The sequence below is a fragment of the Oryctolagus cuniculus genome, chromosome 18, assembly GCF_051225735.1.
Source record: "Oryctolagus cuniculus isolate XC-2025 breed Fujian yellow rabbit chromosome 18, ASM5122573v1, whole genome shotgun sequence".
Lineage (NCBI taxonomy): Eukaryota > Metazoa > Chordata > Mammalia > Lagomorpha > Leporidae > Oryctolagus > Oryctolagus cuniculus.
In genome coordinates this window covers 33383771-33455859 of record NC_142884.1, presented here as the reverse complement: position 1 = coordinate 33455859, position 72089 = coordinate 33383771, and positions in this window count along the sequence as shown.

The following is a 72089-nucleotide window of genomic DNA, read 5'->3' as shown; positions in this document are numbered from 1 at the left end:
ACTTTAAGATGATATGGATTTAAGTTCATGAGAAATTATTAGCATAGTGGGAACTGATAGATATGGATGAAGCAGGATGGACTTGTTAGGAATGGTGATGTTAATTTTCTTATAAAATAAATAAATAAGAAATTAAATATGGTCAGACATAAATGAAGACTAAATTTTTTTAATGGTGATCCAGAAAACACTGATCTCAGGTCTTTTTTTTCCAGTGTTAAGTTTATATTTTTAAATGCATATTAAGTGAACAAACTTCATGTAATTTATATATACAGATTGAAGAGCAAACTGATAACATCCTACCCTATCTTCCCTTGGTCTCATATTTCCAACTCCCTCCTTCTCGTTTTATTTTCTTTTAATTTTGACAGCTGCATGCTTTGATTTTATTTTAGAATCACAAGCTTTAACCCTCTACAAAATAAAGAATTCAGCAAGTAGTAGCAGAAATATCAATGAGTATATGTTGTTTACTCTATCAAAGAGTTCAGAAAAGTGCTATGAACAATACTCAAATCTCAAAATATCAATTTAACTCATATGCTACTTTTCGTTGTCTATATATTAATTACCACCAGTCAGAGAAAACATATGGTATTTGTCTTTTGGGGGCTGGCTTCTTTCATGAAGCATACTTTTTTCCAGTTCATCCATTTAGTTACAAAAGATAGGATTTCATTCACAATTATGGCTGAATAGTATTTTACACTGTATATATAGCTCATATTTTTGTTCCAGTCACCAGTTGATGGACTTCTGGGTTGATTCCATGTTAGCTATTATGAATTGAGCTGTAATAAACATGAGGGTACAGATAACTCATGCCTATGCATATTCTATTTCATTTCATGTGGATAAATTCCTAGGAGTCAGATGGCAGGATCATATGGTATGTTTGTTTTCAGATTTCTGAGGAACTTTGATACTGCCTTCCATAATGGCTTCATTCCCACCAACAGTGGGTTAGGGTACCTTTTTCTCTCCCTCTCCACCAGCCTTTATTGTTTGTTGACTTTTTCAAAAGAATTATTTATTTGAAAGGTGTAGTTAATTATAGGGAGAGGCAGAGGCAGAGAGACAGAAGTATTTTATCTGCTTGTTTATGCTCCATATGGCACAACAGGTGGTGCTGGTTCAATCGGAAGCCAGAGTTAGGAGCATCTCCCTGGTCACCCATGCGGGTGCAGGGATCCAGGCACTTGGGCCATCCTCCACTGCCCTCCCAGTCCAGAGCAGAAAGCTGGACTGGAATAGCAGCAACCGGGACCAGAACTGGCACCCATAGGGGATGCTGTCTCCACGGGTGGAGGATCAACCCAGTGTGCTATGGCACTGGCCCCCATCAGGGATATTTTTCTATAGTACTCTCTCTCAACTGTATCTTTTTCTAGTTGAAGAATTAGGGTGATGCAGGATTAATAGAAGGAGTTTGAGAGGATTGTCTCTCTTTCAATTGTGTTGAATAATTTGAGAATGATTAGTTCTTTAAAAGTCCTGTAGAATTCAATAGTGAGGCTGTCTGATCCTGGACTTTTGCTTGTTGGGAGGGTCTTTATTACTCATCCAATCTCTGTCTTGGTTTTTGGTTTGTTTAGCTTTTCTATGTGTCTTCATGACTCAATTTTGGTATATTGTGTATGTCCAGGAATCTGTTGATTTTTCCTCTAGGATTTCCAATTTGTTAGCAGTCACAACAGATGCCCACATCCTATATTGCAGTGCTAATCTGAGTTTTGGGTACTCCACTTCCAAACCAATTTCATGTTAATACCCCTAGGAAGCAACGGATAATAGCTCAAATTGTTTCCTTCCTGTCATCTAATTTGGAGAACTGTAACCTCAATGGGGATTTGAAACCTGGTCTTGCACAGTTGTAGCCATATAGAAAGTGAACCAGAAGATGGGAGATCTCTCTGCTTCTCTTTCCTTCTTTTTTATCTATGTGTCTCTCTGCCTTTTTGTTAATCATATTAAAATATTTAATTACTTATTTGAAAGAGTTACAGAGAGAGGGAGAGACAGAAATCTTCCACCACCTAATTCATTTTTGAGATGACTTTAATAGCCAGAGTGTGGCCAGGTTGAAGCCAGGAGCTTTTCCTGCAATGTGCGTGGCAGCATCCCAGGCACTTGGGCCATCTTTCCCTGCTTTTTCAGTCCATTGGTAAGGAGCTGGATCAGAAATGGAATAGCTGGTACTTAAACTGGTGCACATACAGGATGCCAATGTAACAGATAGCAGCTTTGTCCACTGCACCACAACCACCAGCTCCTCTATCTGCCTTTCCAATAAATAAATCTTTTGAAAAAGAACTGAAGGTAGTAAAAGTCATCATGACTGAGCAATGGCAAATTTATTGAAGTGATCTATTTTCTTAAAGATCCTTTTATGAATTTGAAAGGCAGCACTAGAAAGAGAGAATGGGAGAGATTGATCTTCCTCCTGGTTTGTTCACTCCTCAAATGGCTGCAATGACTGCAGCTAGGCCAGACTGATATCAGGAGCCAGGGGCTTCTTCCAGGTCTCTCACAAGGGTGCAGGAGCCCCAATATTTGAGTCACCCTGTGCTGCTTTTCCAGACACATTAGCAGGGAACTGGATCCGTTTGGAGCATTAATGTCTATGATACTCTCCTTGCAGTTGAAGGATTTAGAATCCATTTCAATTATGGGTGGGCCAAGTACAACAGCTCCCAATTGTCCAAGGTTTGGATTAGATGGGTTCTGAGAAATTTTGTTAAAATAGTTATTAAAAAATATATATTATATATAATACTTATAATAAATTATATAATATTATCTATTTTTAATTAACACATATAAGATATTATATGCTAAATTATAATATATTTTATATATGAATATATTTATATACATAAATATATATAAATAAATGTAAATATATATATAAAGAATTTATTTATGTATTTGACAGGTTTACTTACAGACAGTGAGAGGAAGAGACAGAGAGAAAGGTCTTCCATATGCTCATTTACTCCGCCAATGACTGCAATGTCTGCAGCTGGGCCAATCTGAGCTAGCAGTTTCCAGGTCTCCCATATTTTGGCAGGGACCAAAGCACTTGGAACAGCTTCTACTGCTTTCCCAGGCTATTGCAGAGAGCTGGATGGGAAAAGGAGAAATGGGGACTAGAACTGGTGCTCATATGGGGTGCCAGCATTGCAAGTAAAGGATTACACCACTGCACCACAGTGCTGGCCCCAGTCTATCCTTTATTAAGGAGATCTCAGTAATCATGTTCAGGTATTGCTGTCCTATATTCATGGCCAAAGTCCTAGCAGACAACATGGTTTGGAGAATCGTAAGCACAAGGTGTGTAGGAGACTTCATTTCTCATACAGCACAGTTAATAACAAGGTTCCAAGAGGGGAAATTACTTGCATCGTAGTCTTTGAGAACTAATGGACATCACAGGTGATCTAAAGAATTTAGAAGGTTTGTGAGCCCCTAGAGTGAAAAAGTCACTGGGAGCACAAGGACAGTGCCTAGAGTTTATTTTGATGGATTTTAGCCCCTTGCATTGGAGTGAGGCCCAAAGAAGCTAGACTGATTTATAAACCTCAAAAGTTTCTTTTCAAGGTGAAGGCAAACTGAGACTCAGGATTTTTGGAAAAACTTTGAACAAAACGCATTTGCCACACTTGGTTAAGACACATCATTTATCTATTGATTTTCATCAGATCTGTTAACATTAGGTATAAGGTTCAGTGGACATTGTGGATGGTATATAGCAATATGATTTTAGTAATATATCATGAGGTGCTTTTTTTTTTTAATTGGATTTAGCAGCTAAAATTGGGTTACCTAATGGGATATAGCTGGAATAATCACCTTTTTGTTAAACACATCTGAGGTAATAAATGTTAGTGTATGAAGACATTGAGTTTTCTTTTATTGGGCCTTCTTGGTTATTTTAATCTGGGATCTGAGAATTCTCATTTTCTCTAGGTAAGTTGTAACTGAAAAACTTAATTGTATTCCTCATCATGTTGGACCAACTCTGCTGCTTCTGGGATTTTTTTTGTAATTCTGACAATTGGAAATTTGGACAATAGTATAGTTAAAAAGAGATGTACCAAGAAAAGTATTTATTTTTATTCTGATACATATTTTGGAATTCTTCTAAAATTCCTATTGAGTATCCTTGTTAAGTTTAGTTGCATCTCAGGTTAAGAGTTATTGGAGGCTGGTGCCATGGCTCAATAGGCTAATCCTCCACCTGCAGCACAGGCACACCGAGTTCTAGTCCTGCTGGGAGTGCCAGATTCTGTCCCAGTTGCTCCTCTTCAAGTCCAGCAAACTGGCTGCAGCAGCCACTGGGGGGTAATCCAACAGAAAAAAAGGAAGACCTTTCTCTCTGTCTCTCTCACTATCCATTCTGCCTGTCAAAATAAAAAATAATTTTTATAAAAAGACTTATTGGAGTCACTGTAGTGATTATACCCATGTAACTTTGTTAATAAATGCAAATAGAACCTGGGAAAATTGATGTATATCTTATGCTATAGAGACTTAAGATTGAATATCTTTTTTTATCTTTTTTAATTATATAATTTAACGACAAATTTTTGATTTTTTTTGACTTTACTAAGCCACAGCTCTGGCCCCATTAATATGTCTTAACAATGTTTTTTCCTCTCAGACTTATCTCTATTGGTTCAGTTAACTGGATGCCTTTTCTTTACATTCAGATTCTCTCAGCTGTCAAAGCTTATTCATCTTAATTCTGTTGTTCCTATTTCCCTCCCTTTTATTCTGTCCCTAGGCTAATTGAGGTCATGATTCTCCATTCCTTCTGTGTGGTGTCAGAGTAGCCTTGAAGTGTTCTTTTTCTCTTCTGATTTCTAAAGAAAGAAATTATGTATTCCCCCAGTTTAGATATTTTAATAATTCATTCTAAAACAAAGGTTAAATGTTCTTAATTTGACAAGAATTTTTGGGGCCAGCGGTGTGGCGTAGTGGGTAGAGCCACCACTTGCAGTGCTGGCATCTCATATGGATCCAGATCTCTGCTATAGCCTGGGAAAGCAGTAGAAGATGGCCCAAGTCCTGGGCCCCTGCACCCATGTGGGAGACCTGGAAGAAGCTCCTTGCTACTGGCTTTGGATCGGAGCAACTCTGGCCATTGCAGCCAACTGGGCAGTAAACCAGTGAATGGAAGACCCCTCTCTCTTCTCTGCCTCTCTGTGTAACTCTGACTTTCAAATAAATAAATAAATCTTTAAAAAAAGATTTTTTTCTAATTTTAGATTTGTTCTACTTCATTGTCACTTCATTGTATGTGTAAAGAGTGCATATCCAGTTTTTCTATTTTAGATTTTTGGGATTTTGTATTAGCTCTGCTGTCTATTCATTTTTCTTGAGCATTGGTGATATCTTCTCCTTAGTTGTATTAAGAGAGAGAGAGCAATAGCCCTCATGTCTTTTTAGGTAAGTAAGACATATTAAAACAGAGCATTCAGTATACATTCATAGTAGTTTGACTTGTTCAATTCATTTTCCTGAACTCCCTTGGATATTTGGTCTCTGCTGTACAATTTTCTATACTGATTAATTCTTTGATATTCCCAAATCCAGAAAATGAATGATTCAACAGCTGTGTTCCTGTATTTGCTAGGACTCAGGGTAAGAAGCAAAGTGGAGGTGTTCAGGAATCTACAGGTACATGCTACATAGCAAAGCACATCATTTCCTATACAAAGTGACTGGGAAATCCAGAATCTTTTGCACACTATATTGGATCCTGAACTATTACTGACCTATTCAGTAAGATTTTAATGTATTTATTTTCTGTGTGTGTGTTTGTATTTCTAAATAAACTCTGCTGCGCTACTTAACATTAACATGTATTGCAGAATTCTTTCATCAGTTTTTACTTTTAAAAAGTTTCTTTTTCAGTTTTATGGGAGAGGGTAGAAGCTTTCTGCTATGTAACTGAAAATTCATTCATTCATTAAACTTAAAAATATTTATTGGAAATGAGTGGAATACTATTAATTCTCGTGTGATTTTCATGAAACTAAATACATTCTCTATTTTGTTTTGCTTAAAATTTCTGCATGTGTGGACTTCTTTTTTTCCTTATTGCCCCAAATCCCTTTGTGTATTGGGATGGTAAATGGGTTTTACACTGGACAAAACATGTTATTTTGGCTAAGAAGTACTTAGCCTTGCTGCTTCAAGTATTCAAATATTACATTAGAAATCAGTATATTTGTTTACTGTACAAATGTCTTTTATACAATTTTGTAATATTCTGGGATATGAGAGGGAGCAGGAAATAGGAGGGTTATGGGTGGGAGGGAAGTTATGGGGTAGGGGAACCCACTGTAATCCAAAAGCTGTACTTTGGAAATTTATATTTATTAAATAAAAGTTAAACAATTTTATAATATTCATCTTCCTTTTTATTTCGTCCTTTTTAAAAAAAGATTCATTTATTTTACTTGAAATTCAGTGTTACACACACAGAGAAGGAGAGAGAGAGAGAGAGAGAGAGAGAGCAGTCTTCCAACCGCTAGTTCACTCCCCATTTGGCCACAATGGCTGGAGCTGTGCCGATCCATAGCCAGGAGCTAGCAGCATCTTTTGGGTCTCCTATGCAGGTGCAGGAGCCCAAGGGCCTGGGCCATCCTCTACTGCTGGATAGTAAGTCTTACTTGCCTAAAAAGATGGATAGTAATTTGAGTAGCCAGGACTTGAACTGGCACCCATGTGGGATGTCAGCACTGCAAGCCACAGCTTTACTTGCTACACCACAGCATCGGATCCTTTATTTTTATGACTATTGCTACGCTATTGGAATTTATAATTGATAATGCTGAACAATTGAAACTGTCTTATTTACAATTGTAGGACTGGATATGGCAATTTTACTTGAAGTAAATTATGTAGCCTGCTTATTGTATGATTTTTGGAAAAGCATGTATTTATATATAACAGCAGATCTGTTAATCATTTAAAAGTGAATTATCATGATTACCCAGATGTAAAGAATGCAATATGTGCTAATGAGTTAGCAGTCACAGACATTTAGAATTAGAGGGATTTTAGAACCTTTTCAATACTGCAGTTTTTATGAAAAACTAATAATTTTTTTTATTTGACAGGTAGAGTTATAGACAGAAAGACAGAAAGGTCTTCCTTCCGTTGGTTCACTCCCCAAATGGCTGCCACAGTTGGAGCTGTGCCCATCCAAAGCCAGGAGTCAGGTGCTTTCTCCTGGTCTCCCATCCGGGTGCAGGGCCCAAGCACTTGGGCCATCCTCCACTGCCTTCCTGGGCCATAGCAGAGAGCTGGACTGAAAGAGGAGCAACCACGACTAGAACCCTTTGCCCATATGGGATACCCGCACTACAGGCAGAGAATTAACCAAGTAAGCCATGGCGCTGGCCTCTGATAAATTTACTTTTAACAAAATATCAAAATATCTTATTCAGTATAAAGTTAGTAGTGAAAAAGAGACTACCTTGTTGAACACAGAAATTTGAGATTATATTTCTTGGTATTAATTTGCATCTTAAGGCTTATTGCCTAGTTTATTTCAACATTTCAATCTAATATTACTAATAATATCTTGTACTTAGTGGTTCACTGTGTGCCAGACAATATTCTTTTGATTTTTTAAAGGATTTATTTATTTATTTGGAAGTCAGAGTTACACAGATAGTGAACAAGAGGAAAAGAGAGAGAGAGGTCCTCCATCTGCTGGTTCACTCCCCAGATGGCCTAAAAGGTCAGAGATATGCCAATCTGAAGCCAGGAGCCAGGACCTCTTCAGGGTCTCCCATGCAGATTCAGGGGCCCAAGGACTTGGGCCAACTTCCTACTGCTCTCCCAGGCTATAGCAGACAGCTGGATGGAAAGTGGAGCAGCTGGGACTTGAACCAGCCTCCATATGGGATGCCCCCACTGCATGCAGTGGCTTTACTGGCTACACCACAGCACTGGCCTCAAGACAATGCTCTAAAATGATGCATTAATTATTCCCAAATATTGAAAAGTGGCATGGTACACATTTGAATGTGTTGTTTTGTACTAGTTGTAGAAAGAGTTTAAAATATATTTAGATTTAAAAATGTAAGCTTTGATCTAAAGGTTTACTTTCCCCTAAGGTGCCTGTTCGAAACTGAGAGATCGTTGAAGTCTCAAGATAGAGTACAACTGATCTTATCCAAGCCTCCTTTATCACATGAGGATGCTAAATGCCAAGGCCCAGAGAAGTAAAGTGAATTGTTCAAGGTCACACAGGTAAGTTGTAGCAGGGATAATTCTGTATTAGCATTAGGTATCCTGATACATAGGCCACTGTTCTGTCAATTTCATACTCCTTCTGGAGTTAAAGATTCTAAGTTGTGGAAAATTAAGTTTGGAAATTTAGTGGTTGCTATGTTGTTATGGTGAGAAATTTCTGTGTATAGCTATGAGTTGCTTAAATTTTATTCAATATATTTTTCTAGTATGTTTGCTATTTATTTGAAATGTACAACAAGTAGCTTCATCTATTTGCCAAAAGAATTTTTTAAAGATTTATTTATATTATTTGAAAGTCAGAATTACACAGACAGAGAAGGAGAGGCAGAGAGAGTGGTCTTCCATTCACTGGTTCACTCCACAGTTGGCCTCCATGGCTGGAGCTGTGCCAACTGGAAGGCAGGAGCCAGGAGCCTCTTCCTGGTCTCCTATGCAGGTGCAGGGGCCCAAGGACTTGCACCATTTTATAATGCTTTCCCAGGCCATAGCAGAGAGCTGGATAGGAAGTGGAGCAGCCAGGTCTTGAACTGATGCCCCTATGGAATACCAGCACTGCAGGTGGCAGCCTCACCCACTATGGCACAGTGCCAGCCCTTGCCAAAAGAATTTATAGAAGCTATTCCATATATACACTTAACAATTATTTAGTTACTTGACATGAACTATCCCTGCATATTTGAAAATTTTGAATGGTATCACTTGGGTTTTAAGAATGTTATATTTTAGGTCTCTTAATATTTTTAGTGATGATGTTTTAAAGGCCCTTTCTGTTTTATGGAAAATGATAAGGATTTTGTTTTACAATGGCCATAGTATTACCACTTAAAGCAATAGATTAAATAACACTTTTAAACAAAGTCATTTAATACTGAATTCTAAAACACTGGTATATTTTAAGTGAGAAGCCGGATTTCTTTCAGATATTCTAAATAAGAATGATAATCAAAATTGAAGACATCTACAGTTTTTAATCACTTGTTTTAAATATTGGTCATAATGGTCCAATTTAGAGTTTTAATTTTCATTAGCTTTTAAAAGATTCAGTACGGTTCATAGAAAAAATTAAGAGAACATAATTATATATTCAACCTCCCTCCCTTCTTTTTCCTTCTTTGTCATTTTTTTTTAGCTTATGAAATGACATTTTCCATTTACATTACATTAAAAAGGGTTGTTGAATCAAGGGACAAGTTTAACAGGCAAAAAGCAGAAAGATCGTAATTTAGAGGGAATACAGACAATGGCTCTAAACAATATTTGAATATCACATCTAAACAATATTTGAAGAAATTGATAAAATAAATATTTTAATTTCTCCTACTAAAATGCTCAGAGAAAGTCTTTCATTATTTATCAAATATTAGTGCAAAATTATGGATTTAAATGATCCCAAAAAGTGATGAATTTTTGTGTAATAAAGTCCAATTTTTGTCAAGGCTTTTTAACAGTCTCACAGAAAACTTATGTTTGTGAATGGGAAGAATAATATCAAAATGTCCATACTACCAAAAGCAATTTGCAAATTCAATGCAATCCCAATCAACATACCAACGATGTTCTCAGAGCTAGAAAAAATGATGCTAAAATTCATATAGAAACATGAGAGATGCTTAACATCTAAAGAAATATTATAAAGCAAAAAAAAGCTGGAGACATCACACCATATTTTAAGACATATTACAGGGGTCAGCACTATGACAAAGCAGGTAAAGTCACCGTCTGCAGTGCCGGTATCTCATATGGGTGCCAGTATGTTTCCCAGCTGCTCCACTTCTTATACCCCTCTCTGGTATAGCCTGAGAAAAAAGTAGAAAATAGCCAAAGTCTTTGGGCCCCTGCACCTGCATAGAGACCTGGAAGAAGCTCCTGACACTTGGATTCAGATCAACAGAGCTCCGGCCATTGTGGCCATTTGGGGAGTAAACCAGTGGATGGAAGACCTCTCTCTCTCTCTGCCTCTACCTCTCTGTGACTCTGCCTTTCAAATAAATAAATAAACTGCAAAAAAAAAAAAACACAAAAAGAAGAAGTGTTAGCACTGATATAATAACAGACACATAGTTCAATGGAAAAAACTAGGTAGCATAGAAATAAACCCAAATTTCTACCAGCAACTCAATTTTAACAAAGGAACTAAAATGAACTGGAGAAAGAAGAATCTCTTTCACAAGTGGTGCAGAGGAACTTGATGATCCAAATGTAGAAGCCTGAAAATAGACTCCAACATCACTTACACTATGTGAAAGTGAACTCACAGTGAATGAAAAATCTAATCATAAGACCCAAACCCAAGTAAACATAGGGAAACTCTAAATATTGTCAACACACAATAGCTTTTGGGTAAGATTCCAATAGCAATAGTCACAAAAATAAAAACAGAGACATTTGAGTATATCCAACTAAGATACTTCTTCACAACAAAGTAAACATCAGAGTGTAGATACAATGAACAGATGGCAGGAAAAATTAAAACTCTGAATGTTTACAGATTTCCAGAACATTTACATGAATTGGAAAAACTCCAAAAAATACAGGCAAGGATCTGAATAGACATTTCTCAGAAGAAATGTACATGGTCAAAACATGTGAATATGCCCGATGTCACTAGCCATTATGTAAATATAAATCAGAACACCATATCAGTCTCCAACACCTGTGGGAGAATACAACACTCAGGTGTTTGTGTGTGCAGCAAGTGGGTTTAGAGGACCCTGTTCACCTCTGGAGAGCAGAGTCTACGGGGAGACAAAGAAACCTTACTGCTTTCCTAATGGGCTTATTAAGTTCTTGACCAGTGCCTGTTAGTCTTGCCACAAACTTTCTAGTCTCACTACTTTCCTTCTTCTTCCTCTTCTCTGTGGCTTGTAAAATAGTATACATTCTGTATACTGTGGATACTTTAGATTTATTTTATTCCTTCGGTCTCCTATGAAGTTCCTCCACAAAAACACAGCCCTCAAAATATTCATTCATTTATGCAGTCTGCAGATTTCATGAGCTACTAAATTCCAAATAGTATGTTAAAGGCAAGATCTAGGCCTAAGAGAAAAGTGGTCTGAATTCTGTGCCTAGAAGAGGATTTGGGACATAGTAGAATTTCGGTGAAGTGCTATGTGAATGACATGCACTCAGTAAATGAGTAATCTAAAGCATACACTTCATTCAAGCAACACAGCAGCCCTACTCACCTCAGGTAGAGCAATTGAGAGGAATAATGTGAACAAAAATAAGACATCAATAAGTTGAATAATAACAGAGAAAAAACAAAATGAGATAGATGCCAACATTACTGAGCTATTTTTGAGGAATTAAATTGATAGAGGGGCTGGCATTGTGGCTAAGTGGGGTAAGCTGCAATCTGTGAGGCCAGCATATCATGTGAGTTCCACTTTGAGCTTAGGAATCTCCACTTCCAATTTAGCTCACTGCTAAACACCTGGGAAATCAGCAGAAGATGGACGAAGGACTTGGGTCCTTGCCACTGATGTGGGAGACTTGGATGAAGCTCCTGACTTCAGCATGCCCCAGGCTCAACTTTGAAACTCTCTGGGGTGTGAGCCAGCAGATGAAAGCTATCTCTGTCTTTCCTCCTCTCTCTAAATCCACTTTTCAAATAAACAAAGATTTAATAAACAAATTAACTGATTTCAAAATACACAAAAACATGAACAATACTATATCATCTTGATGCCAAACTGATAAAAAATAACAAATGCTAGAGAGCACATGGGAAAAGAAAACCATCATATATGGTGGATGAAAACACAAGTTAGTACAGATGTTATGCAGAACAGTATGGCCATTCCTTAAAAAGGATAAAAATTGGGCCGGTGCTGTTGTGCAGCGCCTGAGGGGCCAGCATCCCATTTGGGTGCCAGTTCTAGTTCCAGCTGCTCTTCTTCCAATCCAGCTCTCTGCTATCTCCTGGGATAGCAGTAGAAGATGGCCCAAGTCCTTGGGCCCATGCACCCATGTGGGAGACCCAGAGGAAGCTCCTGTCTCCAGGTTTCAGAATGGCATAACTCTGGCCTTTGTAGTCATCTGTAGAGCGAACCAGCTAATGGAGGACCTCTCTGTGTCCCTATCTCTATTGTAACTCTTTCAAATAAATAACAAAAATTTAAAATAAGATAAAAATTGACCTACCATGTGAGAGTTATCTTGCTCTTGGCTATATAGAATAAGGAACTTTTATTAGAAGGAAAGGAGAAGAGCATATCAAAGATACAGCAATTTTCCCATAACACAGCCACTATAACACAGTTCACTGCAGCCAGGATTTGAAACCAATCTAGCTATCCATCAATGAAAAAAATGGACAGGGGAACTTCATTTAGATTCAAAAAAGACCAAATATTATTAAATTAATTGAAATAAGCCAGAAGCAGGAACACAAATGTCACCTGGTCCTTGTCACATGTGGAAGTGAGAGAAAATAATGGATCTGAACACAGAACTGTGATTACTAGAGGCTGAGAAGGGAAGCAGCTAGGGATAGAGGGGGATTGGATAATAGGTAACAAAATACAAAGAGGCAGAAAGAACTTCTGGTGCCCCATAATATAATGAGATGACTACATTCAACCATATTAGGTTCTGTGTAAAGAACTGAAGGAGAGGAGCTGGTAGTCTCAAATCATGGAGAAGAATTAGAAACTGTAGTTGCTTGGGGGCCAGCATTATGGCACAGTGGGCTAACACCCTGGCCTGAAGCACCAGCATCCCCTGTGGGTACCAGTTCTAGTCCTGGCTGCTCCTCTTCTGATCCAACTCTCTGCTATGGCCTGGGAAAGCAGTAGAAGATGGCCCAAGTCCTTGGGTCCCTGCACCCAAGTGGGAGATCTGGAAGAAGCTCCTGGTTCCTGGCATCAGATTGGCAGAGCTCCGGCCATTGGGCCACCTGGGGAGTGAACCGGCAGAGGAAGACCTCTCTCTCTCTCTGCTGCTACTTCTCTCTGTAACTCTGTCTTTCAAATAAATAACTCTTTAAAAATTAATAAAACTGTAGTTGCTTAGCTTGATCACTTTTTACTGCATAAATGTGTGCAAATATTGCACTACACCCTGTAATAATGCATGACTAGGACACATTAATCACAAATTATTTCAATGAAATTTTAAAAATTAGAAGCATTTCTTTATATTAACAATGAACTATTTGAAAATGAAATTAGAGAAACATTTCCATGCATAGCAGCATAAGAACCAGGAACCAATGTCTTCAATGTTATCAGTGATGAATCAGATTCACAGCCCCCAGCACTCAGTTTTTGCCATAGACCTTACCATGGCAATTGTGGGCATATAGTAGTAAATCAATGGACAGGAATCCTTTGTCTCTAAATCTGCTAAATAAATAAACAAGGAATTCATCAAAGAAAAAGAGATATCAATTTGGATGCCAGGTCACAAAAACACATGCACTTGAGCTATCCTCCAGTTTGTGATGCCAACAAATCTTTCAGACATGTTACATTTTCAGAGACTTTTCTGTAATCTTGCTAAGCTTTCTGGAACTCTGCCTTATAGCAAAGCGATTCCCAATTCCATTATACTCATGATTTTTCTTTTGTGTGATATATTAGTTTACCATCTAGAGATAATTTATGGTACAAAACTTTTGTATGCATGCATGTTTTCTCATTTGTGAGTCTATTCATGGGAATTGAAGACTGATTTATAGCAGAAATACTTTTTCCAAATTCATTGCATAGACTTTTGTTCCTTATGAATTCTCTGAAGTCTGTTGATGTCTAATTTCTGGCTAAAGGTTTTATCGTATTTACAGCATGCAAAGACTATCACCTTTTGTGAATTCTGTATCTATACAAGCCTGAAATAAAGAAAATGTTTTTACACAATCGGTATACTCCTAAGAAACCACCTGTGTCAATTCTCTGATGTACCATTGACTTCTGACAAACAACCTTTTCACACTAATAATATTTATAAGCTTTCTCCTTTACATGAGTCTCTGTTGGATAGGATGTGATTTCCAGCAAAAGGTTTTGTCACAATACTTACATGAATTTTGGAGAAAAGCTCTTCCACATTCATTATATTGTTAAGGTCTCTCCCTTGTTCAAATTCCATGATGGATTATGAGGCATTACCTATGTGAAATGACTTTCTCACATTTATTTCATTCATTAGATATATATGTTGTGCATTCTGATATAAGGAGAGATTTGGGCAGAGCTTTCCAACACTCATTACACCCATAAGGTTTCTCTCCCATGTGAATTCCCTGTTGTCTTATGAGGTATGGCTTCTAATTAAAGGGATTTTACTTTCAAAGGAGTTTTTCCCTATATGAATTTGATGATGTACAATGAGGGCTGAATTATGGTAAAAGGCTCTGAGTCATTACATTCATAAAATTGCTCCCCATGAGAATTCTTTTATGTTTGATGAGGTCTGATTTGCACCACAAAGGCTTATTCACATGTATTACATTCATGCATTTCTCCCCTTGGTGAATTCTCTAATATTTCATGAGATATAACTTGCACAAAAAGGTCATGTAGAAAATTCCTTGTGTGGATTCTCTGATATCTTATGAGTTATGAAGTACAGCAAAGAGGCTTTCCACCATCCTTCCATCCATAAAACCTACCTAAATTGAGCAACAAAGATATAGAAAACGTAAACACACACATAACCGGATGGAAATGATATCAGTAATAAAGATCCTCGCCGCCAGGAAAACCCCAGGACTGGATGGCTTCACTGCTGAATTCTAACAGACATTTAAAGCACTAACTGCAATTCTTCTCAAGTTATTCAAAACAATTGAGAGAGAGGTGATTCTCCCAAATTCTTTCTATGAAGCCAGCATCACCTTCATTCCTAAACCTGAAAAAAGTGCAACAAAGAAAGTAATTATAGACCAACTTCCCTGATGAACATACATGCAAAGATCTGCAACAGAATTCTGGCCAATTGAATCCAACAATGCATCAGAAAGATCATCCACCCAGACCAAGTGGGATTTATCCTTGGTATGCAAGGATGGGACCAAAGGCTTTTCCACAGTCATTTCATTTATAAGCTTTCTCCATGGTGTGAAGGCTCTGATACTTTCTGAGGTTTGACTTCTCAGCAAAGGTTTTTCCACAGTCATTGCACTCATAAGGTTTCCCCCAGTACAAATTGTCTGATGCTTTGTGAGCTTTGACTTCTCAGCAAAGGCTTTTCCACAATTATTGCATTCATAAGGTTTCTCCCCTGTGTGACTTCTCTGATGCATTTTGAGTTGTGATTTCTGGCCAAAGCTTTTTCCGCAGGCATTGCATTCATAATGCTTGTCTTCTGTGTGAATTCTCTGATGCTTTCTGAGGTTTGAATTCTGGCCAAAGGATTTTCCACAGTAATTGCATTCATAAGGTTTCTCCCCTGTGTGAATTCTCTGATGCTTTCTGAGGTTTGCCTTCTGGCCAAAGGCTTTTCTGCAGTCACTGCATTCATAAGGCGTATCCCCTGTGTGAATTCTCTGATGATTTATGAGGTGTGGCTTCTGGCCAAAGAGTTTTCCATAGTCATTGCACTCATAAACGCTTATCCCCTGTGTGACTTCTCTGATGATTTATGAGGTTTGACTTCTGGCCCAAGGTTTTTCCACAGTCATTGCATTCATAAGGTTTCTCCCCTGTGTGACTTCTCTGATGATTTGTGAGTGTTGATTTCTGGCCAAAAGCTTTTCCACAATGATTACATTCATAAGGTTTCTCCCCTGTGTGAATTCTCTGATGATTTAGGAGGTTTGCCTTCTGGCCAAAGGATTTTGCACAGTCATTACATTCATAAGGTTTCTCACCTGTGTGAATTCTCTGATGATTTATGAGGTGTTTCTTCTGGCCAAAGAACTTCCCACAGTCATTACATTTATAAGATTTCAACCCTGTGTGAATTCTCTGATGTCTAATGAGATCTGACTTCTGGTGAGTGGTTTCTCCACAATCATTACACACATGAGGGTTTTCCACTTATATGAGTGCTGTGATGGAGGGTATGGCAGAATTTAATACTGAATGACTTCCCACAAGGTTTACATGCATAGGATTTCTTCCCTATATTTGGTCTATGATTCAGTCTAACATGTGATTGGTAAATAACAGGTTCCACAGGCCCAATATACTTATAAACGTTCTCTCTTTTGGGACTTTGTTGATGTATACTGAGGTTAGAATTCTTATGGAAATCTTGTACTATTTGAGTTGTCTTGCCAATAGTGGCAATTGACTTATTACAGGTTTCTACCATAAAAAGCTTCTCAGATTCACAGAATATATTCTTGCTTTTGAAGACTTTCCCTTGTCCAATTTGTTCAAGTGCCTGCTCCTTGATCTGAATATTGTGCTGTTGATTAAGAGGTTCACAGAACTGGAGAGTGTTCCCAGGTACCTTAGTAGCACAAAATTTCTCTCCAGCTTGTAGTTGATCAGGCCCACAATGGGGACACATATTGTGACATATACTGCATTCTTCAGGTTTTATTCCTGAATAGTTTCTCTTTTTGATACTCAGTTTTGGAATATGGCTTATACTTAAATTAAGTGTTTTTCTGAATTCAACTCCCTTGGGAGTTAATGTCTTATTATTTGTCATAACATCCTGATGCAGATTTTTCTCCAGACTTTTCTGGTTGGTCTTAATCAGTTCATCCAGTTTCATGGCAACTGAAGTGAGAAAAAAATGATGTCACTACATCAAATATAATTGTTTCTTCTAGCATACTCGTGTAAAAGGAATGAAGTTACTTGTATTTAAGAGGGATAAGATGTTAGGAAAAGTTCTGCATTTGTGCCTCCTCACACAGGGCACCAAAATGTTAGGAAAAGAGTTGTAGAATAGAGGAGAAAGTGTATGAATTTACAGCCAGACAGAATTTATTCAGAGAAAATTAATCCACAGAGGTGGGTGACCAACTGCCTGTACAAGATGGAGCATGAAGGCCCCAATTCCCAGGGGCCAGACCTTTTTGAGGAGGGCTAAGGCTGGGCATGAGGGTAGGGGGCAGCAGTGGAGGGGAATTCCAGGAACTGGGTGGGGGCCTTAGGAACCTGGAAAATAATGCAGGGTGGGGTATGAAGGCAATAGGCTGTGAGACCCAATTGAGTTTCAAGGGCAAGGAATACATTCCAAAGTTTATCTACTTTGGGCAATGAGGGAGAATGGCTCAGGCTTATATCCTCATTCCATCATAAGATTTTCAAAAAATGATTAGAAGATACATATTTATGAATATACAGGTTTTCTCCATTATACATTAATATATTAAATTGTATCCATAGATTTTCCAATGTTCATCCATGATCCTGTTTACTACCAGAATTTTTTCCAAGTATGATTGAATGGTTTTTGTGGTAAGATGTCTTAAATCACTGCTTGGGATGCCTGTATCTCAAAACAGTGCCAGTTTAAGCCGAGGCTACTCTGCTTCCAATACAGCTCTGAGATAATAGATACTGGAAAGCAGCAGATAATGGTTCATGTGCTTGGGACCCTGTGATAGAGATGAGTAGGTGAAATTCCAGGCTTCTGGCTTCAGATTAGTCATAACTGTTGATAGTATTTGGGGAGAGAGTTAATAGAAAATCTATTCCTCACTGTTTCTCTCTCACTTTCTACTTTCACAAAAATGAATAAGACTTCACAGAATGGACTAATATTTAATAAATATATTCACCTGTAATCTAGAAACCAATTTTTCCCTGTCCATTTCTTCAGTTCATTTTTTAATGTATTTTTATTTCTTTATTTGTGAGAGTTAGACTGTGAGAGACAGAGACAAAGATCTTCCTTCCATTGGCTCACCCCTCAAATGGCAAATACATTTGGATCTATGCCAATCCAAATCCAGGAGCCAGGTGCTTCCTCCTTATCTCCATTGTAGGTGCAGGGGCCCAAGCATTTGGGCCATCCTCCACTGCCCTCCCGGGCCACAGCAGAGAGCTGGACTGGAAGAGGAGCAACCAGGACTAGAACCCGGGGCCCATATGGGATGCTGGTGCTGCAGGGGGAGGATTAACCATGTGAGCCACGGTGCCAGCCCCTTTTTCAATTCATTTTTAGAAAAATTGTGGGTTTTGTACTTCTGTGATATTTCAACCATAAATATGGGGAAGTTTTACTAGATCATTTCCTTGAAGGTAAAGAGTGAAATGTGTCTATACTCTAAGCAGGATCACATTCATGGGACAAGATTTGAATATGTGGTTGTCTTGTGTTCTGTCTTCCCAGGCAAACAGCATTTGTGGGATTTTTCTAATGAAAATCTCTGTTTTATCTGCACTATTATAGTTTCCCCATATTTCTAAGGAAACCTGACATCCTAATCTTCTAATAACTACAACAGTTACAGAAAGTTCCAATATACCACCTTGGCTATACATTCCCACCAGTTGAAATAATTTATTCCTGCAACCCAGAGTCTGCTCAATTATTGAAAATTGATTTCTAACTCATTGTGAAGACATCAGCCCTGGTTGCCTCCTCTTGTTTCTTTCTATAAACACTCCTCTGTGATAATTTGAGTTTCTGGAGGTTTGTTGATTTTCACAGAAAACTTCATTTCCTTTGCCTTTACCAGAGATACTGATCTCCATAGATACTGTAGAATGTCTGTGTCTGAATCACAGGACCAGCTGTCTTCAGGAGTAAGACTTGGGAAAAACTCGTGGAAAGAACACCAGTCAATATCTGTTGCACTGCTTCTGCTTTGGCCTCCCTGCCCGTTATGTACACACTGATATGGAAGGCTCTGATGTAGGCATTCTTCCCCCATCCATGGCTCTGCTCCTTGCTCCAACTTGAAGATCAAGTCAGGTTTGGTCCTGCAGTGCCCTACTAATGGAAACAATATAGACTTTGTGAAATCACTATCTTGGGTTAATGAAAGGAGTACAGCTTGGTCCAGGAGCTATGCAACAAATGTTCCAATGTGAAATCCTTCCCAGGTGATAGATATTCAGATTCTTCATGGACTCAAATTCTATACCTGTCCCTCATTCAACTTTATGAATAGTGCTCACTTAGTTGTCAAATAGCAAGAAAATGTTACCATTGGGCATGTGATGAGTGTCACTCACCCAGGGAGAACAGGCTGCTGTAGGTCTCCAGCATCACATCCCTGTACAGGATTTTCTGAGCTTGGTTCATGTTCTGCCATTCCTCCCAGGTAAAGTACACAGCCAGGTCTTCAAATGCTATCATCCCCTGTGACAGAACACTCCTGGTCAACATGTCAACTCTGTCACCTAACAAACAATGGCAGTTGTATATCTTCTACATGGGTATGGATGAAGAAGCAAGAATGCCATTTCATTTCAGATTTATGAGCATTTGGGCAGCCACACAGAAGCATTCCACAGGGGATCAAACCTATGGTATAAAGGCTGTGAAAATTGCCCAAGCTGGAGGGAAACAGGAATTTCTGTTCACAAAGGCCAGACTATGTCAAGGGCAATTGCACAGTAGGCTGAAAGGGGGACAAGAGTCACTCTGGAATGAGCAGTGTTCAGAAGAATGTAGAAGTATTCAGGAAAAAAGACAAGAAACCATCAGGGAAGTTATGAAGGGATTGAACAATGAAGAATTTCCAGAAAAACACTATACACAGTCAATGCAATTATGGCAGAGAAAAAAATTTTTAAAAGAGACAGTAGGCATTTAACTTAGTGTTTATGATGCCAGCTCAGATACTCTCTCTCTGCATCAAATTTCCAAAGTTGGATTTCAGTGCCAGCTCCAGTTTCCAGCTCCCAGCTAATGCAGACCAGGGGAAGCAATGGTGATGCCAACCAAGAGGGAGGCCTAGATTCCATTCCTGACTCTTGGCTTCAGTTGTGCCCCACCTCTGTTTGATATTTTTATTTAGGCAGTGAAGAAGTGCATGGGAGCTTTCTAGCTTTCTCTCACTCCATCAATTTCTTTCTCTATCAGGCTCATAAATATTTTAAGTAAGGGAGGAGATTCAAGAAAGAATAGAAAGTAGCTTTTGCTTTTTCTATAATTATTCTACTCATAAACATTTAAAGAACTGAAATAACATGATAACAAATTAAAGTAAAAGCTATGGAGTTATTTACCCAAGAACAGAACCTGAGAAATTCTGTACTATAATCTGCATTTGTGACTGAGGGAAATACAGAGAGCTTTGAGAACCTGCAGTAGGCACCAGCATTGTGGTACAGCAGGTAGATCTCCACCTGCAATTCAGGCATCCCATGTGGACAGACAATTTGAGTCCTTGGTGCTCCACTTCCAATTGAGTTCCCTGCTAAAGTGGCTGAAAGAGCAGTGAAAGATGGCCTGAGTATTTGGGCCAATTCCACAAATATGGGAGACCCAGATAGAGTTCCAGACTCCTGGCTTTGGCCTGGCCAACCATTGTGGCCATTTGTTGAATGAACCAGCAGATGGAAGATATCTCTTTCTCACTACCCATCTCTCCCTATCTCTATTACTCTGCCTTTCAAATAAGTTAATAAATAAACCTTGGGGCTGGCACTGTGGCACAGTGGGTTAATGCCCTGGCCTAAAGCACCAGCATCCCATATGGGCACCGTTTCAAGACCCAGCCGCTCTAATTTTGATCCAGCTCTCTGCTATGACCTGGGAAAGCAGTAGAAGAAGGCCCAAGGATTTGGGCCTTTGAAGCCGTGTGGGATACCCAGAAAATTCTCCTGGCTCCTGGCTTTAGATGGGTGCAGCCCGGCCAGTGCAGCCAATTGGAGAGTGAAATGTTGAATGAAAGATCTCTCCTCTGTCTCTTTCTCTCTGCCTCTCCTCTCTCTGTGTAACTCTTTTAAATAAATAAATAAATTGTTAAATACAATCTTAAAACGTGAAAGAACATGCAGTAGATTATTTTCCCCACAGTGTTCTTACTCTAGCTGGGAATCAAGTTCATCTCCTCAAACTATTAAGGACTGCATTACTCTAACAATTAAAAAAAATAAATGCAGCCAGCGCCGCGGCTCACTAGGCTAATCCTCCACCTTGTGGCGCTGGCACACTTCATTCTAGTCCCAGTCGGGGTGCCAGATTCTGTCCCAGTTGCCCCTCTTCCAGGCCAGCTCTCTGCTGTGACCAGGGAGTGCAGTGGAGGATGGCCCAAGTCCTTGGGCCCTGCATCCCATGGGAGACCAGGATAAGTACCTGGTTCCTGCCATCAGATCAGCACAGTGGGCCGGCTGCTGTGCACCGGCCATGGTGGCCATTGGAGGGTGAACCAACGGCAAAGGAAGACCTTTCTCTCTGTCTCTCTCTCTCTCACTGTCCACTCTGCCTGTCAAAAAAAATAATAAATGTCACTGATTTGTGGTTTAGCCCTAGGTAAGTAATTCTCTTGCAGAATGCTAAGTGTTTATTTCCAGGGTGGAACTAAAACACTGCCCACTACATCATCTGTATAACACTAAAGAATGTGTTGGACATTATGACCCCAAAATTTAGAATATTATCCTTGACTTCAATTGAAATCATATAACAAATATATATTTTGCTATGGCAACAGAAAATGAGAGATGACATTGCCTTTTCTTGGATAAATGCAATGATTGATAGTCATGACAAATTCATCATACATCTTGCTTCTATATATTCCCTGAGAATAAAATTTACCTTCCTACATCCATTTTCATTAAGAAATTATTATAAATCTAAAAACAAAACAGACAGAAAGCTGGGAATAATTAAGAAAACCACTTACAGGGGCCAGTGCTATCGCACAGTGGGTTAAAGCCCCAGCCCGCAGAACCAGCACCAGATATTAATTCCCACCCAATCAGGTGTGAGTGCGATTTTCAGGTGAATTCAATCAGAATTCCACAGCCATTCAGCTGGGAGGGGTGGATGAATCCAGAAACAGCCAGTTTACATGGGACTAAATCAAGCCTAATATCACAAAGGACTCTTGCATTTCTTTGGCTTTTTTCACATTTGTCTTATTTATCATGATTTGTAATGAATTTTCTGATGTGAGCTTTAGTTTTCAGACTGGAATATGGAGTCCAGGGCACGGGAGGAATGGTCTTTTTCAATCAGGGCACAGATGTTGGCTTGCTCCAATTCTGGCTTGCTGTCATTGTTTTGGGTGCCTCAGCCAATTTTTGGTTTTGAGCAGCAATTTTCTAAATGTTTTCTTGGTCTGAGTTTCTTTTGCCTTCTTCCATCCCAAATTTTGTATTCTGATGCAGTACAAACAAGAAGTTAGACAGAGGATCCATTATGAAATAAAAAACATAATAAATTGGCTTTTCAGGCTTAGAAATCTACAGGCAGGATAACTAAGATGAATTTTTGTGTTTTGGAAAATGAAATGGAACCAATTTGCTGTGGGGACAGATATTAATTTCCTCCAAATCGAGTTTGACTGTGATTTTCAGGTTAATTCAATCAGAATTCCACAGCAAGTCAGCTGGGAGGGGTGGATGTATCCAGAAACAGCCGGTTTCCTTGTGACTAAATCAAGCCCAATATCACTAAGGACTCTTGCATTTCTTTGGCTTTTTTCACAGTTTTCTTATTTATCATGGTTTGTAATGAATTTTCTGATGTTAGCTTTGGTTTGGAGGCTGGAATAAGGAGTTCAGGGTACAGCAGGAACCGTCTTTTTGAATCAGGGCATAGCTGTTGGCTTGCTCCAATTCTGGCTTTCTGTCACTGTTTTGTGTGCCTCTGCTAATTTTGGTACTTAAGCAGAAATTTTCTAAATGTTTTCTGGGTCTGAGTTGGTTTTGCCTTCTTCCTCCCAAGATTTTGTATTCTGATGCAATACAAACAAGAGTTCAGACAGAGTAGCTATTATGAAATTAAAAAAAAAAAAAATTGGTGTTTCATGCTTAGAAATTTACAGGCAACGCAACCAACATGATTTTTTGTGGTTTGGAAAAAGAAATGGAACCCTTTTACTTAGGGGACAGATATTAATTCCCTCCAAATCGAGTGGGAGTGGGATTTTCAGGTGAATTCAATCAGAATTCCACAGCCAGTCAGCTGGGAGGGGTGGATGAATCCAGAAACAGCCGGTTTCCTTGTGACTAAATCAAGCTGCTGCTCCCTGTGGACTTGTCCTCCTCAGCCTCTGACTAGAGCACAGCCACCTCTCCAATGCTGACATCCTCTGACACATGTTTCACTCTTCTGTTCTCTCTAAACTGCAGACTCTTGGGCAACATATGTAACTCTAATGCATCAACTTGCATAGAAGCACACACCTGAGGACTCCAGAGTCTTGGATTTCAGGTTGTAATTAACTTTCCTTTTCAGAGGACTGGTGAAAAAACAAGTCTGGAAGCCAGGGTGTAGCCTTGTGGTTCAAATGCCTATGTCTCATATTGGAGTTTCTTGGTTTGATTCCTGGTTCCAGTACCTGCCTCCAAATTCCTGATAATGTAGACCCTGGGAGCTAGCAAGAAATGGCTCAGATGATTGGGTTCCCTACTCCTGGGACAGCCCTGGCCACTGGGGACATTTCAGCAGTGAACTAGAGGGTGAATACTACTTCTCTGTCTACTTGTTCATTTCTTTGCATCTCCAATTAAAAAACAAAAAAGTATGTTTGTATCATCCATTAAAATAACTTCCTCAATGGAAAAAAAGTTTCATTGTTAAATTGGGGAAAAATAATGCTTCTTGGTTGTGATATTAGAATAATGCATAACTGTACATCGGACTTCCATTGTGGACAAGGAAGAGAAAGATGGAAGCAATAATTTTTGCTTCTGGCTTTGGTACTTGTCATGTAACCTTGAAAAATTCATTTAAACTCATGGTGCCTGAGTGTCCTTAAAATTACAGGTTCATCTAGTTGAGGCAGGTGGTGTAAGGGGAGGTGGCAGGAAGCTGAGAGCTTTCCTTGTTTCTGTGCTGACAGAGCTAAGTGACATTAGCAAGTCATTTGACCCCTCTGGATCTTCCTCCCTTGTGAGATAAGATTGTCTTTATAGTTAAAGGATTTATTCTACACAGTCCTATCTTATGGTTAGGCTCACATGACTGTGAAGTGTTTTATAAACTGGCAGTGTAATAATCAAGTTCGCACTGAAGATGAAATGCTAAACAGCATAGAAATTCTAAAGCTTGTAGTTCTATGAGGAGCTACACAGAAACATTCAAGTTCATGGGCATTTTTAAATTTAAAAACAGAATCATTGAATCACTGTTCAGAATCAGTATAGTTGCTAAAATTCTTATTTATAATCACTGAGATTGGCAGTGTAATTACTGATAGCATACTCCTAGTGTTGTATATTTTAGTTTATACAATACTCAGACTATATAAAATATAGGTAGCATGGGAAGTGCGATACACAGCAGTCTTGTAGAATGGCAGATGTCCTAAACAGCACTCTGGCCTCAGAATCAGCCCTTAAGGCACTCAGATCTAGCTGAAGAGCCTATGAGAGTATTTTAGGTATGGAAAGAAACTCTGGCAAAAAAAGAAAAAAAGAAAAGAAAAGGACCTAAATAAAAGATCTCTGTGAGTGAGATCCCAGTAGAAAGAACGGGCCATCAAAGAAGGAGGTACCTTTCTCTGAAGGGAGGAGAGAACTTCCACTTTGACTATGACCTTGTCTAAATAAGATCGAAGTCAGTGAACTCAAGAGGCTTCCATAGCCTTGGCAACTCATGACTAGAGCCCAGGGAGATTTCTGATGCCATAAATAAGAGTGTCAGATTGTTAAGTCAACAACAGGAATCACTGTGTGCTTACTCCTTATGTGGGATCTCTGTCCTTAATGTGTTGTCCAATGTGAAGTAATGCTATAACTAGTACTCAAACAGTATTTTACACTTTATGTTCTGTGTGCTGCAAACTGATGAAAACTTAATATAAACTAAATCGATCTTCTTTGTATAAAGATGATTGAAAAAGAATCTTGATGTAAATGGAATGGGAGAGGGAGTGGGAGATGGGCGGGGTGCAGGTGGGAGGGGAGTTATGGGGGGAAGCCTTTGTAATCCATACACTGTACTTTGGAAAATTATATTCACTAAATAAAAGTTTAAAAAAATTAAAAAATAAAAATATAGGTAGCAATATTTAATGCTTCTCTTACTGTTCCTGGATTGGATTATAGCATACATTAATAAACCTTTTTTAAAGGTTTATTTATTTATTTATTTGAAAGACAGCATTATAAAGAGTGACACATAAATAGAGATGATCTGTCTGCTGTTTTAATCCCCATGTGGCTGCAAGCAGCTGGAGCTGGGCTAATCCAAAGCCTGGTGATTCTTCCAGCTCTCTCACATGGATTCAGGCACCCAAGTATTTGGGCCATCTCCTGCTGCTTTCCCAGGCACATTAGCAGGGAGCTAGATTAGAAGCAAAGCAGCTGGGACATGAACCAGTGCCCATAGGGAATGCCAGCACTGCAGGTGGTGGCTTTACCTTATATGCCACAGTACCAGCTACAGCCTATTCATTTTAAATTAATAACTAAAGATTATCTGCTTTTCAGCCTCCAGGCTTTGGCTTGGCCCAGCCTCTGCTGTTGTGGACATTTGGGGAGTGAACCAGAGGTTGAAAGATCTCTCTTCTTATGTCTCTCCCTCTCTAACCTTGCCTTTCAAATAAATAAATGAGTCTTTGAAATAAAAATACATGCATACATACACACACACACATACACACACACAAACACACGGTACCAACACAGTGGGTAAAGCCATGGCCTGCTGTGCCAGCATCCCATATGGGTGCTGATTCAAGTCCCAGCTGCTCCACTTCCAATCTAGCTCCCTGCTAATGTGCCTGGGAAAGCATCAGAAGGTGGCCCAAGTGCTTGAACCACTGCATTCATGTGGGAGGCCTGGCAGAAGCGCCTGACTTTAGATTGGCTCAGCTGAGGCCAATTTGGGAAGTGAACCAGCAGATGGAAGATCTGTCTCTACCCCTTCTCTATAACTCTGCCTTTCAAATAAATAATAGATTTTAAAAATGGGGGAAAAGGGCAGTTTTCTTGCCTTCCCTTTACCTAGAGTGACATAATCAAAATCTGTTAGGCAAATGAATAAGGGAAATTCTGAGATCATGTATTGACCATAGAAGAGAATGGATTCCTTGCGCATTTTCTGGAAGCCCATGCTAGTTGGAACCAAGGGAAGGATAACAAAAAAGGGGAGGCCTATATCCCTCTTATTTGTCTTCTTTGTTCATTGGAGCAGTGGAGAGTTGAGTAATGTAATATTGGTGTTTGTCTCCATACAGTTCATGTCTATTTAGCTGGTTCTTTTTATTTGCATTTCTTTTTTATTTATTTTAAGAGATTTATTTGAAAGGCATAGAGACAGGGGTCTTCGATCTGCTGGTTTGATTCCCCAATGTTTGGGTGAGGCTGAAGGCCCATGAGCCCCCTCCCATCTCCATGTGGTGTGGGGTCCAAGCACCTGTCCATCACCACTGCACTCGTTGGCTGGAGTTGGAGAGGAAGTAGGGCGTCAGGGAATGGAACTGGTGCCCATGATGTGGGCCATGCAGGCTGTGGTTGCACCCCCATGCCATGAGTCCGTCCTCGATGAACCTTTCTTTAAAGTGGAATTAAGGGTAAAAATGGTCTGAGGTGCATGCACATTTCTGTTGTGAGAGAGGCTGAGGCCCCGTGGGTGCCTGGGGGCCAACAGAAACACCTGAAGCCTTGGCCCCCAGGTCCCGGTGTCTCCCCTCTGCTTCTGCCCTGCCTGCAGGCCTGGCCCCGGGCTCCAGTGGTGCCTCAGGGATTTCGGCACCAAACTGGTCACTTTAGGTCACTTTGTGATGCCTGACTTCTGCCCAAAGAAGGAAGCAAGAAGGGGCCCAGCAGGCTTCCCCCGACCTCTGGAGCCCCGAGCCATGGTGCTGGCCCACGACCCAGGTAGCCCGTGATGATTCTGGACCAGCCATTGGGACCCACGACCCCTGACCCCAGGCTCCAACCCCTTCGAGGTCACCACCGCAGCCTCCTATTTAGCTGGTTCTTAATCCTCAAGAAGGGATTTAGGTCAATGTTCTATTCTCATCAAATACCTTAATGTTTAATTAAAGATTCTGTTAGTAATTTTAACCCTGGGTCGTTCTAAAGATGTGCTGTGACTTAGGTTTAGAAAAGAGCATCTTCCTTGCCACCCTCATCTCAGCTCTGGGGGCTGTCAGTTCTCCCTGCACAGATTCAGTAATGCATGCTTCTTCTCTACTACAAAGATCTTATGTTGGTCATATTTCCAGTTACAAAAATCAAATCAACTCACACCTGGACTCTGAGTATTCAATGACATTAGTTATCAAAATAAATGTATTCAAATATTCAAAGACCACTTCAAAGCTTAACTGCCTTCAAGAGTGTTTGGCACTTGGAACAGCCACTGTGGTTTTCTACACATGAGCACTCACTATTTTATATACCATTTAACAATTCAAACATCACTTCAGCTTCAGCAATACACAACAATAGAATGGATGATTCTACATAATAAACATGTTACATTAGTTTGGACTTAAAACCTAGAATTAAAACCATGTGGTAATATGGATGGATTTAAGGAAAGATGTAGAGCTAGGTAGCTAAGGCTACAGAATCCCAGACCTATTGATTTTAAGTGAGTCTGGAACAACAGCATTCCATTGCATTATCTTCCATCTCAGAGTCCTGCTTTTCCAGTGAGACCCACCCCACTCAGACCACGTATTTCCTGCCTGTGTCTTCACGGTGGTGGAAGCTGTTCTGATACAGGCATCTCCTGGACAGTCAGCAGCTTCCTGATTTACTACCTGAACTGGAATCCCCAGTTGCGAGGTATATTTCCCAAACACCCAGGCTGAATTGAATGTTCGTCTCTGGCAGTCAAAAACTTCTGCCGTAGGAAACAGAACATGTCCTCTACTCTGGGACTCCTTTTTCTTCTCATGGGGTTCTGTGGTGATCTGTGGTTTTCAACACAAGTCCTGGGAGCATTCTGACTCAAAAGAAAGACCAGGGATAAGAGTTCTTTCTGGGGGCTGGTGTTGTGGCATAGCAAGTTACACTGCTGCCTGCAGCACTAACAACCCACATGGATGCCGGTTTGACTCCCAGCTGCTCTACTTCTTCCACAACTCCTTGCTGGGTAAAGCAGCAGAGAATGTCCCAAGCGCTTGGTCCTCTGCCCCCACATGGGAGACCTGGAGGAAGCTGCTGGCTTCAGCCTGGCCCAGCCCTGGCCATTGTGGCCATTTAGGGAGTGAGCCAGCAGATGGACCGCTGTCTTTCCCTCTCTTTTTCTCTCTGTAACTCTGCCTTGCCAATAAATACAACTTCAGAAAGTTATTCTCCATCAAGCAATACACCCTTTTCGAGGCAGTTGTAAAGCTGGGAGTCATAGCTTCTCTTATATTTTGGATAATAAGAGTTTTGGTTTGAAAGCGTGTTCATCTGAAACAAAGATCACTCATTATCCTTTGTTAGAGAAGGGGGCTCTGCTCTTTGAAAGTGGAAATCAGAAGCTGTAATGTGTGATGAGCTCCACCTGCCAGGTCTGGGGAGACTTATTTGAAAGTCAGGGCATCAGGAGAGGAAGCTTTTCAGATTCCCTGGCCCTTGCTTTAGTCTTATGTCTTTACTTCTTTTGTTGCTTCTTGATGTCAAGAGTGTACACTTTATGCTGAAATGAGGAATTGTGTCTAACCTCTTTTGGGCCTTTTTCTAAGCAGAGTGTATATATTTTTCTTGCATATAAGGATAGCTTCTGGGGTGGGTGGATTTTTTTGGAAGTTTTCACAAGCTAGCCAGTAGCCTATATTTTCTTCACAGAATTCAGTTTTTAAAAAAGCTTCCAATACAGCCAGACCATCTGTAGGTAGGGAAGAGCAGGCAGAAAAATAAAAAGAAACATGAGGAATATAAGGAAGCTAATGATCAAACATTCCCTTGTGCTTTTCTAGTACTAGGATTAGCTATTCTCTTGTTTTTACTCAATCCTGTAATCCTGTGGATTTAGCTCTTTAAAGACAAAGATGCCAGTAGGCAATATACTTAAGTTGGTTCCATACTACTAAAACAGAAATACTTCAGTTTGTTTTAATGCCAAAAATGTATTTACAGGAGAGGCATAAATCCTCAGGGAACTAAGTCTCTTGCAAACACTGCATGCAATGAAAAGCATCCTCAGCCTCAACCAAGAGCACTGCCATTGCAGAGCTGAAGGGTGATTTATCTTCCCCACCTGGTGTGAATATGTTGAGAAATAAGCGGAGATAAACAGACCTTCTAGGTTAAGTCAAATTCTCCTTGGTGAGCTGCTGATTTGAGGACACAGCCTTTCTGCACTCTTGTGATACTTGCAGTGGATTCAATTCAAGCCTAATTCACAATTGCTGGCCAGCAGCTCCTGGAATGCTTCTGACCACAACAGTGCTTCCTTCGGGGAAGGTCTGCAAGAACAGTTCTCTAATGAGTTGTGCTCAGAGCAGTTCCCCTCCCAGCTCAGCAGTGAGCTCTTCAGATTGCAAACACAGGAATCTCAACTTACTTGGTGAAAGCTTGCTACCTGCTTTTCTTGCCAATTGTGGCCTTCCCAGGAATGGTGGAGTTTTGCCATAGGTAGCTCAACCCAGTCTTCAATACTCTTATTCTTACAAAAAAAAAAAAAAAAAGACAATTCAGTAAGTGGTCATCCTTGAATACACTACTGAGCCTGAAAGCATTTTTACCAAATAAAGTCGCCCAATAGCTATAAACCAAAAGCCAACAACAGGCTTGCCCACCTAATATTACACTCAGCCCCGAAGTACTGAGCAGTTTCATCACTTCCTCAGAATGTAACTATGCTGTGAGGACTATAGATAGGGATGCCCAAATTTTAATTATCAATACACTGCACAGCTAATAAAGCAGATGCTGTCACTTGCCTACAAAAGGAGACAGTTTCTCTGCAAGGTTAACCGCAATCGGGAGACATTTTGCACCTAATGGAACCCGCAGCGGGACTGCTTTGAGCCAGCTCCTCTCCTTCCCTTTCCACCTTTGGTCCAGGATGGGACAGAGACCATGCACAGGAGGTGCCACCAGTCACCCGTTTCCCCCTGTCCACCTGCAATGCTCCTGGGAGGCAGATGCCACAGAACAGTGATTTGTTCCATGATTGTCACTGTGTGAGATCAGCCCATCATGAGAAAATGACCATGGATTCCAATGAGATATCAACCACAGAAGCACTTCCCCCAGCATCAGTGCAGGAGGGTGGATGATGGAAGGCACAGCATGGCCAGGATCTCTAGGGACCCCGCAGGACTCTGCTGCCCTGGATGCCTACAGCAGGCAGCAGCACAAAGGCCCAGTGCACTTCCAGCACCCTTCTACCAAACCCTTCCCCCTGTCTGCCCATGCAGACCACACAGATGCTGTGTCAGTGAGTAAATCAGCACCGCGCACTTGGTTTTCCTGCTGAGACTTGGCCTTCATTGCTTCCCCAAGTGCAGCACGTGCTGCAAGCCTCAGCCAGCAGGGCTGGCAGGAGAGGTGGGCAGTCACACTCACCAGGTCTGTCTCTTCTTCTCCTGCCCCTCCTGACTCAGGGGCCACCACCGGCATTTTAGCCCCAAGGCACGAAACGGGACAGCCAAGAACCTAACACCACCCATGTCATGCGCACACACTGCAACTACCAGCTGCCCACCAATGTCCACCGCCTCTATAGCCAGCCTAGCATGGGGCGGGTCTTGCAGCACTGGTCCTGCCTCAGGGCAGCAACGATTGTCCTGAGGCCCCCTGCTGGACTGAGCCTGAACTGCCCTGCAGCAGATTCTGGAAGCAAGAGAGCTGCTGATGGCTGAGGCCCTGGCTCAGAGTACACTTAGAGAGACCCTATGCCTGGCAAGGGCACTGGGGCCCTGGACTTTCCCAGGCTGCAGTCCTAGGGTGGAGGCTGGCTCGGCCCTTCCACCCCCAGCCCTGCCGCAGGTGGAGCGGGGTTCCCACGGGGGCATCTTCCTTTGAGGGAGAGCAGGTGAACCCCAAATGCCATGACACCCGGTGCCGGGTGCTGGCCTGCAGCCTTCCGGGAGGGAGTAGGTGACAGTGACTTTCTGGGGAGGTGACACTTAAGCTGGGCCTGTATTTTGGGTTAGTTCTGGACGCACATCCCAGCGCACCTGGACCTGCGGGTCTGCTGCAGGCCTCCTGGAGGCTCTGGGAGCCGGGCATCCTGGTGGCAAGGGCAGGAGGGTGGGAGGTCGAGGTGCTGAGCTCCCGCTGGGTGCACCAGGCTCTTTGGAGCTGTTCAGAGTAAGGAGTTGAGGTCACCTCCTGAACCACTGCTGGTCCCAAACTCCTGGTTTGGGATTTGCCAGAACCCTGAAGTAGGGGTGTGGTGGGGGTGGTAGTGGTTGGCTTCAATGCACTGTATTTGTGAATTCTTCAAACACAGCTTCTCCCTACTCCTGCAGGCTTTCAAGTGATTGACGAGGACAGAGTCCCTCAGCTGCAAAGTGACTGAAGTTTGAAAACTACGTCCAGAACATCACAGTGTGTATTCAGGTGGTCATCCTTCAGGCCTGCAGGTGGACAGCAAGAGCCACAGTAAGATATTAATTACTGTAGATACTCTCCTTTCTTTCTGGTAGACCCACCAAAAGAGAATGGGAGATGAGTACTTGAACATTGGAACCAGTCAGCATGCTAGGGTGAGCTGCCAGTACTTGGAGCTCAGGAGTGGACATGGAGAGCAAAACATGCATTGTTACTAAAGAGGACAGTTAGGCATTTTACTGTGAAAAGGGAAATCATTTAGATGTGAACAAGACACCTTAAGAAAAGGTCTGTATAGTTATTTTTGTTTATTTGCAAGGCAGAGAGAGCCCTTCCATTTCCTGCTCATTCCTCAAATGTCTGCACCAACCAGAGCTGGTTCAGGCTGAAGCGAGGAACTCAGTGTGGGTCTCCCACACAGGTGGCAGGGACTCAAGTACTTGAGCCATCAGCTGCTGCCTCCCAGGGTTCTGTTAGCAGGAAGCCAGAAGCAGAAGCAGGGCTAGGGCTTGAGCCCTGAGCATTCTGACTGGGATGTGGAAGGCTTTACCACTATGCCAAACACATGCTCCAGTAAGCTGTTTCAACACGTTTGCAAAATGTAAGAATGTGGTTTTAAATATATGCTCTTCATCTTAAAAATTTGCATAATCTTATATTCAGTTTCATATGATTCAATACTTATTATTAAATACAAGTAACATTTAGACACATGCTTTCCTCACCAATACAAACCTCAGTAATTTTTTCACTTAGAACCTTGAATATTAGCATTCATTCAGATGAAGTTCACTCATAGGCTGGGAATTCTGACAAAGAGACAGTAGGGAAAAAAATCTAGATGTGTATCTGATACCTAATAAGATTCTGAACCTGACTGATAGAATCTGAGTAACTGTTCAGAGAGTGACTTCATACCTCTCCCCTCTGTAATGAGAAGACTGTGTCCTTTGGCCACTTTCACATGATGTTATGTAAATCTTACCTGAAAAGCCTTTTATAAATTCTGAAGTACCATACAGAAGCATATTATGCATTTCCATATGTGTGAAAAAAGGCAATGTCAAAGGCATAGCTATTCCAGAGAGAAGTTAGGAGGATTAGCTCAGTTTGTAAATGTGTAAGTACCATTAAATATCTACATATTTGAAATAGATTTATAGAGTGTGGAGTTCAAGATAGATATTTAATAAATGCACTCTGGATAATAAGCAAATATCAGAAATAATGCCACACCAATCAGTGTTTAAACTCTTCAGACAGCTCCATGCCAGGGAAGTGCAGTGATCCCCGTAAATTAACAAAAATCAATCTGTGTATACCCATGGAAGCCACTGGTTTATATGCAGTCTATACTAGAGGTTTTTGTGCTTAGTAAAATTACTTGATTTTTTAATGAATGCTTTCAAACTGATACCTGATGCTGAATGGCAGACAATTTTTTCTGAAAAGTATGTGGTTGAGAAATATAAATATAAATCAGTTTATAATTTTTGTGTCTGAAGATTTTTCTGCATTGAAACAAAACCTGCAATAATCAGAAGACTTTTCCTCAACAAGTTGCTATATTGATGCATCTTCATTTATGTATGTAATGTATGCTTAGGTAAAAGTAATAGAGAGAGAGATCTCTATCTTCCATCTGCTGGCTCACTTCCAGATGGCCACAATAGCTGGGGCTGAGCCAGGCTGAAGCCAGGACCCTGGAACTCTGTCCCAGTCCCCCATGGGGGTGCAGGAACCCAAACTCTTGGGCAATCTTTGTTGCTTTCCCAAGCAAAGAGCTGAATGAGAAGTGAAGGTGGTGAGTCTCAAAGCAGTGCCATAAGGCATGCTGCTGTTGCAGTTGGCAACTTACCTCTTTGTACCACAATGCTGTCCGTGGATTGATGACATATTGAAGTGCTGCCACTGGCTTTTGGCTAAATAGGATGACTTAACATGTGTTCCACTCTGTGGAAGAGGAACAAATAAGGCAGTTGGTTGTAAAAGTTGCCCATGGAAACCACAGCCTGAGAAAGATGAATCAACTCACCTTGCATTTTCCACCTTGCATCTACACCACCCTTTTCTGGACAAACATCTGATGGTATGCCCTTGTGATGGAGGTTCTCAGGGTGCTGGAACATTTTGTAATTTTTTAAAAATATAGATTAAGAAGAAGGCAAATAAACAAAAAATTACAAACTGCTGCCAATACCAAGAGGAGATTATTGAGAGTAAAAGGTCACCTGTTGGAGCCAGCACTGTGGCACATCAGGTTAAAGCCCTGGCCTGAAATACAGGCATCCCATATGAGTGCTGGTAGAGTTCCGGCTGCTCCACCTCCAGTCCAGCCTTCTGCTAATGCACCTGGGAAAGCAGTAGAGGATGGCCCAAGTCCTTGAGACCTTTTGCACATGTGGGAGACCCAGAAGAAACTCCTTGCTCCTGGCTTCAGTTCAGCTCAGCTCTGTCCATTGTAGCCATTTGGGCAGTGAACCAGCAGACAGAAGATTCTCTCTCTCTCTCTCTCTCTCTCTCTCCCTATCTATATAACTTTTTCAAATAAATAAAATATTTTTTCTAAAAAAAAGGTATCCTGCCATACTTCTTTCTTCCCTGTTAATTACTAGGAATTATAAATTGTTATGGGGCCAGCACTGTGGCAAAATGGGTTATACCAACAACTGCAGCACTAGCATCCTCTATGGGCACCAATTGCATGTTCTACTTCTGATCCAGCTCCCTGCTAACATACCTGGGAAAGCAGCAGAATATGGTACAAATCCTTGGGTCCTGCACCCAAGCAAGGGACCTGGATGAAATTTCCCTGACTCCTGGCTTTTTTTTAAAGATTTGTTTATTTATTTGAAAGAGTTACACACACACAGAGAGAGAGAGAGAGAGAGAGAGAGAGGGAGGGAAGTCTTCCATCTGATGGTTTACTCCCCAACTGGTTGTAATGGCTGGAGCTGTACTGATCTGAAGCCAGGAACGAGGAACTTCTTCCATGTCTCCCACTTAGGCTTGGGCCCAAGGACTTGGGCCTTCTCCTACTGCTTTCCCAGGCCATAAGCTAAAAGCTTGATCAGAAGTTGAGCAGCCCGGTCTTGAACCAGTGCCCTTATGGGATGACAGTGCTTCAGGCCAGGGTGTTAATCTGCTGGGCCATAGCTCTGGCCTCCCATGCATGTGCATGGGCCCAAGCACTTGGGCCATTTTCTACTGCTTTCCCAGGCCATAGCAAGTAGCTGGATCAGAAGTGGAGCAGCAAGGAGCAAGGACTCAAACCAGTTCCCATATGGGATTCCCATAATGTTTTCTTTAATTGGAGAAATGTTCTTTTGATAGAATGAGCGTATGACCCCACAATATTCTCTACTTACTCATAATAGGGTCTGAGATGTAAAAGTCATGATTAATTTCTTAGAAGAAAATTTACATACCCAGAAGCAAAGAGAGAAATTTAACCTTTTGTTTTTCTCATGAATGAATCAGAGTTTCAAAACTAATACTTAACTTGTATTTTAGAGGAGTTAATGACTTAACCATCTCTTCTATTAGAAATACTATGTTGTGGCCAGTGCTGTGGCACAGTAGGTTAAAGCACTGGCCTGAATGCCAGCATCCCATATGGGCTCCGGTTCTAGTCCCGGCTGCTACTCTTCTGATCCAGCTCTCTGCTATGGCCTGGGAAAGCAGTAGAAGATGGCCCAAGTCTTTGGGCTGTTCTGAGGCTCTTAGCATAGTGAAGATATCTTAGATTCTCATTAGTGAAATCTTTAGAAATGTCAGAAAGCATGTAACTTTCTTTAACGATCTGAAACAGAGATGAGATCCATAAGGGCAGAACTGCTCAGCAGCCACACTGCAGGAATATGTATCTTTCTGACGATATCTTCATCTGCTTCTTGCAGTTGCAGCCAGTCTATGAGCTCTTGGTCTGTTTTCTGCCCTTGGGAGGGCCTAGGGTGCTCTATATTATCTGTAAGGATACAAAATTTGTTGTATATTAGTGTCTAATCATAAAATTTCCAAAGTGACAAGCTGCATGTAATAAAATATGCAGGACTACAAAAAAAATACAAACATGGTGTACTGTCTATAAATTACAGCGGTAAATCTCTATTATAGAGATACACATCTCTACACAATTCTCTCTTTCACTTTGAAAGTCTACATTCAGCTCTCGATGTTATGATTACTTAGGAAGAGATTTCTTATACTTACTTTCATAATCAGTGAACTCGGAATTATTAGTGTAGTATTGAGGATTATACTGACTAAAACACTATGTTTATTCCATGTTAAATAACATCATCGTATCTTTGGATTCCATTTGTTCTGCTACTGATGTATTCACAGGAGAGGGGAGGTGGGAGGAAAACCCAAGATCCATTGGGGTGGAGGAGGAATGTCAGAGGCTGTGGTTCTATTGTACTGCAGCTTTGATTCTGGAAGAACACATTAATGGACCCAGATGGTTTGAAGCTAACTGAGGGCCTATGTTCTGTACACTTGTCTGTGGTACTGCATTTTCATTTATGTAAAATTTATTTTCTTCAAGCAATATATTAATTTGGATGAAAATGAAGATGTTAAGGAATTTTCAGAATGGGTCTGTTTAACCCTCATTGGCTTTGTTTTTAGGCACTTAACTCAGAAAAGAAAAGATAGAAAAATACATTTTGGGTTCTCTTCATCTGTACCACGGCACTCTTTGGTTAAGATTTGTCATTTTGTCATATTTGATTCTCTAGACTCCCTGAAAAATCCCCTACTTCATTAGATGGAGTCCGTGTCTCACCATGGCAGTGAAAAGTTTAAAATGTTCCAGCTTTGCATTTAGCTAGGCCATGGACACATGCCATGGCACTTGCCAGCCAATTGTGTCAGGGTCATCATCTGAATCAGAATTACTTGCATGAAAAAAAGGAGTGGCAGATTCTTCCAGTGAAAGTGGAGAGGAGCAGGAGCTGCAGCACATTGCCAGGGGTGAGTGTGCCATGGGATGCCATGTGGTGGCTGGTGTCTGGGGTGCTGGTTCTGCAGAAGATAGGGCTTATGGGGGCTGGTGCTGTGGTGTAGCAGGTAAGTCTGCCGCCTGCAGTGCCAGCATCCCATATGGTCACTGGTTCAAGTCCCGCTGCTCCATTTCTGATCCAGCTCTACTATGGCCTGAGACAGCATTAGAATATTGCCCACATCCTTGGACTCCTGAACCCACATGGGAGACCTGGAAGAAGCTCCTAACTCCTGGGTTTGGATCAGCTCAGCTCTGGCCATTGCATCCAATTGGGGAGTAAACCAGCAGATGGAAGATTCTCTCTCTCTCTCTCTCTCTCTCTCTCTCTGCCTCTCTTCTCTCTGTGTAACTCTGACTTTCAAATAAATAAATCTTTCTTTTTTTTAAAAGAGCTTATGCTTAAGGGTAGTGGTCATGGAAAATGTATGGGACATTTGGCAGCAAGATTTTGGATGAATTTTCCAACCCCTGAACCTCCTAGAGATTAGAATAGACTTCTAATGCGTAACTTCCTCTTATGCTTAATTAGGTTTTTGTTTTGAATTGTTTTTGATGAAACAGCAAGGAATTCTGAGTTATAGACTTCCTATTTCAGAGACAGGAAAACACTGATGCCTGCATTATAATTAAATAATGCCTATCACCCTTTCTTAAGCAACAAATGATCACAGATTCTCTCTTTGCTGCTAAGTAATGAGCATGGTGATTCTTCCCTCCGTAACCACCTTCCCACCTACACCCCCTCCCCTCTTCCTCCTTCCTCTCCTATTGACATGGAATGCCTTACATTGCTAGGGTGAACATTTAACCCGCTGGCCCTAGGTGTTCATACACTTCAACTGTGTGTAATTATTCATATTCCCTTTTTATGACCAAGCTTATGTCAGAACGACAAATTATATATTCACCTAATACTGAGAGTCATCAAATTGATTTCTATTTTCTTCTCTCTTAGGCAGTTCTTGAGGGGCAGAAATATTTATTTTGTATATCATGTATTTATTCAACTAAAAGACTGACTGTCAAGATGCTGAGTTTTAGTGTCAAAGCAAATATGTTTCTAGACCCCATGAAGTTTACAGTCTGGCAAGAAAGAGCAATCTACCCAAAGAATATTTTTTAACATAGTAAATGCTGGTGTGAAGACAGTGGATAAAGATTGAAGCATTCTTAATCTAGCACCAACTCTAATCCCATGATCTCTAATTGAGAGAAGTAATCAGAAACACAGAACTCCATGTTAGCCAGTTATCTCTTTGAATTTCTGCTTAAAAATAAAACATATCAAACAACACAGAAATACCCAGGAGTGCATAATATTTATATACTATCTTGATATTAAAAATAAGAAAAAATAACCATTAAATAATAGCAACTTTGAATCTCCTTTGTTTTCTAGACAAGTTATAATCCTATGTGGTTCTTTACAGTAAATTATTACAGTAAATTACAGTACATCATTACAGTAAATTATTACAGTAAATAAGTATAGTAAATTATTTTTGTAGGTACACTTCATCTCTCTCACATTTTTCCATTTGAGAAATCAGATTATAAAAACTGAGACCCAAGACAAAAGAAAGATTTTTATGCTAGTGTTATATGTTGATTGGCTCTCTAAAAAAGATTTATTTATTTATTTGAAAGTCAGAGTTACACAGAGTAGAAGGCGAGAGAGAGAGAGAGAGAGACATCTTCCATCTTTTGGATCACTCAGCAGTTGGTCACAATGGCTGGAGCTGTACTGCTCCAATGCCAGCAGTCAGGAGCTTCTTCTGGGTCTCCCACACAGGTGCAGCTGCCCAAGGACTTCGGCCATCTTCCACCACTTTCCCTGGCCATAGCAGAGAGTTGGATTGAAAGCAGACTAGCCGGGCTCAACCTCCACCCATATGGAATGTCCATGCTGGCAGTAGCTTTACCTGCTATTTCACAGTGCTGGCCCCTTGATTAGCCTTTATCTTAGACTTTTTAATGATATTAAAAAACACCGTATTTTTCTAAGCTCTTTCCATTCAGTTTCTACTTTGTAAATTCCAGATAATACTGTCCCCAGAATTAATCTAAGGTATAAATGATATGATATGAGGCATTTAACCCCTTAACCTGTCTCCTTGAATACTCAGCTATGTTAGCTCTGTGTCCATTCTTCTGTCTCTGTACTAGATGAATAAAAAGAAAGTGTAAAATGATTTGAAAAGAACTATAAGGGGTCAGCGCTGTGGTGCTGCTGCCAATTGGGGAGTGAACCAGCAGATGGAAAACACCTCTCTCTCTCTCTCTCTCTCTCTCTCTCTCTCTCTCTGCCTCTCCTTCTCTGTAACTCTGACTTCCAAATAAATCAACAAATCTTAAAAGAACTATAAACATCAATAAAACACAAATGAAAATTGTATTCTCAAAACTGGATATTAAACCATGCCTTCCTCACTTCTGTTAAAAGTTACATTCTATCATAGTCATTTATGATTTCTAGGGCCAAAGTAGTAAATAAGATTTTTCTGGAAGAGACAGAGGTTATGAGGGAGCCAGGATTTGGGGTCAGTTAGCAGCAGTGAGTGTCACTCTTTCAGATTTGATTCAGGAAAGGAAGAACAGCAACTGATCCCTGAGATTTTGGGTTGGGAAGGAAAGGAAGGAGGGACTGAACAAAAGGAAATGCCCTCTGGTTGTGGGCACCCACCCCCGACTGCAGCCTTTGGGGAGGGCCAGCTGGTGTCTCTATGGATGCAGCGGACTGGACTCCATTTCCCAGAGTTCCCAGGAGCTCCAACATATTCTGCTTCCCGAATGCCTGTGCACATGTGTGTAAAACTGCCAGTCCCTGGGGGTCTGAGTTGGACCAGAGGGAGTTCATTCCCTGATCAGGGTCAGCCCTGGGGGCTGTGGTGATCCTTCTCTCTCATTTACTGCATCACCTGCTCTGCACGTGCAATCCCAGGCAGTTTCCAAGTGCTCACCTGAGCCTGCCTCCTGCTGCTTCTTCCCTCTTCATTGTCCACCTGTGGGTCCCAGTTACCAGGGACTCTGTTCCCCACACTCCCTGCTTTGCTCCCCGTGTTTCTGGAAGAAAGCTTACCTGCTCGGGGACTTTCTGCTGCAGGTTTGGTGTGCAGGATGGGGTGGGGACATGTGTGGGAGAAGGGTGGGTGCCAGGGCACCAGAGATCCTGGCAGTTTCCCCCGAGGTCAGGGCTGGGACCTGGGCTGTTCTGTCTCCCACCTCTGCTTCTCAGGCTCCCAGTGCCTGGACTCTCTCCTGCAGAACCTCACCCAAACTGTCCCTAATGTGCTTAATCTAGTGGTTACAGGAGAGAGAGGGCAGCGTTCTGGAAACCTGCACACGCAGAGAAGGAAGGCGGAAAGACTCTGGCTCTCCACAGTTAAATAAGCTGGGTTCCCACTGTGGGTGGTCTTAGAATACAGTTGGGCTGGGCCTCTTGATGTTTCCTGGGCTGGTTTCTGCAGGGTGGGGCAGGATGGCCTTCAGCAGGGAGCCTGGGGCAGCAGAGGGGTGGGAAGAAGGATCTGACTAGGATCTGCCCCACTGCTCTCATCCTGCATCTCATCTTCCTGGTGGGGAGCAGTGTGAAGCATGAATAGCTGCTTTGTGTGTTGATCCCTCTCATATTAGTTATCAGATTTTTCCAATGTGGAATTTGAAGCTGTTCCAGAAACCTGGGGTGGGAAAACTCTCTTCTTTCAAACAGGCACAGAGACAGTGGAGGATCCAAGGAGTTTCTATTAATGGCCCTAGGCTCAGTTGGAATGATTTCCTGAGAACTGAGCATCAAATTCAAGTTTCTTAGCTGTTACAGCATTGGTGGGTTTAAATGGCAGCCTACATGACTTAGGACCACATTTCCAATGGTCAGTGGGTCCAGTATGATTGTAAAAGAGATGCTGGGGACAGATTTATTAGGACAGATTTATGACTGAAGTTTACAGAAGCAGAACTTAGGACATCTTCCCTCCCTAGATAAGATTTCAGTGGGCAGCTGTTTCACTCGTTAATTGTGAGCATCCACTTTTAAAGGTTTGTGTTGGATGAGGTCCACTTCTCTTTCTTTGATGATGTATTTGGCTGCTTTTCATTTTCTGTCTTCAGCTATTTCTTCTCCTGTTAGCAAGGCTGTCAACTGTTTTGACCTGCCACTGATCCCTTTGCAAAGTGAGAAGGGAATTAAAATTAATGCAAGTCTACTGTGTTGTCAATAACTGGAGCTACTTTTTTAAAGATTTATTTATTCACTTGAAAGAGTTACACAGAGAGAGGAGAGAGAGAGAGAGAGAAAGAGAGAGACATCTTCCATCCGATGGTTCCCTCCCCAATTGGTAGCAACAGCTGGAGCTGTGCCAGTCTGAAGCCAGTAGCCAGGAACTTCTTCTGGGATGAAGCTGTTTTTTTAAATAATTATTTATTTATTTGAAAGGCAGAGTTACAGAGTGGCAGAAACAGAGATCAATGGCTGGAGCTGTTTGGATCCACAACCAGAAGCCAGGAGCTTTGTCCAGGTCTCATAGGTGGGTGCAGGAGATGAGGGATTTGGGCCATCTTCTACTGTTTTCCCAGGCCACAGCAGAGAGCTGGATTGGAAGTGCAGCAGCCAGGATCATAACCGGCACCCATATAGGATGCTGACACTGCAGGCAGTAGCTTTACCCACTATGCAACAGTGCTGCCCACTAACGGGAGCTCATTTAATCTGAGTATGCATAAAGTGGAGAATTACAGCATCATAAATACAGATAAGTTACAGTTTTTCTCTGCCCAGCACTTTACAGTTACCCAGTGATCCACTGAGAATCTTACTTTCCACACTGTGTAAATAAGAAGGTCAGTTACTTGTCTTATTTTGGGTTCTGTGTTTAAACCCATGACATTTTTGACATGGGAGGATATTAGTTCTACAATTTCATAGAGACTGGTCTGTGGAAGCATCGATAGAAGTTATAACTGTGAGAGTGGTAAGAAAGAAGAAGGGAAGAAATAAGTGCCCTTACGCCACACAGAGGTGTCCACAAATGGAGTAGAAGACATGCCCTTGAAAACTATGGCTGACTTTCTGGGACAAACTGTGTTTGAGTGCTTCACATGTTCTGATAGAAAGGTGTTGCCACCAAGTTATTAGTATATTTAGTTAGTTTTTAAAGATTTATTTATTTATTTGAAAATCAAAGTTACACAGAGAGAGAAGGAGAGGCAGAGAGAGAGAGAGAGAGAGAGAGAGAGAGAGAGAGAGAGAGAGGTCTTCCATCAGGTTCATTTCCCCAATGGCTTCATCATTGTGAACTTTGCTAAGTTCCTGACCTATACCTTTCCTTTAACCTAGTACTTTGCCATGTAGTAGCCCATGAAAACTGCAGACTGCATAAATTAATGAATACTTGGAGGGTTGTGATTTCTTAGAGGAACATCATGAGACAGAAGGAATAAAACAAAACAAAAGTATCCTCCGTATATAGAAGGTATACTGTTTTTTCAAGCCACAGCGAAGAGGAAGAAGCAGGAAAGTAGTGAGACTGGAAAGTTTGTGGCAAAAGTAATAGGCATTGGTCAAGAAGTTAACAAGCCCATTAGGAAAACATTAAGGTTTCCTTACTTCCATGTAGACTCTGCCCTCTAATGGTGAACAGGGTCCTCTAAACCCACTTGTTGCACAAATGAAAACCCAAGCATTGTCTTCTCCCACAGATGGAGTCTGCTATTGGTTTTGATTTACATTTCCCTAATGGCTAGTGATATTGGGCATGTTCATCTATGTCTTGACCATTGAGATTTCTTCTTCTGAGAAACATCTATTCAGATCATTCTCCATTTCTGAACTGTACATTTTGCTTCTTGTTTGGAGTTTTTCCAGTTCTATATAAGTATGTTTTGGCTATCAATCTTTTGTCATAGTCAGAGTTTTCAATGTTTCCTGCCATTCTGTCCATTGTATCTTCACTCTGTTGATTACTTTGTTGTGAAGATGTATCTTAATTTGATATGCTCAAATTTGTATATTTTATTTTGTTACTTGTGCTTTTGGAATCTGACCCAAAACTGTTGTCTATGCTAATGTTTTACAGCTTCTCATATGTTTACTTAGTTTTTGGTTTTATATTTAGACTTTTAATTCACCTTGAGTTGCTTTTACATAGTGTATAAGGTGTTGGGGTATCTTTTCAGGTTTCTACATATGGATAATCACTTTCCTTTAAACCATTTGCGAAAGGGATTCTTCTTTCTCCTGTTTGTTTTCTTTCCTTTGTTAAATAGGAGTTACCTGTAGAAAAGTCGGTAAATTTCAGCTGCCTATTCTTTTCCATTGAACTATGTGTCTGTTTTTCCAACAGTGCTAACACTGCTTCTATTTTTTTTAAGATTTATTTATTTATTTGAAAGGCCAGATGCTTCTTCCAAGTCTCTCATGTGGGTGCCAGCACCCAAGAACACGGTCCATCTTCCACCAATTTCCCAGGTGCATTAGTAGGGAGCTGGATTGGAAGTGGAGCACCTGGTCTCCTAACAGCAACATATGGGATGCATGCACAGCAGGTCAAGGCTTTAACCCACTACACCACAGCATCAAACCCTTCCTTATTTACTTCTGATGTGATCTTTCATTATTCACTTTTTTCTACTGCCCTGCATCTTGACTCATTCCTTTTTTTTTTTTTTTTCTGGGTCCTGGAGGATGGTAGTAGGTTGCTTCTGGGATATCTTTTTTGTGTTAGTAGATACTTGGTAATCTAAAATCACAGTTTTTAGTTTCTATATTTCTCTGCTACTCACAAGGACCTTCTAGATGACAGCAGAAAATGCTGGCAGAAATGAGGATATATAAATTTGTTAAGAAAATACCACAGAAAATATGATGTAAATCATGGAATTTTACTTCTCAGAGTTGTGGAGGTTGAAAATGTAGATCAAGGTGCTTAAATAGGCTCGATTTTTTCAGAAGTATTTCTCCGATGTGACAGACACATCTATCATTTAATCTACATTTCAGTTCACAACAGCAAAAGGGGCCCTGTGGTCTACTTCAATGACAGCCATCTCTGCAGAGGACAGAAAGTTTAAAATCAGCATTAGGAATTCTCACAGTATTACTGTCTGCTATCTCCATCAAATGTGCATTCATGTACACACAAACAAAACTACCTGTACACATAAACACATTCAACAGTGGAAATGCCTGATGGTTGTGTACAGGTAACATCAATATAATAATCCATAAGATGGCCTATTAGGAGACATTAAAAAAAGAATTAGAAAGAATGACAACAAAATCTGCAATTACCTATATTTATGGCTATATGTATGATATTCAGTATTTATAGTTGCTAAAAGATGAATACTGATGTGTGGAAATAAAAGCTAAACCTTACCTTGCAATATTGCAGCCTAGTCTACATGAAAGATGTCTTCCTAAAACCTTTCCCTGGGCCCACTCTGTGGCATAGTAGATTAAGCATCCACCTGCAGCACCAGCATCCCACATGGGCACCAGTTTGAGTCCCTGCTCCTGCACTTCCAATCCAGCTCTTTGCTAATGACCTAGGAAAGCTCTGGAATATGCCCTGAGTGCTTGGGCCCCTGCACCCATGTGAGAGACCTGGAGGAAGCTGCTGGCTCCTGGCTTCTGGCACCTGGCTTCCAAACGGCCCAGCTCCAGCCATTCTGGCCATTTAGGGGTGAACCAGTCGATAGAAGACCTCTCTTTCTCTTCCTCTCTATATCTGTAACTCTGCCTCACAATAAAGAAATACATGTTTTAAAAACCTTTCACATGTTAAATTTCTTAATTGTTTTAAAGATTCATTTATTTATTTATTTACAAGTTGAGTTACAGACAGAGAGGAGAGCCAGAGAGAAAGAGAGAGGTCTTCCATCTGATGTTCACTCCCTAATTGATTGCAACTGCCAGAGCTGTGCTGATCTGAAGCCAGGAGCCAGGAGCTAGTTCCAGGTCTCCCAGATCGGTACAGGGGCCCAAGGACTTGGGCCATCTTCTACTACTTTGCCAGGCCATAGCAGAGAGCAGGATCAGAAGTGGAGCAGCTGAGTATTGAACCGGCCCCCATATGGGATGCTGGCACTTCAGTCCAGGGTGTTAACCTGCTCCACCACAGCACCAGTCCAACATTTTAAATTTCTGATACTCTAAAGTAGTACAGGACTGCATTATATCTAGGAAAGATGCATTTAAAAATTATAAATCTAGTGCATTTTAGCAGAAGTTTTAACAAATACTTCTGATTTTCTCAGCATTATGTACTAAATGACATAATGAGTCATTGTCAGATTTTTAGCTTTTGACAGCAACTTATAACATTTTACAGCTTTTTGAAATGTATTGCTAGTGTGTTTTTCTCAACACATCCACTGGATTTTACCTATAAGGGTTGCCTCTTATAGGATTTGCATTTTAATGGGTTTCCATGGCACATGTAATCAACATCTGGAAAGCCTCTAAAACACATAAATAATAACATGAATCAGGTTTTTTTCTTAAAGATTTATTTATTTATTTGAAAGTGCTGCACAAATAGAGGAGAGGTAGAGAAAGAGACAGACAGACAGACAGACAGAGACAGAGAGGTCTTCCATCTGCTGGTTTACTCCCAGTTAGCCGCAATGGCTGGTCTGTGTCAATCCGAAGCCAGGAGCTACTTCCGGATCTCTCATGTGTGCAAGGCCCCAAGGACTTGGGCCACCTTCTACTGCTTTCCCAGGCCATAGCAGAGAGCTGGTTCAGAAGTGGAGCAGCCACGACTTGAACTGGCACCCACATGGCTTGCCAGCACTGCAGGCAACAACTTTATCTGCTATGCCACAGCACCAGCCCCACATTACATCACTTTAAGATGATATGGATTTAAGTTCATGAGAAATTATTAGCATAGTGGGAACTGATAGATATGGATGAAGCAGGATGGACTTGTTAGGAATGGTGATGTTAATTTTCTTATAAAATAAATAAATAAGAAATTAAATATGGTCAGACATAAATGAAGACTAAAATTTATTAGTGGTGATCCAGAAAACACAGATCCCAGGTTTTTTCTTCCAGTGTTAAGTTTATATTTTTAAATGCATATTAAGTGAACAAATTTCATGTAATTTATATATACAGTTTGAAGAGCAAACTGATAACATCCTATCCTATCTTCCCTTGGTCTCATATTTCCAACTCCCTCCTTCTCGTTTTATTTTCTTTTAATTTTGACAGCTGCATGCTTTGATTTTATTTTAGAATCACAAGCTTTAACCCTCTACAAAGTAAAGAATTCAGCAAGTAGTAGCAGAAATATCAATGAGTATATGTTGTGTACTCTATCAAAGAGTACAGAAAAGTGCTATGGACAATACTCAAATCTCAAAATGTCATATTAACTCATATGCTACTTTTCGTTGTCTATATATTAATTACCACCAGTCAGAGAAAACATATGGTATTTGTCTTTTGGGGACTGGCTTCTTTCATGAAGCATACTTTTTTCCAGTTCATCCATTTAGTTACAAAAGATAGGATTTCATTCACAATTATGGCTGAATAGTATTTTACACTGTATTTATAGCTCATATTCTTTTTCCAGTCACCAGTTGATGGACTTCTGGGTTGATTCCATGTTAGCTATTGTGAATTGAATTGTAATAAACATGAGGTACAGATAACTCATGCCTATGCATATTCTATTTCATTTCATGTGGATAAATTCCTAGGAGTCAGATGGCAGGATCATATGGTATGTTTGTTTTCAGATTTCTGAGGAACTTTGATACTGCCTTCCATAATGGCTGTACTAGCTTCATTCCCACCAACAGTGGGTTAGGGTACCTTTTTCTCTCCCTCTCCACCATCCTTTATTGTTTGTTGACTTTTTCCAAAGAATTATTTATTTGAAAGGTAGAGTTACTTATAGGGAGAGGCAGAGGCAGAGGCAGAGAGACAGAAGTATTTTATCTGCTTGTTTATGCTCCATATGGCACAACAGGTGGTGCTGGCCCAATCGGAAGCCAGAGTTAGGAGCATCTCCCTGGTCACCCAAGTGGGTGCAGGGACCCAGGCACTTGGGCCATCCTCCACTGCCCTCCCAGTCCAGAGCAGAAAGCTGGACTGGAAGAGGAGCAACCGGGACCAGAACTGGCACCCATAGGGGATGCTGGCTCCACGGGTGGAGGATCAACCCAGTGTGCCATGGCACTGGCCCCCATCAGGGATATTTTTCTATAGTACTCTCTCTCCACTGTATCTTTTTCTAGTTGAAGAATTAAGGTGATGCAGGATTAATAGAAGGAGTTTGAGAGGATTGTCTCTCTTTCAATTGAGTTGAATAGTTTGAGAAGCATTAGCTCTTTAAAAGTCCTGTAGAATTCAATAGTGAGGCTGTCTGATCCTGGACTTTTCCTTGTTGGGAGGGTCTTTATTACTCATCCAATCTCTGTCTTGGTTTTTGGTTTGTTTAGCTTTTCTATGTGTCTTCATGACTCAATTTTGGTATATTGTATATGTCCAGGAATCTGTTGATTTTTCCTCTAGGATTTCCAATTTGTTAGCAGTCACAACAGATGCCCACATCCTATATTGCAGTGCTAATCTGAGTTTTGGGTACTACACTTCCAAATCAGCTTCATGTTAATACCCCTAGGAAGCAACGGATAATAGCTCAAATACTTTCCTTCCTGTCATCTAATTTGGAGAACTGTAACCTCAATGGGGACTTGAGAACCTGGTCTTGCACAGTTGTAGCCATATAGAAAGTGAACCAGCAGGTGGGAGACCTCTCTGCTTCTCTTTCCTTCTCTCTTTTTCTCTGTGTCTCTCTGCCTTTTTTATCATGTTAAAATATTTAATTACTTATTTGAAAGAGTTACAGAGAGAGGGAGAGACAGAAATCTTCCACCACCTAATTCATTTTTGAGATGACTTTAATAGCCAGAGTGTGGCCAGGTTGAAGCCAGGAGCTTTTCCTCTGATGTGTGTGGCAGCATCCCAGGCACTTGGGCCATCTTTCCCTGCTTTTTCAGTCCATTGGTAAGGAGCTGGATCAGAAATGGAATAGCTGGTACTTGAACTGGTGCACATACAGGATGCCAATGTAACAGATAGCAACTTTGTCCACTGCACCACAACCACCAGCTCCTCTTTCTGTCTTTCCAATAAATAAATCTTTTGAAAAAGAACTGAAGGTAGTAAAAGTCATCATGACTGAGCAATGGCAAATTTATTGAAGTGATCTATTTTCTTAAAGATCTATTTATGAATTTGAAAGGCAGCACTGGAAAGAGAGAGTGGGAGAGATGGATCTTCCTCCTGGTTTGTTCACTCCTCAAATGGCTGCAATGACTGTGGCTAGGCCAGACTGATATCAGGAGCTGGGGGCTTCTTCCAGGTCTCTCACATGGGTGCAGGAGCCCCAATATTTGAGTCACCCTGTGCTGCTTTTCCAGACACATTAGCAGGGAACTGGATCCATTTGGAGCATTAATGTCTATGATACTCTCCTTGCAGTTGAAGGATTTAGAATCCGTTTCAATTATGGGTGGGCCAAGTACAACAGCTTCCAATTGTCCAAGGTTTGGATTAGATGGGATCTGAGAAATTTTGTTAAAATAGTTATTAATCATAACTCTGAGCTTAAGCTTTTCTTACCCAATTTTCTTGTTTGCTGATGTTTATATCTATGGGAAAATTGGGTCTCTGGATTGCAACCAATGAAAGCATCCAGACTAACAGTAATAAGGTCAACAGTCAGCAGAATGATGTCCAGCTGAACTGAAATAGCTTTTCTTATTTGGTAGAGGGGTTACCTCCTGCATTATGCTGACATACTGACATAGACAGTAGATGTTGGAGCCTGTCCCTTCTGCCAAATGGAGAATACTACATTTTGGTCCATCATATATATATTTATATATTATAATATATATTATATTATATATTTCTATACATAATATAGAATTACATATAATTATTATAAATATATAATTATATATGAATTTATTATTTATATATAAATATATAATTATTTCTGATCCAGCTCCTTACCAATGGATTGAAAAAGCCGTGAAAGATGGTTCAAGTGCCTGGGTTGCTGCGACACAGAGCGGAGGAGAAGCTCCTGGTTTCAAACTGGACACACGCTGGTTTTTGAAGTCATCTCAATAATATATATGTATATTATATATAATATTAATAATAAATTATATAAAATCTGTTTATAATTATTATATATTATATAATATATTGTATGTTAAACTATAATATATTTTATATTGAATATATTTATATACATAAATATATAAATAAATGTATATATATAAATTATTTATTTATGTATTTGACAGGTGTACTTACAGACTGTGAGAGGAAGAGACAGAGAAAGGTCTTCCATATGCTCATTTACTCCCCTAATGACTGCTGGGAGCACAAGGACAGTGCCTAGAGTTTATTTTGATGGATTTTAGCCCCTTTCATTGGAGGGAGGCCCAATGAAGCTGGACTGATTTGTAAACCTCAGAAGTGTCTTTTCAAGGTGAAGGCAAACTGAGACTGAGGGGTTTTTGGAAAAACTTGGAGCAAAATGCATTTCCCACACTTGGTTAAGACACATCATTTATTTATTGATTTCATCAGATCTGTTAACATTAAGTATAAGGTACAGGGGACATGGTGGATGGCATATAGCAATATGATTTTAGTAATATATCATGAGGTGCTTTTTCTTTTAATGGATTTAGCAGGTAAAATTGGGCTACCTAATGGGATATAGCTGGAATAATCACCTTTTTACTAAATAAATCTGAGGTAATAAATGTTAGTGTATGATGACATTGAGTTTTCTTTTATTGGGCCTTCTTGGTTATTTTAATCTGGGATTTGTGAATTCTCATTTTCTCTAGGCAAGTTTTAACTGAAAAATTTTATTTTATTCTTCATCATGTTGGACCAACTCTGCTGCTTCTGGGATTTTTTTAGTACATCTGACAATTGGAAATTTAGACAATAGTATAGTTAATATGAGATGTACCAAATAAAGTACTTATTTTTATTCAGATACATATTTTGGAATTCTTCTAAAATTCCTATTGAGTATCCTTGTTAAATTTACTTGCATCCCAGGTTAAGACTTATTGGAGACAGGTGCCATGGCTCAATAGGCTAATCCTCCACCTGCAGCGCAGGCACACTGAGTTCTGGTCCTGCTGGGAGAGCCAGATTCTGTCCCAGTTGCTCCTCTTCCAGTCCAGCTCTCTGCTATGGCCCAGGAGTGCAGTGGAGGATGCACAAGTGCTTGGGCCCTGCACCTGTATGGGAGATCAGGAGGAAGCACCTGGCTCCTGATTTTGGATCAGCGCAGTGTGCCAGCCACAGCACACTGGCCGCAGTGGCCACTGGGGGGGTAAACCAACAGAATAAGGAAGACCTTTCTCTCTGTCTCTCTCTCACTGTCCACTCTGCCTGTCAAACTAAAAAATAATTTTTATAAAAAAGACTTATTGGAGCCACTCTAGTGATTATACCCATGAAACTTTGTTAATTAATGCAAATAGAACCTGGGAAAATTGATGTATATCTTATGCTGTAGAGACTTAAGATTGAATATCTTTTTTTATCTTTTTTAATTATATAATTTAAAAACAAATTTTAGATTTTTTTTTACTTTACTAAGCCACAGCTCTGGCCCCATTAATATGCCTTAACAATGTTTTTTCCTCTCAGACTTATCTCTATTGTTTCAGTTAACTGGATGCCTTTTCTTTACATTCAGATTCTCTCAGCTGTCAAAGCTTATTCATCTTAATTCTGTTGTTCCTATTTCCCTCCCTTTTATTCTGTCCCTAGGCTAATTGAGGTCATGATTCTCCATTCCTTCTGTGTGGTGTCAGAGTAGCCTTGAAGTGTTCTTTTTCTCTTCTGATTTCTAAAGAAAGAAATTATGTATTCCCCCAGTTTAGATATTTTAATAATTCATTCTAAAACAAAGGTTAAATGTTCTTAATTTGACAAGAATTTTTGGGGCCAGCGGTGTGGCGTAGTGGGTAGAGCCACCACTTGCAGTGCTGGCATCTCATATGGATCCAGATCTCTGCTATAGCCTGGGAAAGCAGTAGAAGATGGCCCAAGTCCTGGGCCCCTGCACCCATGTGGGAGACCTGGAAGAAGCTCCTTGCTACTGGCTTTGGATCGGAGCAACTCTGGCCATTGCAGCCAACTGGGCAGTAAACCAGTGGATGGAAGACCCCTCTCTCTTCTCTGCCTCTCTCTGTGTAATTCTGACTTTAAAATAAATAAATAAATCTTTAAAAAAAGATTTTTTTCTAATTTTAGATTTGTTCTACTTCATTGTCACTTCAGGGTGTGTGTAAAGAGTGCATATCCAGTTTTTCTATTTTGGATTTTTGGGATTTTGTATTAGCTCTGCTGTGTATTCATTTTTCTCGAGCATTGGTGATATCTTCTCCTTAGTTGTATTAAGAGAGAGAGCAATAGCCCTCATGTCTTTTTTAGGTAAGTAAGACATATTAAAAACAGAGCATTCAGTATACATTCATAGTAGTTTGACTTGTTCAATTGATTTACGTGACCTCCCTTGGACATTCTTGGTCTCTGCTGTACAACTTTCTATACTCATTAATTCTTTGATATTCTCAAATCCAGAAAATGAATGACTCAACAGCTGTGTTCCTGTATTTGCTGGGACTCAGGGTAAGAAGCAAAGTGGAGGTGTTCAGGAATCTACAGGTACATGCTACATAGCAAAGCACATCATTTCCTATACAAAGTGAGTGGGAAATCCAGAATCTTTTGCACACATATTGGATCCTGAATTATTACTGGACTATTCAGTAAGATTTTAATGTATTTATTTTCTGTGTGTGTGTTTGTATTTCTAAATAAACTCTGCTGGGCTACTTAACATTAACATGTATTGCAGAATTCTTTCATCAGTTTTTACTTTTAAAAAATTTCTCTTTCAGTTTTATGGGAGAGGGTAGAAGCTTTCTGCTATGTAACTGAAAATTCATTCATTCATTAAAGTTAAAAATATTTGTTGGAAATGGGTGGAATACTATTAATTCTTGTGTGATTTTCATGAAACTAAATACATTCTCTATTTTGTTTTGCTTAAAATTTCCGCATGTGTGGACTTCTTTTTTCCTTCTTGCCCCAAATCCCTTTGTGTATTGGGATGGCAAATGGGTTTTACACTGGACAAAACATGTTATTTTGGCAAAGAAGTACTTAGCTTTCCTGCTTCAAGTATTCAAATATTGCATTGGAAATCAGTATATTTGTTTACTGTACAAATGTCCTTCATACAATTTTGTAATCTTCTGGGATGGGAGAGGGAGCAGGAAATAGGAGGGTTATGGGTGGGTGGGGGAAGTTATGATTGTCAGTATAAATTATTGCCCTACACATTTTATAGACGCTCTTCAAAGCATATCCTCAAACTAATTCAATTAATTTAAAGGATTTATTAAATGATAGACTACATGAAATTTATCGATGTATTTTATCAAGCAATCATCCAATGTAAATGATTACCATATGTTTGCACTTCAGGGAATCATTCTATTGTGAATATTTTGGCATCAATATAATTTTGTTTAAAATTTCTTTATGAAAAAATATCTAGACTAGAAATCAATTGAATGCATTGCATGGTTTTGTTACCTAATGACAAATTGCCTTCACTGAGGTTTATAATTATTTATTCTTTCAACACTAATGTTATGTGTTTACCAAATACAGTAATATTAATATACATTTGGGGTTGGCACTGTGGCATAGCGGGTAAAGCTGCAGCCTGGCAGTGCTAGCATCCCAAATGGATGCCGGTTTGAGTCCCGGCTGCTCCATTTCTGAGCCAGCTCTCTGCTAAGGCCTGGGAAAGCAATGCAAGATGGTCTAAGTCCATGAGCCCCAGAACTCGCATGGGGGACCCAGAAGATGCTCCTGGCTCCTGGCTTTGGGTCAGTGCAGCTCTAGTCATTGCAGCCAATTGGGGAGTGAACCAGCAGATGGAAGACCTATCTCTCTTCTTTCTGCCTCTTCTTCTCTCTCTGTGTAACTCTGGCTTTCAAATAAATAAGTAAATAGATAAATAATTTTTAAAAAGATACATTTGTTTGCAAACAATATGTGACATCAGTACAACTACTTAAATTTTCTCATACAAGTAGTTTAATTTGGAGGCCTGAATTATGGCTGATTGGTTCTGTAGTCTAATGATATCTTTGAACCCAACTATTTTCCCCTTCTTTATGAATTTCAGTGTTGTATATTACTAGAATTCTGAAAAAAATTCACAGAAACTTTAGGCATCATCTAAACATCATAATCTCCAAAGAGCAAAAATCATTGCAAACTATGATTTTCTAGAATTATTTCTTTGGATAATGCTACAATTTTATTGTAGCTTTAAATTGAGCACACACACACACACACACACACACATACCCATGTACCATACATACATTCACAAATGTACATACACAATCAGCAAGTCTCCAATGCACTTACCAAAGTGCATCAATGTGCTAGTTTAAGATTACTGCCAAAGAATAGTCCCTTTCTTTAAATACCAATTTACTCTATTGATTTATTTTTGACCAAAAAGGATGCAGTTTAGTTACTGTTTTGACAAAGAGGCAGGTATCATCACAAAGCACAAATGAGTGAATAAGTTACATTATCCAGGGAATTAGATAAGAAATGGCTCACTCATCAAATTAAAAGGAATTGAATCTAGTTTGAGTTACCATGTCAAGCAAAATATGAAGTTTTACAAAACTTGAATGTATATAATTTCAAATAAATTTTGAGTTGTATCTAAATGTGTACACTACAACATTAAGCATAAAGGCACAGATATTTAAATACCTTTATTTAGGAAAATGTGAATAGATAATAATAATAATTGCTAACATTTATTTTATACCAGGTGATGTTTCCTGAATTTTATGTTTCCAGAAAAATGGAGGTAGCTCCTGTTATTTTAACTTTAAAGAAAATGCAACTGAGGCATGAAGAGGTAAGTAACTGGTTTGCCCAAGGATATATAATCATGAAGTGGCAAAGCCTTAGACTTGGCATGATCTGAATGGCAGCCATTTTTTTTCACAAATTCAATGTTTGATCTATTTCATATATTCACTAAAAGGATTTACTATCAAATGATACTTTCTGATAAAACCTATGAAAACTGCAGATGAGTATTGCTCCAAAGCAAATACTTGAGGCTAGCATTACGTGTAGCAGGTAAAGCCATTGTCTTTAAATTTAGCAAAGATATGCCTTGTTAGATGAGTGTACTTTGTGTAATTCTTCTTGTCAGTGTATACACTTTAGAAATTGATTACAGGGCACAGCATGTTAAAACCCCAACCTAGGGTGCCAGCATCCCATATGGGTGCTGGTTTGAGTTCCAGTTGCTCCACTTCTGATCTGGCTCCTTGCTAATGCACCTGGGAAAGCATCAGAGGATGGCTCGAGTCCTTGGGCCCCTGCACCCATGTGGGAGACCTGAGAAAAGCTCCTGGCTCCGGGCTTCAGATCAGCTCAGCTCCGGCTTTTGCAGCCAATTGGGAAGTGAACCAGCAGATTGAAGACTTTTCTCTCTGTCTCTACCTCTCTATATAACTCTGTCTTTCAAATAAATAAAAATAAATCTAGAAAAAAAGAAATTGATTACATCAGGCAACACATATGAACTTTTTTATAGAAAGATTGACCTTTAGAAAAATTTTAGACCTACAGAAAAAAAATGTGGTACAAATGTGAACTTTTGAATAAAAATCTATCTTTCATGAAAGCATGGTGTTATAAAACACAGCAATACCTCACTGAGAACCAAAAATAAATTGGACTATCTCATTCTGTGATTTGAAATCTAGGGACAAATGTCCTTTATTTTTCTTACAGAGAATGTAAATAGTGTTGTGATATCAAACTCATTCTAAGTTTAGGTACCCCATGGAAAGTTTGATCTAATGAAAACAAATCTGTTGGATCATTTACCTCATACATTCCACTACCATGAAAATAATATATCTGTCATAATACATCAATAAGAAAACATATTTATGCCTAAAAATACAAATTCAACTATTACAAACTGTTCAGCAAAATTTAAATTGTATGTTTTTAATATTCTAAAATGGAACATTTTTCTTTGCTTCTCAATAAAAATGTGATACACTTTAACATCTTCAGAATAAGAACTGAGAGTGTACAAGGCAAAATTTATTTATTTATTTATTTATTTATTTATTTATTTATTTTTTGCCAGGCAGAGTTAGACAGTGAGAGAGACAGAGAGAAAGGTCTTCCTTCCATTGGTTCACCCACCAAATGGCCACTATGGCCTCCTGATCTCCCATGTGGGTGCAGGGCCCAAGCACTTGGGCCATCCTCCATTGCTCTCCTGGGCCACAGCAGAGAGATGGACTGGAAGAGGAGCAACCGGGACTAGAACCTGGGGTGCCAGCACTGCAGGCGGAGGATTAGCCTTGTGAGCCACGTACCTGGTGAAATATAGTTTAAGGAGAGAATTTATAACGTTCATTTTTAAAGTAACAAAAACATTTTTCACTTCTTGGTTTGCATTTTAAATTTGTACATATATATATATGTATATATATATATTAGCCATCCTTACTGGTTATTCCAAATTAACACATCCCAAAATTAATTGCTTCTCAACATTTACAATTTGTTTCTTCACTTTAAAGAAAAATATTTGTGTCTCTTGAGTAAACAAGTAAATATAATGATTTGGCATCATTTTATAAAACTCAAATCTGTAAGAACTCAAAAACCACTGCAGAAATATTCTATAAGAATGTACTCATGCATGTTGTTCTTACAATAGATTCACCCATGTCATAGGAGAGCAACTCCTTGCTCAACATTCAAAATGTTCACAGTCTTCTAAATATTCCTTTTAACATAGTGACCACAGTTGGACACAAGAGAGTCTTTAAAATTGAAAGAAACAATTTGGGTATGCTGACTTTCCTAGTCTTCTTGTTTTCCTGGGACAGAGTATCTTTTTTGAATGTAGGCTGACAAGGATACAACCCCCTCCACAAAGTAAAATGCCTAAACATTAGAGCACTGCTCCTGACCCCTGCTCACTTGTTCCTCTATGTGGGATTTATGAATGACTTGCATGAATGGAGAGATGAAAGAGGCAATGAGCTACCACCCCCCTTTTTCTTTATTTAGCACTTTTCTAGGATGCCTATGAGAACATGGGTTCTTGTCTGCCCTTTTTTATACTGTAAATTTAGCAAAAAACCTGTGCTCTGTAAGTGACTAGGTAAGGATGCAATGTAATGTACTAGGGCAATGGAAAGGAATCTTTGTTGCTAAACACCAAGACCAACAACTCTGTGGGCTAGAAAGCTTACATTTTGACTTCTTTCCATGTCCAGCTTGAACCATTCAGAATTCAGAGAAAGTAGGAATGTTAAGTTATGAGCACACTTCACTGCCACAAATGTTATGATACTCATCAGTTTGTAATCAGGAATGACTTAAAATTTAACCAAAAATACCACAGTAAACTATGGCAGATTCATCAACACCTACACTTATAACTAACATCCACATTTATAATTGTATCTTTCTATGAAGGATCTGACAGGAATTATTATCTGGGATGGATAATTAACAACTCCTTATACAATTTTTATAATGTACCAAAAAAGTGAACTTTGAATCCTTTGGGAATTGGATAAGCTAAATATATTTGTATTTGATGAATTCAGGCTGAGAACTTGTAAGTACAATACCAACCATAATACCTACTAAAAAATTAAATACCTTGGAACAAATTTAACTAAGAATTTGAAAGATCTTCACAATGAAAATTGAAAAACATTAAAGGAAGAAATAGAAGAACACACACAAAAATGGAAAAATATTTCATGTTTGTGCACTGGAAAAAATAATATCATCAAAATGTTCATACTACCCAAAGCAATTTATAGATTCAATGAGACCCCAATCAAAACTCCAAGAACATTCTTCTCAGATCTAGAAAAAAAGAATGCTTAAATTTGTGTAGAAACACAAGAGACCCCCAAATAACTAAAGCAACATTAAACAAGAAAAAGTTGGAAGTATCAGAAGACCAGATTTCAAGACATACTACAGGGCAGTTACAAACAAAACAGCCTGGGACTGGAACAGAAAAAGACATGTATACCAATGAAACAAAATATAAACCAAAAAAATTAATCCATGCAGCTACAACCAACTAGTCTTTGACAAATGAGCTAAAATCAATCCCTGGAGAAAGGACAGTCTCTTCAACAAATAGTGTTGGGAAAATTGGATCTCAACATGCAGACATATGAAACAAAACCTGTACTTACACCCATACAAAAATCAACTCACAACTGATCATGACTCTAAATCTATGGCCTGATATCAACAAATTACTAGAGGAAAATATTGGGAAAACTGCAAGATATTAGCATAGGAAAGACTTCTTGGTAAAGACCCCAGAAGCACAGGCAATGAAAGCAGAAAGAGACAAAAGGGATTACATCAAGCTTAGAAGATTTGTGCTGCAAAGGAAACACTAAGCAAAGTGAAGAGTGGTAGAAAATATTTGCAAACTATATAACTGATAAAGGGTTAATATCTTGACGTAACACCTTGACAGTAGGGACTCCATTTTGGAGCACTTGAGACTCCATTCTGGGAAGGTGCCCCCCCCACACCATGAGACTCTGGTCTGAGACTATGATCTAAAACAGTTGAATAATAGCAGTCCACTACATCTCACTTGGCAGAGCACAGAAACCCCCTAGCATGATCGCTCAAGCTTGGAAGTGGATAGACTACACCTGGGTTAATGATAAAAACTGTAATTTGTCTAAGTCCTACGTATGATTAAAACCAATACCTGGATTAATGTCAAGATTATAATTGGAATTGTTAAGATTGTAACTGGTGTTGTCAATATAATTGATACTAGCTTATTGATACTAGCTTATTGATACTAGATTATAATTGATACTAGTTTCACATAGGTTTTAGGTCAGTAACCAGTAACCAGTAACCATGTATTCCCCCCTATTCCTAGCAAGCATGAATTCCCCTCCCGATTTTGTGGTTTTTGCCTTTGTAAACCCTGTTGCTTTGGGCTTCAGGGTCGAGAGTTCTTTAGGGCATGAGCCCACTCTCCACCACCCGCAATAAAGGACCACCAAATTTTATCAATCTGTGGAGCTCTTTTGTTTGCACTCACTCAGGTACAACAATCTGATGTTCATAAAGATCTTAAGAGACTCAACTTCAATAAAATAATGCAGTTAAGAAATGGGCAAAGGACATGCACAGAAAATTTTCAAAGGATGCAATCAATACAAATGGCCTACAGACACATGAAAAGATACTCAGCATCACTAACCATCAGGGAAATGCAAAAACACCATAAAGTTTCATCTCATCCCAGTTAGAATGTCTATCATCCAAAAATGAAAAAAAATAATAAATGCTGGTAAGGATGTTGGAGAAAAGGCACACTTATACGCTGTTCATAGGAATGTAAAGTAGTACAACCATTATGGAAGACAGTAAGGATATTCCTCAGAAATCTGAAAATAGATCTACTATATGACCCAGCAATCCCACCCATGGGAATTTACCCAAACTAGATGAAATAAGGCTTTGGAAGAGTTATTTATAACCCCCATGTTTACTGCACCTAAATTGGCAATAATTAAGATAAGCAATCAAATCAGATTCCCATTAACTGATGTCTGGAAAAAGAAAATGAGTAGTATGGAATACTGCTCAGTCATAAAAAAGAATGAAACCCTGTCTTTGCAATACATGAATGCAACTGCAAACCATTATGCTTATTGAAATGAGCAATTCAAGAAAGATGAATGTCATTTCTTCCCTGATAAGTTCTGATTAATATAGGATACAAGAATAAATAAGAATGAAATAGATTTATGATTTGATTATTGTTTTTAGCCCTTGTGAATACTCTAGTCAAACTGTGGTTTTGGATTTTTTTTTATTTGTTGAATAGTATGGTTAGTGGTGCACTAAACCCAAGGTTCAAAAGAAAATTGTGAAATCATGTTTTTTTGAATTTATATTTTTGCAAAACTTATAGAGAAAAAGGAAAGGTGAGTGGGGATTGATGGAGGGAGTGAGGGGACTATGGATATCTTCTTAGCATTGCATTTATAAAATACATGATATCTGTTCTCTTTATATTAATAAAAAATTTTGGAGAGCCTAAAGGTAAACATCTCCTACGAGCTGATCTTCAGCAGAAATGCTAAGAATATTCACTGCAGAAAGGACAGTCTTTTCAATGAATGGTGCTTTGAATATTGAATATTCACACATAGAAGATTTAAACTTTATCTCTCATCATATACAAAACTGAACTCAAAGGTGTTCATTTACCCTAGGCATTAAGATGTCAGTTAAGATGCTAGTGTCTCATATCAAAGTACCTAGTAGATACCCAGCTCTGACTCCTGACTCTAGTTTCCTGCTAATGCAGATACTGGGAGGGAGTAGGGATAACTCAAGTACTGGGTTCCTTCCACCATGCAGGAAAGCTGGGTTGAATTCCACACTATTGGCTTCTGTTTGGCCCAGTCCTGTCCTTTGTGGGCATTTGTGGAGTCAATCAACATGAGAGCTCTCTCTTTTTGTTTATCTGCTCTCAAATAAATAATTTTACACTCAATTCAAAATTATTTAAAGACTTAAATGTAAGATCTGAAAGTACTAGGAAAAAAATGCTTCAGGACATTGGATTGAGTAAGTATTTGAAGGATACGACAACAAAGCACTAGAAGAAAAAAGCAAAAATAGTCAAATGCACTTTTTTATTTATTTAACAGGTAGAGTTATAGACAGTGAGAGACAGAGACAAAGAGAAAGATCTTCCTTCCATTGGTTCACTCCCCAAATGGCCACTATGGCTGGCGCTGTGCCAGGAGCAAAGCCAGGAGCAAGGTGCTTCCTTGTGGTCTCCCATATGGGTGCAGGGCCCAAGCACTTGGGCCATCCTCCACTGCCATTCTGGGATGCAGCAGAGAGCTGGACTGGAAGAGGAGCAACTGGGACTAGAACCCAGTGCCCATATGGAATGCCGGCACTGCAGCAAGTGAGCCACGGCACTGGCCCTGGAATTTTACCAAATTAAAAAACTTCTGCAAAGCAAACAAAATAATCAACATAACAAAGAGACAATATGAAATTGGAGAAAATATTTAGAAAATATACACCTATTAAGGTGTATACACCCTTTAAGACATTTTAAAAACTCAATGAAAAAATGAACAGATTTTAAAATTGGCATTAGATCTAAATGCTCATTTGTCAAAGAAAGGCATACAAATGGCCAAGAAGTACATGAAAAATGTTCAGCATCACTAATTAACAGGGAAATACAAATACAAATCAAAACCACAATTAGACACCAAGTTACTCCAGTTAGAATGCCTATTATCAAAGGCAAAACAGTGGCTGGTATTGTCACACAGCAGGTTAAGCCATGCTCTGTGACACTGGCATCCCATATGAGCACTAGTTCAACTCCACATCCCATCCAGCTCCCTGCTAATGTGTCTGGGGAAGCAGCAGAAGGTGACCCAAGTGCTTGGGCCCCTGTCATCCACATGGGAGACCCAGATGGAGTTCCAGGCTTCTGGCTTCAGTCTGGCACAGAACTAGCCATTGTGGTCATTTTTAGAGTGAACCAGTGATGAAAGATCTGTCTCTCTGTCTCACTATGTGTCTCCCTCTTTGTAACTGTTCCTTTCAAATAAATAAATTAATCGTATAAAAAAGAAAAATACACACTTGAAGGAATTGTATGCAAATTTAACAAAAACTTGGAGAACTCAGTAACAGGAAAATAAATGCCTTCAAATTTAAATACTGCCAGAATACATAGAGACACACGTAAAATGCATAATAAAATAAACATATATGGGGCTGGCACCATGGCTCACTTGGTTAATCCTCCACTTGTAGTGCTGGCATCCCATATGGGCACAGGGTTCTAGTCCCAGTTGCTCCTCTTCCAGTCCAGCTCTCTGTTGTGGCCTGGGAGTGCAGTGGAGGATGGCCCAAGTGCTTGGGCTCTGCACCCACATCAGAGACCAGGAGGAAGCACCTGGCTCCTGGCTTCGGATCAGCATAGTTCCAGCCATAGTGGCCATTGGGGGATGCACCAATGGAAGGAAGACCTTTCTCTCTGTCTCTTTCTTTCTCACTGTCTAACTCTATCTGTCAAATAAATAAAAAAGCATATAAACCAATCTGAATATTAGAGAATTCTGAGAAAAAGAAATGTACTGTACATAAAGGAAGAGCACATTTAGACAGCAACAAGATGGATACACTGTGTATCAGGATGGTTACACTTAAAAACACACATTACAAATGCTTTCAAGGATAGAGTAGCATGACATCTCATTCATTCCTGGTGAGAATGCATCATGGGGTAGATGCTTTATCAGACATCTTGGCATGTTATTAGGAATCCAATACCGTGTCATACACCATACATGTTCTAATATATTTACAGAGCTGGTGTGAAAACGTATGCCTTGATAAAAGCTGACATGAAAATATATATAGCAGCTTTATTCACAATGGCTAAAGCTCATAGAAAACCACATTGTTCCTCAACAGTTAACCACATAACCAAACCTTCAAAGTGCGTGGAGACCCTGGGAAGAGAACAGGAGATGAAGACACATGAGATGTTTAGGGTGCAGGCATTTAGCATGGGGACACAAGAAAAAAGCCGAGGCTGAAGTCATAGGGGATCTAGAAGCCCAAGGAAGACAATGACTTCAAGCAAAGGGCAGAGAGGTATCTGAAGGCTGCCATGAGCTGAAGGCTCAGGCTATGAAGTCACTCCAGGGTAGCAGGATAATACTCTGGAGTAGAGATGCAGATAACTGATGGGAGATCACAGCTTCATGCAGAGGGGCTGGAGGACCTGACAGCTGGCTTGGGATGCAGGCACAGATGGACACTCAAGGAAAGATGTGATGGAGGGTCTGGCATTGTGGTGCAGTGGGTTACACCACTACCTATAATGTTGGCATTCCATATGGGTGCTGGTTTGTATGCTGGCTGTTCCCGTTCAGATCCAGCTCCCTGCCAAAGACCTGGGAAAGCAGTGGAAGATGGCCTTACTGTTTTGTCCTCTGCCACCCACGTAGGAGACCCAGAAGAAGCTCCAAAGGCCTGACTCCTGGCTTCAGATGGGCCCAACCCTGGCCATTGCAACCAATTGGGGAGTGAGCCAGAGGATGGAAGCTCTTTCTGTCTCTCTATGCCTCTGTCTCTCCCTCTATGTGATAAGGAAATAACTTGAGATATTAAATTTCATGGGGTTTTTTTGGACAGAGTTAGGCAGCGAGAGAGAGATAAAGATCTTCCTTCCATTGATTCACACCCCAAATGGTTGCCACAGCCAGTGCATAGTGGCAATCCAAAGCCAGGAGCCAGGTGTTCCCTCCTGGTCTCCATGCGGGTGCAGGGTCCAAGTAAGTTGAGCCATCCTCCACTGCCTTCCCGGGCCACAGCAGAGAACTGGACTGGAAGTGGAGCAACCAAGACTAGAACCTAGAGTGCCAGTGCCACAGCCAGAGGATTAGCCTAGTGAGCCATGGCACTGGCCCTCTATGTAATTTTCAAATAAATCTTTTTTAAAAAGAGGTGCTGGAGACACAGGGGATGGAGACTTATGAAGGCACATGGAATAAGACTGTGTCTAGGGAGGCCATTCATGCATCAGAATTCTACTTCTCCACTGTCTGTTTGTCATGATAAAGCCTCCCTTTGAGCAACCACCATTTAAAGATGCCACGTGACAGACTCCTTGTCTCTGAGGCTAATATGTGTCCGTAAAGCCTACTTTAGAAGTAAGAAGTACAGATAATCATAACAAAATCTGTGACTGCCTCTGGAAGACTGAGGGACCAGGGGGTGTGGAAAAACACAAAATTGGGGCCAGTGCCGTGGCTCACTTGGTTAATCCTCCACATGTAGTGCCAGCATCTTATATGGGCACCGGGTTCTAGTCCTGGCTGCTCCTCTTGCAGTCCAGCTCTCTGCTGTGGCCTGGGAAGGCAGTGGAAGATGGCCGAACTGCCTGGGCCCTGCACCCATATGAGAGACCATGAGGAGGTATCTGGCAGCTGGATTTGGATCAGTGCTGCACACTGGCCGTAGCAGCCATTTGGGGGGTGAACCAATGGAAGGAAGATCTTTCTGTCTCTCACTGTCTAACTTTGCCAAAAAATAAAAATAAAAAACACAAAATTTAATATCTCAATTTATTTCCTATCACTTCTTTTTTTTTTTTAATTTTCACAGCAATGTCTTGCAATCACTTGGAAACAGGTAACAACATAGGGACCTAACATATAGACTGAAAGGATTGCAGACTCAAAACACAAACCTGGTTATTCACATCGAATGCACCTTTGCTCTAGAATGACACTGACTGTGACTGTGAGTTTCCAGCAGTTCTTAGGATGCCAAGTCTTCTGAAAACACTTTGAAACCTGTCTTCCCAGACTGAGAACCCATGGATAACAGGACTGGAGAGAGCAGTGCTCTAAGACTAGCTCAGCATCTGCTTCCACCCTTGGCAGGGAAGTGCCAGGGTCACCCCACACTGAGGGGGAGTAGCTGCATTCTCTGTGCCCTCTAGAAGTCATGTGTACCAGGGTTCACTCCCAGCCCTGGGGCCTCCAGAAACCCTGCAGCCAGCCTTCCTCCACAGCCATGTGGTGGGGTCATGGGTTGGCTCCCACAGGGTGCACGGGGCACCTGGTGGCCCTCACCCCCCACCATTCCCTGACCTCTGGTCTGGTGCCCCCACCTCCGGGTTGGAAAAATCCCAGAATCAGTTGAGAGCCAGAGATAAGAAGGGAGGATTGGCACAGCACTGGCTGGGAGAGACCCTGAGGGGCCCTGTGGCACCCATGGGTTGGCCTCAAGGTCCCAGGGTGGCTGCAGCAGGGCCTGCGCAGGTCACCCCTGCACTCTCCCCAGACCCAGCTATCTGGAGTTCGCAAGTACAGAGATCCTGCATCCTTCAGTGCTGGGAGCACACTTCCTCAGGGTCTCCCACAGCCAGAAGTTCACAAAGGGCCACCACTTCCTCCTGTCCATCCATTTCCTCGCTCCTGAGTCAGCACCATCCATTTATGCTGAGTCATCATGAAATTTCTGCTGGGTCATCATTACCATACCTTCTGAGTCATCATGAAATTTCTGCTGACTCATCATTACCACCTCCCTGGTCCCCACATGTTCTCTTTAGAGACCTGAGCCCTGTCAAGGGGTCCTGAGAGATAGGGTGGTCCCCAGCAGCTCCATCCTAGTCTCTAGCAGGTATACATTGCCCCATCTGGGTCCCCAGGGCTCCATTCAGTCTCTAGGGCCTTCATACAGATCTCCTGGTCTCCATCCGGGTCTCCAGGCCACCAGCCAAGTCCCCAGGTCCTCCATCCAAGTGCCGGGGCCTCCGTCCAGGTCTCTAGGGCTCCATCTGGGTCTCTAGCAGGTGCACAGGGATCCATACAGTCTCTAGGAGCCTCATCTGGGTTTCCATGGCTCCATCTGGTTCTTCAGTGCTCCATCTGGGTCTCCAGAGCTCAATTTGGGTCCCCAGGGGCTCCATCCTGGTTTCCAGCAGGTGCATGGGGTGCTCAGGACCTCCATCCAGTCCCAGCAGGTGCAAGGGGCCCCTCCTTCCTTCGTTGCAACCTTGGGTTAGATTTAGGGGTAGAAGCATGACTCAGCTGGCCTGGTGCCATGACTCAGCAGGTTAGGTTTGATGTCAAGGTTAGGGTGGGGATGGGATTTGGGTTAGGGTTCATGTTTGAAGCATGACTCACCAAGTTTAGAAGCACAACTCAGGAGGTCTGGAAGCATGATTCAGCAATTTTAGAAGTGCGACTCACTGGCCTAAGAGTATGACTTGGCAGGTGTAGTTGTCTACCTTTGTGGGTAAGGATGCCTGGTAGGTAATAATGACTCAGCAGGTATAAAATGGTGACTCAGCAGAAGTTTCTCAATGACTCACCAGGTCTGGGATAATGAGGATTAAGTGGGTATGTATAATGATGGCTCACAAGGTGTGTGCTAGTGATGATTCAGCAGAATTTCCTGATGACTCAGCAGGAGTCTCAGCATGACTCATCCCTTCCTTCCTTCCCTCCCCTCTTTGCATTCATTTCTGGTCCACTTTCAATTTCCTAAACCCACTTCTGGTCATTCTAGACCCACTTCCAGTCCACTTCTGCATTCCCAGAGTCAATTCCAGTCAACTTCCCGATTCCTACAGTCACTAACTTCCAGCTAATTTATGTCACTTCAGGGTTCTCAGACTCACTTTAGTCTACTTCTGGGTTCCTAAGTCACTTCCGGTCCACTTCCGGCCATTGTATACCCATTTTCAGTCACTTTGGTTCTGTTTATACCCATTTTTGGGTACTTCTGGTGTACTTCCAGGTTCTTATAGTCACTTCCCAGAGGGTCTCTGTTGGTCCCTGGGGGTCTCTGTGGGTCCCAGTTGTCTCTGGGGTTCTCTCAGGGTCTTTCAGCATCTCTGGGGGTCTCTGAGGGTCTCTGGGGGTCCCAGGGCTCTTGGCGGGGACACCTGTCCATCACCCAGTCACCCTTGTCCATCACTCAGAAACCTGTCCATCACTCAGAATAGACCTGTCACTCAGGAAAAACATTTTAATTCTCATACAAGTTTCTCTCAGCAAATTGGTCCTGGGTCCGAAAGACACCTTTTCTTACAGGGACTCCCTTGAGTTTTTGTCAGAGAAATTTTGTCAGGATCCAATATGGCTATAGCTCCTGTCAAAACAATTGCCAGAATCCAAGATGGCCACCACTGACATCAGAAAACACACTGCCAGACTCCAACATGGCTGCCACTCCTGTCAGAAAAATTTGCCAGCCTCCAAGATGCCTGTCATTCCTGTCATAATGAGAATTTGCCAGGATCCAACATTCTGCTGCTGATGTCAGAACGAGAATTTGCCAGACTCCAATATGGCTGTCATCAGAAAATCTAAAAATACATTTCTTAAAAATTTCATTTAAAAATTCATTAAAAATTAAAAATTAAGTAAAAATTAAAAATGTAAAAAGACATTCAAATTCCATTTAAAAATTCATTAAAATTGGCCGGCGCCGCGGCACACTAGGCTGATCCTCCGCCTTTCAGCACCAGCACACCGGGTTCTAGTCCCAGTCGGGGCACCGGATTCTGCCCCAGTTGCCCCTCTTCCAGTCCATCTCTCTGCTGTGGCCCAGGAGTGCAGTGGAGGATGGCCCAAGTGCTTGGGCCCTGCACCCCATGGGAGACCAGGAGAAGTACCTGGCGCCTGCCATCGGATCAGCGTGGTGCACTGGCCGCAGCGCGCTGGCGGCAGCAGCCATTGGAGGGTGAACCAATGGCAAAGGAAGACCTTTCTCTCTGTCTCACTCTCTCGCTGCCCACTCTGCCTGTCAAAAAATAAAAAAAAAATTCATTAAAATTCTTTTAAAATTAATTTAAAAAATAATTAAATAATTAGTGTGCATGAGTGGGATTGCCTAGCAACTTGCTTAAGCCAGAGGCCCTGAACGCACCTTTGAGGGATTGCCTAGCAACTGGGTTAAGCCCCGCAGCCCCGGGCAAGCCTGCACGGGGTTGCGTAGCAACGAGAGAAAGCCAGAGGCGTGGAGGATGCCTTCATGGAGTTGCCTAGCCATGTTCCCACAGTCTCTGCATTTTCCATGGTTCTGGCCCAGGTGCCTTGGGGGTCCCCAGCTTTGGGGGGAGGGTTCCAGCTGGACTGGAAATGGAGCTCCTGGGGGCCCTGGGCACCTGCTGGGGACCTGGATGAAGCCCTGGGGACCCAGATGGAGGCCCGGTGCACTTGCTAGAGACCTGGATGCAACCCCTGGAGACCCAATGGAGCCCTGGAGACCTGTATGGAGCCCCTAGATACCCAGATGGAGCCCCTGGAGACCTGGATGGAGCCCTAAAGACCTGGAAGGAGCTCCTGGGAGCCCCCGGCACCTGCTAGAGACCCAGATGGAGCCTCTAGAGACCCAGATGGAGCCCCTAGAGATATGGGTAGAGCCTTGGGGACCCAGATGGAGCCTTAGAGACCTGGATGAATCCCTGGAGACCCAGATGGAGCTCCTGCAGACTCGGATGGAGCCTTAAAGACCTGGATGGAGCTCCTGGGAGCCCCAGGCACTTGCTAGAGACCCAGATGGAGCCCTAGAGACCTGGATGGAGCTCCTTGGGGCCCAATGCACCTGTTAGAGATCTGGATGGAGCCCCTAGAGACCCAGATCGAGCCCCTAGAGATATGGGTAGAGCCTTGGGGACCCAGATGGAGCCTTAGAGACCTGGATGGATCCCTGGAGACCCAGATGGAGCCCCTAGAGACTCAGATGGAGCCCCTGTGCACTTGTTAGAGACCCAGATGCAGCCCCTGGAGACCCAGATGGAGCCCTAAAGACTCAGATGGGGCTCCTGGGAGCCCCAGGCACCTGCTAGAGACTCAGATGGAGCCTCTAGAGATATGGATGGAGCCATGGGGACCCGGATGGAGCCCTGTGCACCTGTTAGAGAACTGGTTGTAGCCCCCGAGACCCAGATGGAGCCCTAGAGACCTGGATGGAGCTCCTGGTGGGCCCATGCACCTGCTAGAGACCTGGATGGAGCCTTAGAGATCTGGATGGAGCCCCTGGAGATATGGATGGAGCCATGGGGACTTGGATAGAGCTCTGGAGACCCGGATGAAGCCCTAGAGACCCGTATGGAGCCCCTGGGGACCCATATGGAGCCTTTGAGACCCAGATGGAGACCTGTATGGAGCTTTAGAGACACCAATGCAGCCCCTGGTGCAGGCTTGGGGCCTGGAAATGGGCAGGGCTATGGTGATTGATAGTCCTGATCCCCAACCCCATGTTCCCACAAGGTGTGGGTGGTGGGGAAGATGGCGCTGGAGTAGGGGACCTAGGGGTTTCTGGGAGCCAGAAGTGAGGGCGTGGTTTCTCCCAGGGGATTCTGAGCCAGACATGGGGGCCCCAAGGGCCTCTGGGAGCCAGATGTGGGAGCATTCCAGAGAGACCACAGAATCCACAGTCGTGTGCAATCAGTTTATGACATCAATGAGAAAGAGAAACTGAGAGCGAGCTGGGGACAGAGGCTTATGGGACATTCCAGAACATTCTGGAACATTCTGAAAACATCCCAGAACATTCCAGAAGCTTCCAGCAGAGATTGCAAGTGAGGGGCAGGGAGACGTTGGCTTTTTACCTGTTGGGGAGGAGAAAAAAAATGTGGAGCATTCTGGAAATGTCGCAGAATGCTCTGGAATGTTCCAGAATATTCCTGTTGCCTGAACATCTAGAACATTCTGGGATATTTCGGAAACACTCTAGAATGTTCCCCTGGGAAGGTGTGAGGACTGGCTGGCACCACACTGCTCACCTGGGCGTCAGCATCATCACTGGGGACAGGTGTCTGTCAGGGAGGAGAAATTGGCTGAGTCAGCATGGGATGGCCTGGTGGCTCCATGGAACGTTCTAGAGTTTTCTAGATTTTTCTGGAACCCCCTGGAATGTTCCACCCAGGCCACACCCACCAGTTCATTCCCCTCCACCCAGACCACACCTGATTCTCATCCATGTCAGCCATGCCCCCAGCTCACAGCCATGCCTCCACCCTGGCCACACCCCTGGCTCACTCGTGACAGCCATGCCCATCCTGGCCATGAACCCTCCACACTGGCCACACCCCCAGCTCACCCATGCTGGCCACACACTCCATGTTCTCCCGGGGATCCCGTTCTCCTTCATTAACACCAAGAACTGTGCCAGGTGCTTATCGCTCAGCTCCTGGTCCTGGGCTGTGGGTGGCGCCAGCTGTATACACTTGCCCTGTCTAGTGGGCGCTGACTGTATACAGCCAGCCAGACGCACCTCAGGCAGCATGGGCTCCGTGCTGTGTACACCGAGGGTGCCTCTGTCTAGAGGGTGCCCACTAACTACCACTGGGTCTGCACCAACTGTATACAGTCACAGTCAGGATGGCTCCTTCTAGTGTGTGCTGACTGTATACAGTCAACCAAAATCACCCAGGATAGGATGGGGCTGGGATGGTTCTGTTCAGTAAGCACTGACTGTATACATTCAGCAAAACCTGCCCCAGATATCTAGTAGGTGCTGACTGTATGTGCTTGCCCCATCTAGTGGGTGCTGACTGTATACAGTCAGCCAAGCCCACCCCGGACAGGATGGGATCTACTTAGTATGCACTGACTGTATACAGCTGGCCGAGCCCCCCTCTAGGGTGTGCTGGGGTTGAGGATCTTGTATTTAGTAGGTGCTGCCTGAACACAGCCAGGGTCAGGCTCTCTCTCTAGTGTGTGCCACCAGTATACAGCTGGCCAAGCCCCTCTAGGATGCACCAGGGTCAAAGTTATTCTGCATAGTAGGCACTGATTGTATACGGTCACGGTCAGAATGTATCTCTCTCTAGTGGGTGCTAACTGTATACAGCAGGGTCAGGCTTTCAGGTTGCAATGTGTGTTCCTAGTAGGAGCCGACTGTATACACTCAGGATCCATGTATACAGTCAGGGTCAAGCTCTGGACTGGTTGCATACACTCAGGGTCTGTGTATACAGTCAGGGTCAGACTCTCTTTCTAGCAGGTGCTGGCTGTATCCACATGTGTGTGCAGGGGGCTCACCAGCAGTAAGGGTGACGCAGGTGGCAGTGCCATCGGTGCCCACATTCTGATTGAGAAAGAAGATGTGGCCATTCTCCTGCACCAGGAACTTGAAGTAGTTCTGGCCTTCAACTTCAGGGGGAGAGGTGGGCATTCAGGGTGTGCCAGGGCATGCTGGAACATGGTGGAATGTTTCAGGGCATTGTGGAGCATGCTGGGACATCCTGGGGCATGCTGGGACGTTCCAGAGGCATTTTCTAGAACATTCTGGAACATTCTAGAACATTATGGAATTTTTCTGGAACACTCTGGATGCTTCCCTAGGGCCTGCTAGAGTCTACTGGGACTGTCTGTAACATTCCAGAATGTTCTGTAATATTCTGGGGGAGAGATTCTAGAACATTCCAGAACATCCTAGAATTGTTAGAAACAAAATTGGAAAGATTCTGGAACATTCTAGAACATTGTGGAATTGTCTGGATGTGTTCTAGAACATCCTGGAATATTCTGGAACATTCCAGTTGCTCCCGTAGGGCCTGCTAGAGAGTCTATTGCAATCATCTGGAACATTCTGGAACATTCTAGGACATTATGGAACATTGCACAAATGATGCGAGTAATTGATACCTGGGCACAGGCCACGCCCACCACAAGGGCAAGAATGAGAGCCTTCATCATCATCGTCTTTTCGTCGTCTGGAACCGGCTGCTACCAGGCATCTCTTTATAGCCAGGGCTTGGGAGAAGTGGGCAGGGCTGAGGTTGTGCAAACATCCAGGTGGCACTGGGATGGGATGAGGTCCCGGGGCATTCCAGAATGTCCCAGGAGCTTCCATGAGCTTCCATTATGGATTCTCTGGGGCTAGGGATTTTCCAGAATTTTCTAGAATGTTTCAAGGACACTAGGCGAGTGTTTCTCAGGTCTTAGAATATTCTAGAATTTTATGGAGTTTTTTTTTTAGAACTTTCTAGAATGTTCTTAGAACTTTTTCTAGAATACCTGCTGAGTGTCTTCGGGGGTCATAGAATTTACTAAAACGTTCTAGAATACACTCAGAATTTTCAAGAATGCTCTCAGAAATTTTTCCAGAATGTTTCCAGAATGTTCTTGGAATTTTTCCTGAACACCAGGTAGGCATCATTGGGGTTTTAGAAATGTTCTAGAAACAATGGTGAATATTCTCAGAATTTTCTAGAATGTTCCCAGAACATGCAGTGAAAGTCTTTGGGGGTCCTGGAATTTTTTAGAATGTTCTCAGTATTTCTAGATTTTTGTAGAATGTCCTAGAACATTCCAGATTGCCCAGTGACCATCTTGGGGGGCCGAGAACCTCTTCTGATGGGCTGGAAATTACTACGGCCCCCAGAGATCAGCACAGGATGTCCTGGAGTGGCCACACCCCCTTGACTCCCCTCCCATGTGTGCAGGTGCTTAGGCTATGTGCGCTGTGTAAATGTCAGCCGGGCTGGGCACAGCACCAGGACACCCGCTGCACCTGGCTGGGGAATTTCCACTCAGACCTGCATCCCAGAATCCCCCTAGGATAACTAGGTGGCATTTTGGAACATTCTGGAACATCCTACAAAATCTCTAGGACATTCTGGGAAAATTCTAGAATATTCTAGAATGTTCCAGAAGATTCCAGAATCTGGATTTTTTTTTCCAACTTTTTCCCTGGCAGGTGTCCAGGCATGGTCTTGTGAGCTCCGGGGAGGTCATTCTGGGTCTCTGTCTCTCAGTGAAAAAACTGGCTTGGAGCAGTTTTGCAGCATGAAATCCTTTAATCCCATTTCCTACTCCAATGACCCCAGGGTTCTGGCTGGCTTCAGCCAAAACAAACTGCCCAGGGGAAGCACAGGAGTTTGTGGGGGGGCCCCTGAGAACAGGCAGTGCCGAATCTGGAAGATGCTATGGTGTTCTGGCTTGTACTCTCTTGTACAAAAGTGGTTAAAAGACATCCTCATACTTAAGAATGAGGTATGCCTCCTAAGTAGTGGTTTACCCTGCTGCACCACAATGCTCATCCTTGGCATTTTATCTGATGTTTCCCTGGCATTTGGACTTGTTTACCTAAGTTCATTTGTTGGAGCCAGTGTTGTGATGCATTAGGATAATCTGTTGCCACTGATGCTGGCATCCCATATGGCCACTGTTTGTGTCTCAGCTGCTGTACTTCCCATCCAGCTCTCTGGCAATGCATCTGAGAAAGCAGCAGACAACCCAAGTTCTTGAGTCCCTGCCACCCATGAGGGAGACTTGGGTGGAGTTCCAGATCCTGGCTTTGATCTGACCCAGTCCCAGACATTGTGTCCATTTGGTGGGTTGACCTGCAGATGGAAGATCTCTCTCTCCCCCTCCCTGTCTCTCCTTCTTTATAACTCCATCTTCCAGATAAATAAATCCTTTTCACATATTTATTTTTCAACATTTTTTCTCCTTACTTGCTAGTATAGCATTCTCCCTTGGTGCTGCTGCTCTCTGTGGACTTGTCCTCCTCAGCCTCTGACTAGAGCACAGCCACCTCTCCAATGCTGACATCCTCTGACACA